The following is a 72,089-nucleotide window of genomic DNA, read 5'->3' on the forward strand; positions in this document are numbered from 1 at the left end:
AGTACTAGTCGATACGCTTCCGGATGTGGTTCGAAAAATATTTGATGTGGCCTAAGTTTGGATATGTATATTTCGGATATGTGCATATGATTCTAAGGCTCCGTTTGAAGTATCCTATAATGTTATTTGAAAGCTCCTCAATATGAATGGTGCTAAATTTTCAGAAAATGATCTATGAAGTGTTTTTCAAAAGTTTTGTAATTTGAAAGTTCGCAACTTTTGTATACTAATTCCGATGGACTCGATGCTTACCTTGAGCCTTCTAATATCAGTATGCATATGTATTTATTCGTCGAGTCTTGGAATTTATTTAAATATGTATATGCATATGGTTTCCGCACTACTCCGCTCGTGCCTACTACTATGATATCGTTCGCCGGATCCCGGTTCGGTTTTGTGATCGTGCGCACTGTGTGATATTCGGCAGTATGATGTGTTACGGTTCCCGAGACCTCGCCATAGGGCCGGGTACCGCTTATATACGGTGTTATGATGTGATATGACATATGATATGTTCTGGTGGTGTGATATGTTACGATGATACGATATGTTCGGGGATTGTACGGAGATATGAAACCTTCTGGAGTATGTTGTGTTGTGGCGCCAGCGTCGGGGTGGCGGTCACGTTCCTGAGCCTTATGCATGATTTTTATTGGCATGATATATCATATATATTTTCTGCATAGATTTTGATATACTCATTCTGTATCCATTTTCGGTACTCCTCACTTCGGTTATGATTCGGATCTCTGTATTTCATGCTTTGCATACTCAGTACATATTTCGTACTGACCCCCTTTCTTCGGGGGCTGCGTTTCATGCCCGCAGGTTCGGACGCTCGTTTTGGTGATCCTCCAGTATAGGATACATACTCTGCCACTTGGATTACTCCTTTTGATCCAGAGCTCATATTTTGGTACATATCTTCTGTTATACATATCCTGTATATATATGACTATTTGGGTACGGCGGGGCCCTGTCCCGTCATATGTTTCTGTCATGGTTTGTAGAGGCCTGTAGTCATATATGTGGGTCATAGGTCATGTTTGTTCGTTTGTGATTATGATCTGCGTCTTAATGCGGTCCCGTTTGCTATTACGGCCAAAACGGCCCATATGTTTGTATATCTGGGCGATGTGTATTCCGCCAGTCTACTGGATTTGATATGATGTTTCTGTACGGGCGACCGCTTAAGATGATATTTGTTTTCGATATTTGTTTAAAATAACGTATGTTAAGTTTGAATAAATCTCTGATATGACGATCTGGTATATAAGTCTATTTGGGTGTCCAAATAGAGCACCAGTCACGGCCCACGGGGCTGGGTCGTGACAACTATCCAACGTATAGGAAACTGAAGAGGGAAGCTCAATCACTTAAGAGTTCTAACATCAAGAAGTGAATAAGAATCATGAATCACACTCAAGACTTATGAATAGGATTACCCCAAAGCTCATATCATTCATCACTTAAATCTAAGACATGCCAAAAGAAAGAAGGGACAGCTTTACATACCTGTTAACGATTAATCGTAATCTCGTTCGCTTCGTCGCCCCTTTAGCCTATTTAATATTAAAGTAACGCTATCGTTAGTATACTATACTTCCTAGCTCATAAATCTGTGACCAATCGCCTATAGAACTTATTCTTTAACTTATACTTTCTCGATTAGGGTTTTTCATTAGTTAAGGACTTAACGGAAATCGGGCAGCACTTCCCCTATATATTCGCCTAACCCGAACTTCCAATTATCCTCCTGTTATCACAGAAATACCAACAATGACAGTAATAGCAATATTCATATAGAATCCTTACAATTCATCCCATAAACAACTCTAACAATCCAATAATCCTTTTTAATCCTTTTCAACCCACAATTTCGTATAATAATGATTTCATGCAATTTCTTACTTCCAATTTCATCCCATCCAATTTTAATCCTTCCATTACAACACCATTAATACAATTATACTATAGAACAAGAAAATCTTACCTTAATTTTCTCGGAGGAATTTCTACACTTAATTGCTTCAATTTCACCATTTCTTCTTCCTCAATTCAATATCCAATGTTGCTATCACCTCCTTGAACTTGTAATTCACCTTGGGACTTTAATCAAAACAAGAAACAATTTTTTCTCCATTCAACCATAATCTGGCCGAATTGAACTATTAGGTTCATACAAAGTTGTTGACTAATATCAAATGAAATTTCCTCAATTGTGAATGTTAATATTTCATGGGCAAAGTAAGTTGCAACATGTAAAATTCTTCTTTTCTAAGTCACCATTTGCTTGCCACATTAATTCCTCTACTCTTGACCAATTGAGTCCACGTGGCAGCCTACTTGGTGCCACGTGGCAGCCCATTTTGTTTTGGTGGGACCCACACCTAATAATTAAATTAATTAATTTTAATAAGTTATTAATCCTTACTTAATAATCTAATCATAATTAATTAGTTCCTAATGTCAATAATATTTCTACACTAAATAAAATTTATAAACAATTTATGTAATAATTAAAATTGAAAATTAAAGGTTCCTATTTCATGTCCGAAAATAATTCCGCCTTTAACTTGAGTCGATTTGCTTGCGAATCATTTGACGTATAAAAATACGGGGTATAACAGTTGTATAAATAAAGGAGAAGCTGTCCCAATTTTCTCTAGCCTTAGTCAAGTATGCTAAGCTATCGATTTTCTAATGTTAGTATAAACTCTAATGAAGGTAGAAACGTGAGCATTGAAGGAGAACATTCAAGCGATAGAATAGCTAAACGAAAAGGTATGTAAGGCTAACCTTTCTTTCAATAAGGCATGGTTCTTTGGCTATATACCTATCCTTTCATGAGATTATAATGTCTTCCAAATGATTCTATCTTTAAAAGCTACTAAAGCTCATGATCCTAGTTATGAGTCGATTCTACTAAAATTCCTTATATGATGAGTAATCCTCTAAGGATAGATGTAATGAAACGATGATAGTAATGATGCCAAAGACGCTTATGAGCTCTTATGTATATGTGTCTATGTACGACTATTATGTAACACCGAGCTTACATGGCCGGGTATGATATGTATTGCTCGCACACCACTGCAGTTGGGTACGGATAACCCTGAGCCTTGGTAGGGCCAGGTATGTATAATCACTGAGCTGGTCATGGCCGGGTATGTAAAACACCGATCCTTCATGGTCGGGTATGCTATGAATACGAATATGAATATGACTATGAATATGAATGTGGATATGAAAATTTATATAAATACGGATATGAATACGGATACGGATATGGACGTATGGATGGGTACATGAGTATGTACACAAACACGCATTAGAAATGGAAGGTCCTTATGAAAAGCAAGTAAGTGTTTATGATGATGGTTCTACTACTTCCGATCTTATGCTATTTCTTATGTTGCCTCTATTTTTCCATAATGATGTTGATTATGCTTTACATACTCAGTACATTCTTCGTACTGACGTCCTTTTGTTTGTGGACGCTGCGTCATGCCCGCAGGTGGCTAGGGAGACAGGCTTGATCCATTGCTTAATTACTCAGGGACTACGTAGAGGAGCTCCATTTCATTCGGAGCTGCAACATTTGGTATCTATTCTTTTGTGTACATACTTATGGGCATGGCGGGGTCCTGTCCCGCCTATATGATGTGACATACTCTTCTTAGAGGCTCGTAGACATGTGTATATGGTTAGATGTCTTTAGCCTTGACGGCTTATATTTTGTATATCATTTTGATAGCTTTGTCAACTTATGTACATTAATATGGGCATGGTTTTTAATGGTGATATAAATGTATTATTGCCCAATGAGATTAGCATGAATGATAGATAGAAATTATGATTAAGCTATGTGGCTCACCTAGATGTAAAAGTGAATGTATGTTAAGAAGTGCCCGGGTAGGTTAGCACCGGGTACCCGTCATGGCCCTCCGGTTGGGTCGTGACAAATATATAAGTCACATAATTGATCAGGCAAATGGCAAAGAAAATACAAACAGCACAGATACTTAACCAAGCCTTTTCAAGCAGTTTTAGGCTTAGTTTTAAACCTCCTATGCCTATCTTCTATGTGATATACTATGTGCGAGAGCTCCAAGAAAATATGACCGAGAACCAGCTTGAAGGAGCAAAAGTTATAAGAAAGAACAGACTGCAGGATATTCTAGGTAAATAACAGGTAAAAGGAAAGACAAGTCACACATCAGTCTTAAAAAAAAAAAACTAGTTTAGACCTCTTATACTTAGTTTTAAAACAAGAAATTAAGCCTCCAACCTCCCTACACTTCTTCCTTCTTTTAAATAGGTTAATAGAATAGGCATTGACAACACACACACAATGTTCAAAGTAACACTCAGTTTTCTCAGAAAATCAATAAGGCTAGCAACAGGTGACATAGAACATCCAAAACAAACTTTTACACTCTGCTTCTCATTTTTAAGACCACATATCTCACTAATAGTTGTTAGAATTTCAAACAAGTTTCAAAGTCTGACAAACCAAGTCCAGAATCCACTCAACCCTTTAAAAGACACTTAACAGGACCCAAATAAAGACAAGACAACATCCAAACAAGGCAGAAACAATTCCATAACATTCAAGTTCTTCATCTTTAAGTTTTTAAACAGCCTCATAACCACACAAGGGATCAAAGGTACAGGTTTTTTTTAAAACATTCATGTAAACACTAGGCAAGTTGTTCATTTGATGATCCAAAACAACTTTTCAAGTCATCTAAATATCTTCCAATTAATCAATTTTGATGAAAAGAAGTCTGAGAAGTTATTACTTTTTCTTAAAAGTCCTTTTAACACTAAAAAGAGCCAACAGTACAGGTTTTCAAAAACTAATCAGTCTAAATTCAGACAAACCACATAGAAAACAGTAATACCTATTCATCCTTCAAATTTTTTAAGTTCAAACAGTTACAAAATGGAGAGAATACAACTAGAAACCAGTGAATCATTTTTAAAGATCTATCAGATTTTTGAAAGTTCATCTTTTATACATGAAACCAAGTCAAACAAACACTCACAAACACACCTAACTCACAAATGTCATGTCAAGGCTATTAGCCAAATTAGTGAGCTAAACCAGCAAAACAAGATAAAAAACCTCAAAATTTCAATGATACAGTGACATGAGATCAAAACAGACCCCTTTCTTGTCTAGAAAGAAAAAAAAGAGAAGATTTTCCTTTTTTGAAGACACAAATCCCTTAAATAACACCATGATGGACTATGAACCTCTCAACAGCTTGGACAGACTCAAAACACCTCAATATCTCAGGAAATGCAATGGAATAGTAACTAAGAATACAAAAACCAATTCCATTTCATATGTTAAACCTCAAACATCACATTATAGTACTAAGAATCATGTAACAACCTCATTATTCCAAATAGACATTTGAGAAGTAGCTTTACAAGCAAGAAAGCAATAGTATGATCTAAACAAACTTTAAGCACACTTAATAAGCGGTTTCATAAGCAAAAAGCAACAACGTGATCCAAACTAACTTTAAACACACTTAATAAGCAGTTTCATAAGCAAAAAGCAATAGCATGATCTAAACAAACATTAAGTACATATCATAGGCCAAAACAAAAGTTAAAATGAGGTATTACCTCTTTGTAGGGCAACTAAAAGGTCAAAATGGGGATTGAGTCTTCAAACTTCAAGCACCAACAACCCAAGCACCCTTCAACAGCCCTTTACTCTTAGAGTTTCCCAAAAAAATAGTAGTATTTTATATGATATTGTAGTATGTTAATATGATTATAGTGTATATTAAGTTCTATTATATTTGTATGGGTATTTAGGGGGTAGTATATGTAAAGCTAGTGTAGAAGCATAGTGAGGATTTCAAACGTCGCCATGAGAGGAAAGAAAAATGGGGATCCCTTTTTAGTCATGAACACTATATATATATATAGGACAATAGTGGGAACCCTAAAGACCAAGAATAGAAAGTTCTAGGTGCTCCGCCAAACAGATTTTCCCCCAATTCCAAAATATCCCAAATAATTTCAAAATTGGATAGGACAAAGGAATTTTTCAAAATTGTACCAATTCGTACTATTTTCAATCACAATTTCAGATAAATTCCACAATACAACTAAAAATCCAACTAATTATACCAAAAAAATCCAATAAAATCAGAAAAATATAGGATAGTACGTCTTGTCATAAATAAAACAAATTCACCTCATCCTAACGGTATAATAGTAACAGAATCGTACCAAACAAGATAGAATCCCCAAACCATGGTACTCAAATTGAACAGACTCATGGGAAATTATCCCAGGGTCCTTCATTTGTTGTGTGTGGTGCACAAGAGGGCCAAGAGCTCAAGGCTCTGCCCATGGCAACCACACACACGAAGAACCCGAACAACATCCCAATACGAGTCAAGTCCAAGATCAAAAGTTACGAATTATATGAAAATAAACCTGGCAATCATGAGGAAACATGGTAGAGGACAAAAGCCCTCAAAAATCCGGCGTAAAACGGTCATGAAACGCCGCAAATTTGATCGCTAAGCAAACCCTAAAGAAAAAGAAAGGTCGGGGTGGAAAATGAGGGAATGGAGGGGTTGAAAGTTTATTTTATTAAACTTTCACTCCCTCCCTCTTTTAATAACCACCCTCCCCCCCCCCCCCCCCCCTTAAATTTTTTAAAAACCTTTAAATTGACCCCCCCCCCCCCCCCCCCTTCCCCCAATTTAAATTAAATAAAATAGTTATGTAGGCTAATTAAAATTTAAAAGCTGTAAATTTAAAAAATTAGCTTCAAAACAAACCTAATATTGATATAGTTTCGGAGAATATTTAAAAATGTGAAAAATACGGTCAAAATGAGTCGTAATTTATACGTCGTCTTAATTAACAACTTTCTCGAGTTAGACAGAGCGGGATATGTATTTCCTTTTTTAATTATATTTATGAAAGTAAATAACTTGTAATTTTCTTGCAATTGTAAATTTTTTACAGAATAATGATTAAATGTCAATTTTTATAATTTTCTCGAAATTTTGAAATTTTAATTTTTGAGGGTGCATCCTTGCTCCGTCTTTGACTCGGGAATTTTGAAAATAAAAATACACGTCTTATGAGGTGAAAATTAGGTGTCAACAATGAATTGATGTGTACACATGTACTCCAGACGGAAGTATCGACGTCTCGGTAATACAATTCATGAGGGACCCACGGAGTTCATTTACCACTCGTGTCTGGATCTTTGCCCAACAGTAACGAGTCTCCGGATCTTTGCCCACGGAGGATCTTTATCATATCATATCATATAATATCACATCACCCGGAACCATTTCCCATCGGGCATTTAAAATATTTTCTCTTATAGATACCATAAGGCTTTAATAAATCAGTTCCAAACCATTTTCATCAGGTATGAATACATAAATGCTATATCAATGCAATAAATGCCAATGAATATGCTATGGAAGTCACAACATTATAAGCCCTATCAAGACTTATATAAATCAACTCAACAATAACCATGATCTCGTCATCAACAGTCAGATCAATATCACAAGTACCAAGCATGGGTATGCCAAAAATATCCTGAAAAGGCTACAAAAGCCATATATAACACTATCCTTGTATCAAACATGAACAAGTAAGATACTTCAATATCAAGAAGAGGTACAAAAATAGTCTCTAATATCTATTGTCACCACGTGGCATCAAGCCAACAACAATAGAACAATTCAAGTCACAACACAATGGGGTGGCTAGCCCCAATCACACAACAGGGCCCAACCTATGACAATATCAAGCCCAACTTCATACCCAAAGGTTTATATGCTTTCTCCGCCAATATCATTTAAATATATGCTTCGCTAAACGAAGTCTCATCATAGGGTAAGCCATAACCTACCTGAAAGGTCGAACAATAATAACACCAACAATCACTCCTTAACCTTTCCTTTTCGCTGAGCCTCGAGATCAAGAAAGTCTAAGCATATTTGAATCATGGAATTAGAATCAAGGAGAATATCAAAACCAACCCTACTTCTATCAAGACCCAAATCTCAAACCTATGGAATAGGATTTATGAACTTGAAGGGTGAAATTAGGGATCTCAAGGTCCCAACATTAAATAAAACCTCTAGGTGATCAATTCCCATCATTAAAAAGCTAGAATAATCAACAAATCACTCTAATTCGGATTCTAGGTAAAACCCCCAAATTTGGGTATAAACCCTAACTTCTACATCCACTAATTAGCCTCTAATTAGGAAGAAATTATGAAATAAGGGCTCAAATCATCAATTCAATGCTTAAATAAGCTAATCTAATCAACAATTCATGATTTAGAAGCCTAGAAGGAATATTCATTAAACCCACTTTTAATCTTCCATTACTTAAAGAACTATCAAGGAAAAGGGATTCTAAGATGATTAGGGATAATGAAATGGCAAAGAGATTAGAAGGACTTACCACTAAGAATCTTCCCCAAGAATCCTCTAGAATTTCTCCCAAAAGCTCAATTTTTGAAATAGTAATAAATGAGAGACTAAGGGTTTTTAATACGCACTTAATGAAATAACAGGCCCGATACCGATACAGCGTCATCGGGACCACTGCAGCGGTGCCGCCCCGATGGCCTCTCAGACTGCCAAGGCTGCAAATATACAAGGGCGCCCCATCCCACCACTATGGTGGTGCCGCCATTGCGGACACCAGCACCAGAAGTTTCCGAAATCAATACAATCTCAATCTGAAATCTCGACTAATACCCGAGGCCATCTGCTCACAAACCACATACACAGACAAACATAAAAATTCGCTACGAACGCACTCGTAGCCTCAGAATTCCCAGCAGATGTTTTCGTTGACCAAGTCAACCCCCGATACCTCAATTTTAACTTTCCAACCCAAGTCCCAAAATACACCTGTGTGCATTGGGAACCGGACCAGATATGCACACAAGTTCTAAATGACTATCCAAACCTCTTGGAATCAACGAATTTTCGAAAAAGGTCCATTTACCCAAAAGTCAACTTTAAGTTAACTTTTTTTTTTGCTTTAATTTAAGTTAACTTTTTTTTGCTTTAAGCCAAATTTTCCTAGAAGTCACCCAAAATCAACCTCGAGCACCTTGGGATGCATGTCAACGGTCCCTCTAGTCAAAAAGTCCCGAAAAGACTATAATGACCAATCGGGTCATTATAGTTCTAGATTACAAATGCAATACATGAACAATCGCTAACAATTCACACACACAATGACATAAGAATCTCTTTGGTTAAGTCAAGTGTAACCACCCGTGTGAACATTCTGCACACACAATACCCCAATACTTATAATGTCAGAAAAAGAATCATACATGTCAATCACTAGCAATATCTTTGCATGCATAAAAAATTGGATGGGTCAATTTAATTCACTTCAATTTCAACCAACCATGCCATAAGTTCAAAACCACAACCATATAAGTCATAATTACTCTATTTTACCTAAACATACCAGATTCAAAAGAAATAAAACCCCTCAGGAAAAGAATACTACAAAGAAAAGCGGAGGGGGTTCCTAAACACATATATACAAGTTTCAACAATAACCAAATAGCCCACCCCCAACCAAAAACTTTGCATTGTCCCCAGTGCATCACGATGAGCACAAGAATGAGTGTTAGGACTACCTGGGGCACACTAGGTGCGGGGAGCATCATGAAGCGTCTCCGCCTCAGAAGTCTAGACTGAAGCCACATCGGCCGCTGGCTGAGGGATGGAAGGTGGTAATGTCTGGCTAAGTTCAGGCACCTTTGCGTGGGTGCCACTCGAAGATTCCCCTACCTCACTGCAGGCTTGTGCTGCCGGGCGTTTCTAGAAAGGAGTATGGACGGTTCTCTGCATCTGCTCCTCCTCTTTTTGGTCCGTCTGGGCCTTTATTACTATTTCTATCACAATCCCGGAGAGATCCTCTGCCTCCAATATCCCTTTTAATCTGTTTACCCGTGGCGAGTCATCATCCTCTACCAGATTCACTATTTGCACTAACTCTGAAATGTCTACAGTACTTAGGATAGCTGGATCCTCAAGAACGACCCGATCTCGGGTCTGCATTGCCTGCACCTCATGCTTTAGCTGATCCAACTCAGCCCGAAGTCCTCCTATGTTACCACCAGGCCCTGATCTCTCTAGTGCGGCCAACCTCACCTCAAATCCATTTAGCCTACTATGAAGCAGCTCGTGGGCCTACTCAATTGATTCCTTGACTGGATCCAAGGCTACTTTAATTTTGGTGTTTACAAACTTCTGGAGTTTCCTAGCTGCAAGTTTTGACTTTCGATCAACCTGTTTTGCTTCGATTGAAAAATCTCTGAAGTTTTCTCTATTGAATGTAAATGGGTCTCATGCATACTGCTGTGTGGATGAGGGTGGGCAGCCGAGGAGGGTTGTCCTGCCTAAGAAATGGATGCAGCCACAGTAGGTGGGATAACAATAATGGATGGTCTCATCTCAGTAACTAGGGCACAACTATAGGAGGTGTATCTTTGGTAGCCTCACTTGTGTCCCCTAAATCAAACTTAGCCTGAGTCTCTACTTGCCCTTCCGACAAATCTGTAACATCAGCCTCGAATCCCATATTTTCCTGACGGTCCTCCTCTTTTCTCTTCTTGATATCATACACATGAGAGGCTTTTATATAGTGATCCCGATATATAATGCGGTTATGAAGCATAGGAATAACAATGATATGCCTTTCTGTGGTTCCCTCTCCCGAATTTCAGTAGTGATCAGCTCCCCAAAATTCAACGGGTAATGAGACATAAGCGCTGCAACTGCCATGACACGATCCGGTGTGAGGTGATTATCATTTTGGGTCGAAACCAGTTTGTACCTTACTACACTCCACCAAAAAATTTCCTTGAGTGTCAGAGTTCTTTTGAAAATTTTTGCCTGCGTAGTTAGCCAAAGTGGGTTATCCCGAGCTATTACTAAGGCCACCCATTCTTTCACGGCCTTCTCAGCTCTCCTATCGCATTTACATTGAAACTCAGATGTATTCAGTGGTGCCACGTACTCACCCCTAAAGTAATATTTGTTGACTGCTTTACTGGAGATGTCAACTTTGACTTTCCGGACCTCCACCTTCTCTAAGTCAGGAACCTCCTCAAATTCCTCGCCCGATTTCTGATTTTTCTTTATAGCAGTGCCATATGAGCATAAAACTCATGAACAAGGATGGGGAAATATTCACCCGAGACTGTGTTGAAAACCTTAAGTTTATAGTGATGCAGTGTCTCTATGATACGAGGGTGATCCTCTAGACCAAGGAATCTAATGTGCCTTTCCTCCCATATGTTGCATAATGGATTTCCCTTTTTTTATCCCATCCAATCCTTCTTCAAACCTCTCTTGGACCCCTTCTACTGAAAATCGCAGGTCATTTTCTGACAGAGTTTTCATTCATACTTTGGCTAATCTACGCTCTTCTGAACTGTCTGAATCTGAGTCTGCAGGGGCATTAGCAGGTGACGCACTTCCTTGCTCAAATCCCTCATCACTAGAACTTAGAGCAGCAAAAGATTCCTTCTCTTTAGACCGGGAGGAATCGTGTGATGGTGATGTTCGGTGAGCTACAACATTTCTACTTCTTTTGAAGGGTTGAACATTAACATCTTCTAGCTCTTGGTTGGAGGGGATACCACACAACCTTATCTGTATAGTTCCTCTGCCCCGATCCTTGCCCCTTTCTATTGGTTGGGACACACTACCCCACTGGATAGTATTCTTTGTGGCATACATGTTGGAGTATAATGTCAGTCACAAGAAAATGGTTCTTCTATTATTTGTTTGAAATCTAGTTTGTTTACAGTGATGCAGTTTGTACATGTTAAGTACGGGTCGTACAATTAAGTTCGTCTCGTACATTATGACGTAAAAATTATGACAAAAATGTCCGGTGTAAGGTACGGCCCATACAAAAATGTACGGTCTGTACTTTGTACCGTACGTCGTAAATAGAATGTGAATTAAGCTGGCCTTGAGTAACGGCCAGAAAGTACGGTCCATACAATTAAGTATCGCCCGTATTATCAATCGTACCCCAAGAACTATGATTTTCTTGGTTTATTGTTCCAATTACGATGCAAGGAACAGCTTGTATAAATTTGTATGGGTCGTAGACTGTATCGTACTTGACTTCTTTCCACATATTGCTTCAATGTGTTCCACAACATCACTATATACATATTTAGCTTTTTGCATCATTCAATTGTGGGTTATAAGGGCTCGAGTTACTCAGACTTCACCCGTTTTATCAACAAAAAAAAATCATTAGCATTTCATCTAGCAGTTGGCGGGCATAACAATTTCATACTTCACAATCAAAGTCGTCTATTGGAATACCCTTCAACTCTATGGAAATTTTAACATACTCGCCCCCACGAGTCATGTATACAACACACATACCAATCCCTTCCCCCAACCAAAATTCTACAGGAAAATTTCAACCATTTCAACCCTAATTTTGAATTACTCCTATCAAGATCCATGTGGTCATTATCAATTCGACAATATCACTCTACCATTATAGGTAAAGTACATATACGTAGAACATCAACATATCTGTGAGTGATGAATGGAAGAATCAACCATGAACCACTTGGAATTCTTTTCCTACAAATGCTTTCAACAAATTTCAACTTAGGGTTTGTGTGTATGGTGAATGGATGGTGGGGATTTAAGGAAGTAATGGGAGTAATAGAGTTAATGGGGGTCAGTTATAGGAGTAAAATTAGGAGGTGGGTTTGAATTTGAGTTGGAGTGGAGAGCGAAGGTCGGGAAGGTATTTAAACCTTTCCTTAAATTACCGATAAAAGTACGGCCCATACTTGGAAGTAAATATTTTTATGGACGTACCTACTGTCAATTTAATGACGTGGTATGAATTTTTGTACTGGCCGTATGTCAAAACGTACAATTAAGTACAGCCCGTACATTTATCATGTACCTGGATTGCCAAAAACAGTGACCCACTATTCTTACCCTTTGAGGTACGGTGCAAATTTATTATCCGTACAAAAAGTACGACTCGTACTTTCTCAACGTACCTGAACTGCCAAAAACAGTAAGCCTCTTTTTCCTTCCATTGAGGTACAGTAAGAAGTATGACCCGTACAATTAAGTACGAGCCCGTACTTTTACCTTCGAATTTAGCATTTCCCTTTTGTTTCACTCCTTGTTACTCCCTTTTTCTGCATATTGTAATCCTAAGCACACAAGCAAACATCAAGCAGCACCAAAATAATTACAAAAAATGCTAAAATGACAAAAAGAAAAAACACAAATAAACTTAAAACTTTGGGTTGCCTCCCAAGAAATGCTTGATTAAACGTCGCGACACGACGGTGTTACCATTTTACTTTGGGTTAGGAGTGTATCCATGCTTCAAACGGTGCCTATCAACGATCCTATCTCCATCAATGCACCAATGGTAACACTTCACCCTTTGGCCATTCACCTTAAAGGTCTGAGTTCTATCTCCGGACTTCAATTCAATTGTGCTATTTGGTGAAACACTTACCACTTGGAAAGGCCCGGACCATCTGGATTTCAATTTTCCTGAGAAAAGCTTCAGCCTTGATTTGTACATAAGGACAACATCACCTTTCTGGAATTCCCACTAGAGGATTTTTTTTATCATGGTAGTGCTTCATCCTCTCCTTGTACAAGGCTTCACTCTCATATGCTTAGTATCGGATTTCGTCCATCTCATTCAGTTGAAACAACCTAAGCTTGGTTTTCTCCTCCCAATCCATATTCAGCTTCTTCAATGCCCACATGGCCTTGTGTTCAAGATCGACCGGTAGATGGCACGTCTTTAAGAAAACTATCCTATAAAGAGAAGTTCCAATGGGCATTTGAAAGCGGTTCTGTAGGCCCAAAGAGCATCATCAAGTTTTTGGGACCAGTAGGTCCTATTTGCATTGACCGTCTTGGTTAAAATGCCCATTATCTCCCGATTGGAGACTTCTACCTGGCCACTAGTTTGAGGATGATATAGAGTGGTCACCCTATTATTGACACCATATTTTTCAAGCAGTTTCACAAACTCCTTGTTACAGAAATGCGTATCATCGTCACTAATGATAGCTCTTGGGGTTCCAAAACGAGTGGAGATGTTCTTCTTTAGAAAGCTGGTGACACTATTCCCTTCATTATTGGATAAAGTCACTGCTTCTACCCACTTTGAGACATAGTCGACAGTCGCCAAGATGTATTTCATACAACCTGAGCTAACAAAGGCCCCCATAAAATCAATTCCTCAAACATCAAAAAGCTCTACCTCCAACACAAAATTCATAGGCATCTCGTGCCTCTTAGCAATCAATCCTTGGCATTGGCATTGATCACAAGACCTCGCCATCAAATTTACAACATGATAGAGAGTCGGCTAATAATATCCACACTCAAGCACCTTAGCCCCTGTGCGATTTCCACTATGATGACCCCCAATAGGAGAGTCATGGCAGGCCGTTAAGATATCCATCACCTCAGATTCGGGAACTCAACGACGAATGATGTTGTCGTCGCAAGTTCGGTAAAAGCATGGTTCATCCTAATAATATTGCTGGCAATCTCTCAAGAATTTCTTTTTCCGGTAAGCCTTGATTTCATTAGGAATAAACCCAGTCACCAAGTAAGTTGCTATGTCAGCATACCATGGTGCTAGATCACATGACACTACTAGAAGACTTTCATCCAAGAACGTATTATTGATCTCAAGTTCCCCTATGGGTCTGCCGGCTTTCTCAAGCCTCGATAAATAATCTGCAACCTGGTTCTCTGATCCCTTTTGATCTTTGATCTCAAAGTCGAATTCTTACAACAAGAGAATCTAATGAATCAACCTCGGCTTAACATCTTTCTTTGCCATTAAGTACCGTAGTGCTACGTGATAAGTATACAACACCACTTGGGACCCCAAAAAATTGGCCTTGAACTTCTCGAAAGCATAGACAATGGCAAGTAGTCCTTGTTTGATCACTGTGTAATTCATCTGGATACAACTCAATGTCTTGCTAGCATAATAGATCGGGTGCATGATCTTGTTTTGATGCTGACCAAGCACCGCTCTAATTGCAAATCCACTAGCATCACACATCATCTCAAACGGAAGTGACCAGTCAGGTGACACAATAACAAGAGCAGAAATAATTCGCTCCTTTAATTCCTCAAATGCTTTCGACACTTTTCATCGAACTCGAACTTAGCCTATTTTTCAAGAAGCTTGCACATGGGATTTGCTATCTTCGAAAAATCTTTAATAAATCGCCGATAGAACCCAGTGTGCCCCAAGAAACTGCGAACCCCTTTGACTAAGATGGGTGGAGAAAGCTTTGCAATCACATCAATCTTGGCTTGATCAACCTCAATTCCTTTTTCAGAGATTTTGTGGCCAAGAACAATTCCTTCCTTCACAATAAAGTGATGCTTCTCCCAGTTAAGAACAAGGTTAGTGTCCTCGCACAGCTTCAACACTCGACCCAGAAGGTCAAGACAATCATCGATCAATTCACCGACAACAGAAAAATCATCCATGAAGGCCTCCAAGAAGTCTTCCACCATATCAAAAAAGATAGACATCATGCAATGCTGGAAAGTGGCTGGAGCATTGCATAGACTGAATGGCATTTGGCTTAATGCAAAAGTCCTATAAGGACACATAAATGTGGTTTTCTCCTGATCCACCAAGGGAATATTAATTTGATTATAGCCAGAGTACCCATCCAAGAAGCAATAATAAGATCGCCCTGCTAGCCGATCAAGTATTTAATCTATAAAAGGCATAGGGAAGTGGGCCTTGTATTTTGTAGAGTTAAGCTTTCGATAATCCATACACTCTCTCCACCCTGTAACTATTCTTGTTGGAATCAGCTCGCTTTTTGCATTGAGCACCACTATGATACCAACCTTCTTCGGAACACATTGCACTGGGCTAACCCATTTGCTATCTACAGTCCGGAAAACCACACCAGCGTCTAACCAATTAATAATCTCCTTCTTGACCAGCTCTCGCGTAGGTGGATTCACTCTCATCTGATGTTTAAAACTCAGTGTGCTATCTTTCTCGAGTTGAATTTTATGTTCACAGATGCCAGAGGGAATCCCCCGAATGTCTGCAATGGTCCACCTTATAGTCCACCGATACTCTCTTAAGATATCAAGTAACCTCTTCGTCTGCTCATCAGTCAACTAAGGAGAAACAATAACTGGCAATGTACTATCCGGACCGAGAAACTCATACCTCAGATGTGTTGGAAGTTGCTTGAGCTCAAGCCTTGGCAGCTCAATAATAGATGGTTTTTCTTGAGGAGTTTTCCGATTATCAAGATCAAACGATAATTTATTTGGCTGATACGAATAATATCACAATCCTTCAAGCGAATTTACAGTCTCTACATATCCTTTCATATCATTAGCATCAACATTGACTAGGATAGTCGTTGTTTCCCCAAGGCACTCTTCTTCCATATCTAATTCAACGGCCTCTCTTCTGAACTGTAGTTGTAGATATGACAGAATTAACATGGTGATTCACACTCACAGTGTCATGCTTAACTGGCCTCTTCTTCATCAATAGATCTTTTAAATACTTCGCAAAACCCGACATCTCTTGGAAGGCATTCAGAAACGGAATATTCAATGATTGGCAGTTGAAACAACCTAAGCTTGGTTTCCTTTTCCTAATCCATAATCAGCTTTTTCAATGCCCACATGGCCTTATGTTCAAGTTCGACTTGCAGATGGCACGCCTTGCTAAAACTTAGCCCGTAAAGAAAAGTTCCAATGGGCGTTTTGAATGCTGTTCTGTAGGCACAAAGAGCATCATCAAATTTTTGGGACCAGTTGGTCCTATTTGCATTTACCGCCTTGGCCAAGAGGCTATTTATCTCCCGATTGGAAACTTCTACCTAGCCATTAGTTTGAGGATGATATGGAGTGACCACCCTATTCTTGACACCGTATTTTTCTTGCAGTACCACAAAAGCCTTATTGCAGAAATGCATATCACCATCACTAATGATACCTCTTGGGGTGCCAAAATGGGTGAAGATGTTTTTCTTTAGAAAGCTGGTGAACTCTTCCCTTCATTATTGGGTAAAGCCATTGCTTCTAACCACTTTGAGACGTAGTCGACAACCACCAAGATGTATTTCATACCACCTAAGCTCACAAAGGGCCCTATAAAATCAATGCCCCAAATATCAAAGAGCTCTACCTCCAACACAAAATTCATAGGCATCTCGTGCCTCTTAGCAATCGATTCTTGGCATTGGTCACAAGTCCTCGCCATCAAATTTGCATCATGATAGAGAGTCCGCCAGTAATATCCACACTCAAGCACCTTAGATGCTGTATGATTTCCACTATGATGACCCCTAACAGGAAAGTCATGGCAGGCCAAGATATCCATCTCCTCAGATTCGGGAACACAACGTCGAATGATGTTGTCGGCGTATATTCGGAACAAGTATGGTTCATCCCAATAATATTCCCAGCAATCTCTCAAGAATTTATATTTCTGGTACGCCTTGATCTCATCAGGAATAAGCCCAGTCATAAAGTAATATGCTATGTCAGCATACCATGGTGCTATATCACATGACATTGCTAGAAGCCTTTCATCCCGGAACGCATTATTGATCTCAAGTTCTCCTGTAAAATCTCGTAAATATAAGTTAGGTGTTAATGTGTAAAAACTAGTATTAAGAAGATATTTTAGCTATGTGAATCCATCGAGATGAATTCAGGTGATAGACAATCATTTTGAAGTCAAACCAAAAAAGTAAAGTCCTTAAGGACTTCTAAACTTGTCTATTTGTGGAGAACTTCTTACTATTTCCCATTTTTCTAGATAGTTGCGCAGAGAATCTGAGAAAACTCAAAACATGAAAGTTGTAGGTCTTTGAAATAATTTTCCAGCCATATATTTTGGAGCTCAAACGGAGCGATGTACAAAAGATTTATGTCCATTTTACTGAGCAAAGGTTGATAGTTGCGTCGCAAGGGTGCTGGGATCATAATGTTGTTCTGACAAAATTCTTGCCTTGTGTGGCACCCAACACCACTGAAATGCAAGGATACTACATGTGGTCTCATCCACGATGGGTCCACAATGCAAGGGTGTCGCGGCCCATTATTTTTCTGGTTCTGAATTTCATAAGTTTCCCACTTCGTTTTGGTCGACTTTTGTGGGAAAACAACCCTATGGTTTTGCCAAAACATCTAAGGTAAGTTCTTGAGAAATTACCATCATTGAAACATCAATCTAACATGAAATTAACCTTAGTTCATCCTTCAAATCATAGATTCTTGAAAACCGAAGAAAGAGAAGTTAAAGGAAACTTTGAGAAACTTCTTATAGATATGTTCTATTATCCTTACTGAGATTTGTGAGAGGTATGGGACTAGTTTAAGGCATTATAAACAATAATAATTCATGGGTGATTCATGGGGGATTCAAGAGCATGTTATTTTTTCACCTAAAAACCCTAATTTTTCGATAAGGGTGGAAACTCTTAGAATTTGATTAAAGTTCTGAACTTTATCATTAATAATCATTGTAGAACAATTTTAGAACTTGGAGGGAAACGTTTTCTAGCTTTTAGTTGGATTTGAGGTATGTCTACTTTTCGAAAAAATCTTCTTTTTGAAGTATGTTATCTTGTTTGAAACATGTAGATGATTGTTCGTGACTTGAAATATTTCTTTGGAATATGAACATGATTGAAACTCTTGTTTGGTGGAAGTTCTTTCAGAATTAAAGATAATTTCTTGTAGAAAAGGTCATGCGTGTGTAGAGTCAAGCCCCCATTGAACCTTATACGAACTATACTACTTTATAAAACTTGTTTTTCCCATTATTGGATGATTGAACTCATTTTTCCAAAGGTTGGACCTTAAACTTGTTTTGCTGATTGAATGGATTTCTTGAACTTAAAAATGAATAAGAGATTTGACTAAGATTTTTAAATTGCTTATGACTTGAAATGCCTCAATTTTGAGATGATGACTAGAGAGTGAGATTTGGCTCTAAGCCATGATTGATGATTCGGTTAATATGCCATGATTCGTATTTTTTTGTGTGTTTGGGCCTGTATGGGCAAGCTGTGCTAGTATAGAGGACAATTAGCTGTTATGGATCCTAGCGTATCGATACGAGTATTGTTATGTCTATCCAAAGGATGATTGACCTCTGAGGCGTATAGCCTGGTGCATCAATTGTTGTGTCAGTCCAGAGGACGATTGACCTCCGAGGCCTATATCCCGGTGCATCTACTGATGTGCTAGTCCATAGGACGATTAGTCGCCTGTGAGTGGCTTGTTTTGGTATCTTGGTTGCCTGTGAGTGGCTTGTGGTAATCTTGAGTTCGTAAGTGACATACTTGACATTGTAAACGGTAACGAGTTAAACTTGATGAATTCTTCATTATTTGATTCTCGGATGATTTCTCTGAGTTTATGGATTACTCCATTTCTGGGTTTTCGAATTATTTCATTTAATATTGTTTTACTGATTATTATTCGTTTTATGACTACTTTGATTTCGTTAACTATTGCCTCTTAGACACTCACTCAGTACCCAGTACTCAGGCATACCATTATTGTTTTTATGGTATGCTAAGAGTACTTACTGCTTTCCAAATTATTTGTGAGCCCACACACTTGTTCGTGGGTTTTCATTGAGTCATTTATTACTTCTTAGGAGTTTCCGAGCTGCGTCCCGATGAGTTAGACATTTATGCATTATCTTAGAAGCTCCATAAATAGTTATCAAATTTTGGGTAGTGTGCAGGAGTCTCATATGAGTCGTTTAGGCATTTCACCATGTTTTTAAGACTAAGCATGCAATTAGACTTCCGCTATGTTATTTCATAAGCGTCATACTGATTTTATTTATAAATTCATAACTTGTTGAAATAATTTATGAAAGATTATTAAAAAGGGAATTGACGTTTATTGATTCATAAAGTGCCTCCAATATTGTTCATAGCGCCAGATGCCTTTATGTCCAGGGTCGGGTATGGGGCGTGACATCCCCCATTGGTCTGTCGGCTTTCTCAAGCCTCGATAAATGATCTGCAACCCGATTTTCTGACCCCCTTTCGATCTTTGACCTCAAAGTCGAGTTCTTGCAACAAGAGAACCCAATGAATCAACCTCGGCTTAGCATCATTCTTGGCCATTACGTACCGCAGTGCTGCGTGGTCAGTAAACACCACCACTTGGGACCCCAAAAAATAGCCCTGAACTTTTTGAAAGCATAGGCAATGGCAAGTAGTTCTTTTTCGGTCACTGTGTCATACATCTGGGCACCACTCAATGTGTTACTAGCATAATAGATCTGGTGCATGATCTTGTTGTAAAGCAGACCAAGCACCGCTCCAATTGCAAATCCTCTAGCATAACACATCAGCCCAAACGGAAGTGACCAATCAGGTGACACAGTAACAAGAGCAGAAGTAAGTCGCTCTTTCGATTCCTTAAATGCCTTGCGACACTTTTCATCGAACTCGAACTTAGCCTATTTTTAAAGAAACTTGCACAAGGATTTTCTATCTTCAAAAAATCTTTAATAAATCACCGATAGAACCCGATGCCCCAAGAAATTTTGAACCCCTTTGAGTCAGATGGGTGGAGGAAGCTTTGCAATCACATCAATCTAGGTTTGATCAACCTCAATTCCCTTTTCAAAGATTTTGTGGCCAAGAACAATTCCTTCCTTCACCATAAAGTGAAACTTCTCCTTGTTAGGAACATGGTTTGTGTCCTCGCACCGCTTCAAAACTCGACCTAGATGGTCAAGACAATCGTCGAACGAATCACCGATAACAGAAAAGTCATCCATGAAGACCTCCAAGAATTATTCCACCATATCAGAAAAGATAGACATCATGCAAAGCTAGAAAGTGGCTGAAGTATTGCATAGACTGAATGGCATTCGGCTGAATGCAAAAGTCCCACAAGGACACGTCAATATGGTCTTCGCCTGATTCTCTAAGGCAATATTAATATGATTATAGCCAGAGTACCCAACCAACAAGCAATAATAAGAACGCCCCGCTAGCTGATCAAGCATTTGATCAATAAAACACATAGGGAAGTGGTCCTTGTATGTTGCAGAGTTAAGCTTTTGATAATCCATACACACTCTCCACCATGTAACTGTTGTTGTCGGAATCAGCTTGTTCTTCACATTCGGCACCACTGTGATGCCATCCTACTTCGAAATACATTGCATTAGGCTAACCCATTTGCTATCTGCAATTGGGAAAACCACACCAGCGTCTAACCAATTAATAATCTCCTTCTTGACCATCTCTCACATAGGTGGATTCACTCTCCTATGCTCATAAATACAAAAGGGAATCCCGCAAATGTCTGCAATGGTCCACCCTATAGCTCACCCATACTCTCTCAAAATTTCAAGTAACCTCTTTGTCTGCTCATCAGTCAGCCAAAAAGAATCAATAACTGACAATGTACTATCCGGACTGAGAAACTCATACCTCAAATGTGCTGGAAGATGCTTGAGCTCAAGCTTTGGTGGATCAATAATAGATGGTTTTGCTGGAGAAGTTTTTCGATTCTCAAGATCAAGAGACAATTTCTTTGGCCGATAAGAAGAATATCCCAATCCTTCAAGCGAATTTACAGGCTCTACATATGTCTTTGTATCATCTGTATCAAAATAGACTAGGATAGTCGCTAATGTTTCCCCAAGGCACTCTTCTTCCATCCTGAATTCAACGGCCTCTTCTATGACATCTATAGCATCAATAACCGAAATGCTTTCGTAAGAACTAGGTAGTTTCATACCCTTGCTGGCTTCAAAAGTCTCCTCTTTATCGTTAACACAAAATTTGATCTGGTTCTTCTCTGAATCCATGAGAGTCCTTCCAGTGGCAAGGAAGGGTCATCCCATAATAATAGGAATATCTCAATCAACAACACAATCAAGAATCACAAAATTTGCTGGTAGAAGGAATTGTCCAACTCGAACAAGCACGTCATCAACCACCCTAACTGGCCTCTTTATGGATCTATCAGTCATCTACAGTTTTATGCTGGTAGGTTTAGGAATTCCCAACCCCGATTACTTGTTGGCATAGGTTAATGCTATCCCCATTATCATAAGGAGCATGAGCAAAATCATGATGGCCAACAGTGCACGGAAAAGTAAAAGCCCATGGATCCTCCTTCTTCTGAAGTCTAGTTGTAGATATGACAGAACTAACATGGTGATTCACACTCGCAGTGTCATGCTTAACTAGCCTATTCTTCGTCAATAGATCTTTCAAATACTTCACAAAACCCAACATCTCTTAGAAGGCATTAAGAAACGGAATATTCATCGACAGCTGCTTAGTTGATCATAGAAACGCTGACACTTAGCATCCTCAGTTTTCTTCACTAACCTCTGAGGAAAGGGAGATGAAGATTTTATCAATTTAGTTAAGGGCTTGAGTTCCCCAGTAGCCTTATCTTTTTCCTTGTCACCGCTCATATCTTGAGCCTTTGGAGCATCTGGCACAGGATCGACATCAACGAACATTCTGAATTTCATCTTGTGCTTCCTCAATCTCACTTGGCACCTTTGTATCTGCTTCTTCTGTAGGCCCTTTTTCAGTTGATTTTGCACCCACACCTTGAAGCAGTTTCCCACTTTGGGTGCTAATGGCAGCACACTTCTCAAGTTGATTGTCACGACCCAACCCCGTAGGCCGTGACTAGTGCCCGATCTGGGCAACCAACACGTATATCAATTGCTATCTCAAATTTTATCAAACGCAAACTAGTATATAGCAGAAGCCGACAAGGCTTTACTTCGAATTTAGATAATTTCCAGAAAGAAATTTCGGCAGAGTTTCCTTTTCTTTACGGACTACCCAATATACCCTGCACGCAGAAAATACCAACAGAAGACCACACAGGGCGAACGAAGCAACATTTAAGTATATGCGGACCGGCCGCCGTGGCGAATGAGACCGCCCAAACACAACATATACACACATATGTACAGAAAGACCCCAACCCACAAACATGTCCACAGAACTCTAAACAGACCGACAGAATCATATGACCGGACAGGGCCCTGCCGTACCCATGAACGAGAATATACATATATAGTAATGACAGACTGTACCAAAAGATGGGCTCTGAACAAAAGAGCGCTCCAAAGTAGCAGAATAGGATCCTAAGCGGGCAGATCAGTAAACCTGTCGTCGGTACCTGCGCGGCATGAAAACGCAGCCCCCGAAGAAAGGGGGTCAGTACGAAATATGTACTGAATATGTAAAGCCTGAATTACAGAGACAAAATCATAACTGGTACAGAACATACAGAAAGTAAACAGAAAATCCAAAGTATCAGATATATATTTTCAAAACATGCAGAGTGTGTACAGAAACATATGTCATATCAAATCCGGCCCCTGCCAAGGGACTCGGCAGACAGCACGTGGCCACCCTCCCGACGCTGGTGCCACAACACAGAAGAATCAGAAAAGGGGCATAACCCCGTATCATAATATGTCATATCAGAACAAGCGTACATGGCACAGCATACTCCACAAACCCATGTACGCGTATACCTGCCCCCTCACATCGAGGCACGGCGAACAATGCAAAGGATCACGCTTGACAACATATCCTGGCCCGGGCTTAGTGTGGGAAACATTGGGGCATCCACGAGTAGAGTAGTGAGAGACTAATGCAATTAAAATATCATAAATGTTTCCATAGACTCGATGAGACATATCAAAGACAAACCGATCTAATGAAGTCGGAAGGGATCATAATAAACGAGTTTCGGATGTCATAATAAATTGCAGAAGTATAACCTTTCTGAAACCGTTCCGAGTGTCAAAACAATTTATCAGACTTAATGGAATATTTAAAATAATGTTTGTTAGGTAGTTAGAATGGTAGTTAAAACATTTCTTTCAAACACCGCTCAAAAATAGGACTTAAGTACAATACGGGCAAAATCGGGAATAGTGGGCCCACCTCGGGACAAGCAAGGCGGTGGGCTCAAATTACATATTTTAAACTTATGGGGTCGCCTACAAAGGTTCTAAGGACGTTCTATAGCTTTCCAAGTAGTTTAGAGAAAGTTTGCATAATTTCCAAGAAAGCGTACCAAAAGAGTTTAATCTTATTGAAAGAAAAAGTGATGTTTTCACTTGCGGATTCCGATGGGCAAAAAGTCTTTCGAGGCCTGAATCCGATTCTAATACACTTAGGCATGCCAAAAGAAGGATCGAGGTAGCTTTACATACCTTTTGAGCTTTTTAAGCCTATCCAAGCTCACTCTCCGTTTCGTCGAAAATCTGCAAATGGTCACATTTACCAATTGTAAGTTATAGATGCTACGAATTCAATTCAACTCATATTTGTCTACCGAAATTTCGGCAGCACTTCCCCTATACACATAGCACCCCCGAGAATTCAACTCGGCGCAAAACCATCAACAACAACCCAAACAACAACATCAACATCAACAACAAACATTAGAGACACAATATCATTCAACTAGCCATCATTCTAACAAAGTGACATAACCTTCACTCCAACCTGAATCTTTAAACTAATATCAATGATTTCACATTCATTATCAATCAAGATCATCACAATATAGTTTTAGAAACATTTCATATCGTTTCCTCAAGTTATACACACGATATACATAATATACTACTTTCCGCCAAAGTCATAACTTATTCAAAACATCTAATATTTGGCACACATATTCACAACATGTTTCCAACTTCCAAATTCATCAATGATCATCACAATTAACAACCAAATAACTTCATTTTCCTAATGTCGGAAAATCATACTAAAACGACATAAGTTTCTACATTCCTTTTCAATACAAACTTATATCATTTTATCTTCATTTACATTGCAAACATCACAATAACACACTAACACACTAAACAACTTAATCCATTCCCACTCCAACTCCAACATAGTACACGGCCATATGCTCTTCTATCAACATCAACCAAATTCATTCAACTTCCAATTCCAATATGCATTTCATCACTACCACAACTAGAATATAACATGAATTCAACACATTATGACTATACAATCATATACATACCAACGGCTACACATATACATCACACACCCACTTTGCAACTTCCATTTCTCCATACAATTAACACATTTCTACATACTACAACACAAACAAGACTTCACAACATAAGGATAGGGATAAATTCTCACATTTTCCTCTAGTCTTCTTCACTTGGAGGTATGGTCACTTTGATGAATTTGATGCTTCTCTCTCCAAACCAACTACACCAAGTTACAAAGGGACCTTGAATTAGTAGAAAAATCACAAGGCAACAATTTTTGGAACAAGATTTTTGGGAGTGAAATTTCCCAAGCAAACCCGAAACCCTCTTGCTCTTTCTCTCTTGCTTGTTTTGTTTGTTCTTGCTTTCTAATGTCTTGAATCTTCTATGCATATAATATAAAGACTTGGTCACATGACCAAGCACATGACCAAATAAAATGGGCTTGGATCATGGCCATGTTGGCCGGCCATGATCCCTACTTTGGGCCTCAATTCCACTTCAATTGTTTTGAGCCCAATGACTTGTGAATCATATTTAGCAATTCCCGAAACTAATTTCTAAAATTCCAAAATTGCCCTTAGCCTTGTCCCACACTTCCACGACTCTATTCTTTCATGCACAACTCCTATGTCAAATAAAAATCAAATTTGACCTCATTTCTCAAAAATCCAAGATATTTCAAATTTTCCAAACGTGTGAAAACACGGGATATAACATTGATTACCTCCGCCGCTCTTAGGAATTGGAATTTTATCACTCCGGAGGCCTCCTTTTTGTAGAGGGTATTGTGCTCTTGAAATATCTCTCATCTACTCAAAATTTTGGATGGCAGTAGTGCGAGAGCCCACAGTTTCAGTCAACCCCTTCAAAGTTTTATCAGACTTCTTTTGGTTGGCTAGCACCTTCTCAAGCATGCTCTGCAACTTAGAACCTCCTTGCTCATATGATTGACAATTTGGTGGTACATAGGGATTGGAACTCCTATTTCTGAAATTATTGATGTTGTTGTAGTTCTCTTGGTTCGAACCTGTCACGACCCGACTAGGGGGCCGCGACGAGCACCCGGTGCTAGCCTACCCGGGCACCCCTTAGCTAACACTTATGCTTACATTTAGGTGAGCCCCATATTAGACATACATTTCCTTTCATCCATCAAACTAGTCCCATTGGACGACAACACTTCTTATATCATCATAGGCGTCGACGCTACATCAATGTACATGAGCCGACAAGGCTAACAAAATGATATACAAAATATAGGCCGATAAGGCCGGACACGTCTAATCATATACACGTGACTACAAGCCTCTAAGGAGAGTATAACATATCACATGAGCGGGACAGGACCCCGCTATGCCCACAATTATGTACACAAAAGAATAAGTACCCAAAAGCTATGGCTCCGATTAAAATGGAGCTCTGCTGTGAAGTCTCTGAGAAAGCAGCTATGGATCAAGCCTGTCTCCCTGTGCACCTGCGGGCATGACGCAGCGTCCACAAACAAAAGGACGTCAGTACGAAGAATGTACTGAGTATGTAAAGCATGATCAATATCAATATAGAAGCATAAATAGTAACATAAGAAATAGCATAGGATGGGAGATGGCAATATTGTCATCATATGCACTTACTTGCCTTTCATAGGAACTTTCCCTTGCTAATACGTATTTGCGTACATACATCATTATTCGTATTTCGTAATAGTACCCGTACCATATTTGTGCTCGTATTCGTATACATGCCCTTATTCACATTCATATACATAGTCATATCATATTCGTACTCATATCATATACATAGCATTTCCATAGCATACCCGACCACGTAGGATCGGTGTTTCATACATACTTGGACAATCAAGGCTCAAGGTTACTCATACCTGGCCCTACCAAGGCTTCAGGGTTATCTGTACCCTCTGCAGAGGTGCGCACGCGTTACGTAATCGTATACATACTTATTTACATATCATACCCGGCCTCATAAGCTCGGGGTTCTATGATAGTCGTACATATACATAATAGCTCATAAACATCTTTACTTTAATCATCGTTATAATAATCGTCATCGTTATTATCATTATAGTCATCATCAATAGCATTATCACTACTATTGTCATCCACCTCTTCTACCTTAATAGGCCTACTCGTAATACGAGAAACTTAGTACAATCATAGCGTATCAAGAATCGTGAGCTTACAAGCTCGGAAGATCAATTCATTTGGAAGACAACATACTCGTATAGAGGATTTAGATGTTTGGCCAAAGAACCATGCCTTATAAAAGAAGGGTTAGCCTTACATACCTTTCCATCGCACTATTCTACACTTGCGCGTTCCCCTCCAACGTTAGCGTTTCTACCTTCATTAAAGTCATACTATCATTAGAATCGATAATTAGAACACATGGCTAAAACTAGGGGAAAATCGGACAACATTTCCTTCACATCATAATTCAACTCCCAAATGTCAACAATACATTCACAATATCATAACAATGGCCTTTAGTCATTCACATTATCCACATTCCTCAATTTACTTTCATTTGCCCATATCTATGGCTATGACACATGATTTCGTCCATTCACATACAATGTCTATTTCATGGTCTTTCAACGTCATTTATAACCCATTCATGTCCCAATATAACAACAATCATGATTCGATTCCAACTAATTCTCTAAATGGCACTATTCATCATTCATGACCCATTTTACCATATTCTTCTACACTCCAAGTATTTCAAATCCCCAATATCTTAAACAACATATAAACATCATGAATATTACCTTAGATGTTGTAGGAACAAGCTTTAGTTGATAATACTCCACTTTGAGCAAAACCCTAGTTTATCTCCATTTGGATTTCTTGACCTTGGATGATCTTTGATGGTTTTCTTACTCTTGATTTACTTGTTTTATGTTGTTGGTCACCAAATATCTTTGAATTCTTGGGGAATAAATGTAGAGAGATGTTTTAGAGAGAAGGGGTGTGATGTAGAAGTGAAATGAAATAAGCCTTGGTCCCCTTATTTAATGACTTGAAAATCTGATTTGAAGTGCACAGTGGTCGTAAACTTGGTTTACGGTCCTTATTCCAGTTTACGGACCGTCCTTCATGGTCGTATTTAATCATAACAGAACCAGAAACTCAGGCTGAAGCATGGTGATTTACGATCACGGTTTACGGGCCGTAAACCACTTTACGGTCTGTATTTTGGGTCGTATTTAACCATTTGATCAATTAGTAGAAAGTTGAAATTTTGGAAGCCAAAATACGACATGCCAGTTTACGGACCGTATACCACTTTACGGTCCGTATTTCACTTTACGACCAACTGGCCAGAATGCAAGCCTGCAACTTTTCACATTTCCAAAACCTATAATTAGTCATTGCGGAGCATAACCTATCTCTTATCGCAATTGCCTTTGGAATCTTATTTAGGGTCATCAAATGTCGTTTCTTACTCATGGAAACATCATACACTCGTGCTCATCACTAGGTCATTCACTTGCGTACCAACGGAAGATTTTCCGAGGTGTAGCATTCTTCCCCCCTTAAGAACATTCGTCCTCGAATGTTAAAGCCTTCGGGAATTCTATAAAAATTTCGCCAGAGTTTCCCTTATAATATGGCACTACCATCCTGCCACAACAACCCATAATATCGATGCCTCACAGGGCCACAACACAATAGCATAAAAATTTGGCCACACACGACCTAAAAAGCATAAAAGGAAAACATGCATACCTTATGATCTCGACGTCTCATCTTGGACTTCTTCCAAGGGCTGAAATAAATGCGGGTATTTGGATCGTATACTCTCTTTTGCTTCCCATGTCATCTCTTATCGTTTACTGCTTCTCCATAGAACCTTAACCGAGGCCACTTCTTTGTTTCTAAGCCTCTGTACTTGCCTATCTAGTTTGGTAATGGGTACTTCTTCATAAGTCAATTTCTCTGTCACTTGCACATCATTTACTGGGACGATCCTGGTAGGATCTCCAATACATTTCCGGAGCATCAAGACGTGGAAAACTAGATGAACTGACTCCAAATCGGGAGGTAGATCTAACTCATAGGCCACCTTTCCTATCTTGCGCACAATCTCATAAGGCCCAATATACCGGGGACTAAGCTTCCTCTTTTTGACAAATCTCATAACGCCCTTCATTGGCGACACTTTCAAGAATACCCAATCCTTAACTTGGAACTCTAAGTCTCTTCGACGATTATCTGCATAGGACTTCTGACGACTTTGAGCCGCTAACAACCGACCTTGTATGAGCTTGACTTTATCTATGGCTTGCTGGACCAAGTCTGGCCCTATCAACTGAGCCTCTCCTGTTTCAAACCACCCAATTGGGGATCTACATTTTCGCCCATATAAAGCCTCATACGGTGTCATTTGAATGCTAGAATGATAACTGTTATTGTAAGCAAATTCAATGAGTGGCAAATGATCATCCCAACTACCTCCAAAATCTATCATACATGCCCGTAACATATCTTCAAGAGTATGGATAGTACGTTCGGCTTGCCCATCGGTCTGCGGATGAAAGGCCGTGCTAAGGCGCACCTGGGTCCCTAGACCCTCTTGGAAAGACTTCCAAAAGTTAGCCGTAAACTGAGTCCCTCTATCGGAGATAATAGATACCGGAACGCCATGGAGTCTCACTATCTCTTTAAGGTAAAGCCTTGCATAATCTTCTGCCACATAGGTCGTTCTGACCGGTAAGAAATGAGTTGGCTTTGTGAGTCTATCCACAATCACCCATATGGAATCATACTTACACCGATAACGGGGTAAACCTGAAATAAAGTCCATATTAATCACTTCCCACTTCCAAGTTGGGATTTCTATAGCTTGCAACAATCCACCCGGCTTTTGGTGCTCGATTTTCACTTATTGACAATTTGGACATTGAGCTACGAATTCCGCTATATATTTCTTCATTCCATTCCACCAGTATATGGACTTAAGATCATGATACATTTTCGTCGCTCCGGGGTGAACAGAATAACGAGAACAATGAGCTTCTCTCAAAATCTGGTGGCGTAAACTTGCCACATCAGGGACACATAATCTGCCTCGGCATCGGAGAACTCCGTCTCCTGAAATATCAAATGATGACTCCTCTTTCTGAGGGAGTGTATCTATGTACTGCATTAGCATGGGATCCTCATATTGTCGCTCCTTCACCTCTGCTACTAGCGACGAGACTGCAGAATTCTGAATAGTAGCTCCGCTGCTACCTGAGTCCACTGCTCAGACTCCTAGGCTAGCTAACTGTTGGAGCTCACGGGCCATTTCTCTCTTCTCTGGTCGTACATCACATATACTTCCCATCGATCTACGGCTAAGAGCATCAGCCACAACATTTGCCTTTCCAGGGTGATACAAAATATCAACATCATAGTCTTTTAGCAATTCTAACCATCGTCGTTGCCGCAGATTCAACTCTTTCTGTTTGAAGATATACTGAAGGCTCTTATGATCTGTGTAAATATCAACGTGAACACCATATAAATAATGTCTCCATATCTTTAATGCATGAACCACCGCGGCCAATTCTAGATCATGGGTAGGATAATTCTGCTCATGTTTCTGCAATTGCCTTGAAGCATACGCAATCACCTTGCCATGTTGCATCAATACACAGCCTAGCCCAACACCTGAAGTATCGCAATAAACGACATATCCTTCCAATCCCTCTGGAAGTGTCAAGACTGGGGCGGAAGTCAATCTACCCTTTAACTCTTGGAAACTACGTTCGCAACAATCTGTCCATTGAAACCTTGCCGATTTCTGGGTCAACTTTGTGAGCGGTGCCGAAATAGAAGAAAAACCTTCAACGAACCTCCTGTAATAACTTGCTAAGCCCATAAATCTACGAACCTCCGTAGGAGTTGTGGGCCTTGGCCAAGTCTTCACGGCCTCAATCTTTTGACAACAATATGCCCTAAAAATGCCACCGAATTCAACCAAAACTCACATTTGGAAAACTTTGCAAACAACTCTCGAGTTCGAAGGACTCCAAGGACAGTACGCAAATGATCCGCATGTTCTGCCTCGGATCTAGAATACACCAAGATGTCGTCGATAAACATGAACATAAATAAATCCAGGAAGGGCCTGAACACATTATTCATCAAATCCATAAATACTGCCGGCGCGCTCGTTAGCCCAAATGACATTACCCGGAATTCAAAATGACCATATCTTGTTCTGAAGGCTGTCTTAGGGATATCTTTCTCCCTAACTCTCACTTGATGATACCCGGACCTCAAATCGATTTTTGAAAACCATTTGGCACCTTGCAATTGATCAATTAAATCATCCATCCTTGGGAGAGGATATTTATTCTTAATCGTCACCTTATTCAATTGCCTATAATCAATGCACATTCTCAAGGAGCCATCTTTCTTTCGGACAAACAATACGGGTGCTCCCCACGGGGATAAACTAGGCCTAATAAAGCCTTTCTCAAGCAAGTCTTTCAATTTCTCTTTAATTTCTTTCAGTTCTGCGGGTGCCATTCTATACGGGGGAATAGATATAGGCTTAGTGCCTGGCAACACATCAATAGCAAAGTCAATCTCCCGCTCGGGAGGAAGGCCTGGAAGCTCTTTCGGGAACACATCCGGAAATTCATTTACTACCGGAACCGACTGAAGAGTTGGCGATTCAGCTTCTATATCTTGAACTCGCACTAGATGATAAACACAACCTTTTGTGATCATTTTCCTTGCCTTTAGGTAGGAAATAAACCTACCTTTTGGTGACGCCGTATTCCCTTTCCATTCCAAGACTGGTTCTCCCGGAAATTGGAAACGAACTATTTTCATTCTACAATCAACATTGGCATAGCAAGAAGCCAACCAATCCATGCCCATAATGACATCAAAATCTACCATTTCTAGCTCATGCAAGTCAATCATGGTATGACGATCACAAATCACAATCACACAATTTCTATATACTCGGCTAGCTATTACCCATTCACCCACGGGTGTAGACACCTCAAAAGGTTTGATTGACTCCGGCTCGACTCTAAATCGACCAACAATATATGGAGTAACATATGACAATGTGGAGCCCGGATCAATCAAAGCATATACATCATGAGAGAATACTGATAATATACCTGTGACCACGTCAGGAGAAGACTCAAGATCTTGGCGTCCAGCCAAAGCATAAATACGGTGCTGAGGAACGCTAGAACAGGGAGCTCTGCCTCTGCCTCTACTATGGCTGACTGGCGCATGTGAACCTGGCCCCGTAGGGCGTACAGATGATGAAGATCCGGCTACCGACCCTAATGGTTGGGTCCTACCATGTACGGAGGGGTAATCACGCATGATATAGAATGGTCGGCCACATGAGTAGCAAACATCTGAACCTGATCGACATTGACCCCAATGCAACTTCCCACACTGGGAACATCGTGGCACGGGTGGCCTCGCCTGGCCCGAATCACCCCTAAACTGGGACCCTGAAAAACTTGGACTCGACCCTGAACGAGCAGATTTATCAAATCTCTCGCCTGAAAACCGTGGAGGTGCACTGGTCATAGAATAGCCTGAATGCCTGGGAAACTGCTGTCGGTGCCCACCTCTAAACTCGCTCATCAGACCCGAAGATCTAGCCCTCTTGTTATGTCCCCGATCTTGCTCACCTTCACTCCTCTGCTGTTGTAAACTTTCTTCTAAGTTCTGAGCGTGGGCCTGAATGTGTGCAATATCCATACCGTCCTGAAGGGACGCAGTCAAACACCTATCCATCAAATGTGGCCCTAGGCCTTTAACAAATCGGTGTACCCGGTCACCCATATCCGCTACCATGGCTGAAGCATACCTAGCCAAGGAGTTGAAGCGGAGACTGTACTCTAGAGCACTCATGCTACCTTGCCTCAAATTTAAGTATTTATCGGCTCTAGCTCGCCGGACTTCTGGAGGCATATAATGACGGAGAAAAGCATCAACAAAGTCTTGCCATACCGGGGAGGTGCATTGGCCCCCCGTGAATCCATCCAAACTGTATACCATTGGATCGAGACATCTCTCAATCCATATGATGCTAGCTCCACCGATTCGGTGCCTGAAGCATGTATCAATCGAAGCGTCCTCAACATACCATCAATAAAATCCTGAGGGTCCTCCTCCGGCTTTCACCCAAAGAATTTCGGAGGTTTTAAAGTAACGAAGTCACGGGCCCTTACACTAACAGCCCTATCACCTCGCCCTGAACTTTGCCTATGAGTCTGGGCCGCAACCAATTGAGTCAGCAAACTAATGGCCTCTTTCACATCTTGTCCCGAAGCATCTGGTAGAGGAGCTGGAGGTGCTGGAGCTGGGGATGAAGCTCCCTCACGCTCCTCAGTAAGAGGCATTGTCTTGGAGGACTGATAAAAAGCTTTAGTTGATAATACTCCACTTTGAGCAAAACCCTAGTTTATCTTAGATGTTGTAGGAACAAGTTTTAGTTGATAATACTCCACTTTGAGCAAAACCCTAGTTTATCTCCATTTGGATTTCTTGACCTTGGATGTTCTTTGATGATTTTCTTACCCTTGATTTACTTGTTTTATGTTGTTGGTCACCAAATATCTTTGAATTCTTGGGGAATAAATGTAGAGAGATGTTTTAGAGAGAAGGGGTGTGATGTAGAAGTGAAATGAAATAAGCCTTGGTCCCCTTATTTAATGACTTGAAAATCTGATTTGAAGTGCACAGTGGTCGTAAACTTGGTTTACGGTCCGTATTCCAGTTTACGGACCGTCCTTCATGGTCGTATTTAATCATAACAGAACCAGAAACTCAGGCTGAAGCATGGTGATTTACGATCACGGTTTACGGGCCGTAAACCACTTTACGGTCCGTATTTTGGGTTGTATTTAACCATTTGATCAATTGGCAGAAAGTTGAAGTTTTGGAAGCCAAAATATGACATGCCAGTTTACGGACCGTATACCACTTTACGGTCCGTATTTCACTTTACGGCCAACTGGCCAGAATGCAAGCCTGCAACTTTTCACATTTCCAAAACCTATAATTAGTCATTGTGGAGTATAACCTATCTCTTATCGCAATTTCCTTTGGAATCTTATTTAGGGTCATCAAATGTCATTTCTTACTCATGGAAACATCATACACTCGTGCTCATCACTAGGTCATTCACTTGCGTACCAACGGAAGATTTTTCGAGGTGTAACAGAACCACCATAATCATTATTGTAGTTAGCTTACTCTTGTTAAAGTCTCCGTTGATTCTGATTCTGATAATCCCCTTGGTAATTCTGCCTTTGGTAACCCTCTTGAGACTTATTCACATAATTATCATCTTTATAGTGCATAGGAGGTCCCTCTTGATATGGACTCTCAGGAACTTGGTACATCTCTTTTGGCACAGTCTACACATATTCACCTGCATTCACTTTTTAGTTTCTTTTTCATCTAACCTTTTCATAAGCAAAGTAATATTGGTTGCAAGCTGGGCCAGAGTTTATTGTGTCGCTTGGTTATCTTTCATAATATTGTTGATTGATAGAGTCTTATACGCTACATCATCAGTACAACCTGAATGCCATGCTTGATTACAAGTAGTCAATCTATCAAACAATTGAGTGACTCGAGCATATGTCTTGTCCATGAAGCATTTACCAGCTGCATTATTTGCCACTGCTTGTGTCATCGGATCTAACCCTGTGTAGAACTTGTCCATCAATATAGGCTTTGGAAAACCATGATTGGGAGACCACAGCAAATACTGCTTGAACCTCTCCCAAGACTCCCCCGAAAGCTGCTTGAACTTATAAATTTTATCACGAATTTCAGCTTTCTTGCTTAGAGGAAACCACTTCTTGAGAAAGACATTCACTAGCTCACCCATGTATGAATGGTATTATAGGTAAACTTCTCAAACCAATCTCTTACTTCACCAGCTAAAGAGTATTTGAAAACTCTTAACCAAGTTACATCAGGAGTAACAACATTTTGGGTATGTGTCTGGCACACACTAACAAAATTCTTCAAGTGTCGATGAGGGTCATCATTGGTAGAGTTTCGAAAATATCCCTCAAGTTTGAGCAATTGGTAGACAGTAACATTGATCTTGCAACTTGCGGCATTAGCCCTAGATGGAACAATAGCATATTCATATTCCACCTCGTGGATATAATCCGCAAATACATTCTCCTCTTCCTCAATTTTTTATGCTGGGGGCGCTACTTCCACCCCCTACCACCAACTACTCTAGTCTCCTCTGTTGGCCGTGATCACCTTATTCACAGAAAACAACAAACAAGGTGTGATGGAATATAAAAAGACTTGAAGTAAATCACACACAACTTAGTAATTTCAAATTGTATTCTCCGACAACGACGCTAAAATTTGATACACTCAAATTACACCTACTTAATGGCGTAAAGCATACGTTGTCAAATATAGTAACACAACTAGGTTGGGGTTCAGGGAATAGGGTGTGAAAAGGTAACTAAGGTAGTTGAGTACTTACTTGTGGTCTAATTTCGTATTCTGGTGAGTTTGTAAAAGAGTGTTTTGTTTACTAACTATTTTGCTTTGATTGTAATTAATTGGAATAAAGAAACCAAGGATGTGTCACCTTTTAAATGGAGTGTAATGCTACGGATGTCAATATGATATAATTCCCATGGATTATTGTACGAATGCACTTAACCTCTAATTGACTCCCTAATATTTCCCAATAGTTAGAAAGTATGTCTCTTTATGATTTTCCCAAGTATGAAAGAGTGATATGAAGAACGGTTAATATATACCAAGTAAATTTCTCTTATTCCTAAGTGAATTTATTAAACGTGGGTTTTTAACCCCGAGTTCTTGTTACTTATTCTTACCAAAGAGAAACCTATAAATAAAAGAATACCTGTCAAAAGCTTCACCTCGGTAAACCTTATTAACTTATTTTTCCAAATAAAGTAAGGTTTATGGCTTAAGTTAATGTTTGCAATCATCAATTAACAGTGAAGAATAGAGAAGAAGTAAACCCTAACAACCATTAAGCATATACCAATCACAAACATCCAATCATATAAACCCATCATTGGGTTCACAACCTTAGTATTAAATTTAGCTACTCATAATATTTAATGCAAAACAAGCTATTGAAGAAGTCATTAATGCTTACTATTGAATAATGAATATGAAAAGTTGTAATCTTGTCCTCAAAAGCTTCAAAAACTATAAAGGATTCAATGCTAAGGAATTAGAGTCTCAAAATATGTAATAACTGACCCAGAAAACCCTAAACAACTATTTATAAAGTCCAAAATCCGAAAAATACAATCTGGCAAAATTTCCCCTGACGGATTAGGTACATTGCGGGAATCAAAGTATGGTCCGTACAAAAATTGTACGGACTGCTTCCTTCACTGCTAGCTCAAAATGTACGAGATGATATATGTCCCCAACAATAAAGTACAGGCCATATAATTTGGTCTCCAATTTCCCTTCAGTGATTGCTTCATACAAATACAGGTTGAAGTACGTCCCATACATGAAGTACAGGTCGTACTTAGTGCTCGTATCTTAACTTCAGCCCTTACTGTTTTTTTCCATATTAGGTCCAACTTCAGGTACAGCCCGTACAATAAAGTATGGTCCGTACTTCTTCAAAATCAGGGACTTCTTCAACACTTGAAACACAACAAAACACATCAAAACAACACAAACTTGCTTAAAAACAAGTAAACTTATCGTCAAAAGGCATCAAATGTGCCATAATTCCACGGTACATTAAGGACCAGAGTGAAACCATGGCTTTTGCCACACAAGGGAGAAATCCTTACCGTGACTAAGGTGAAGGGAAAATTGATGGTGCATTCTCAACATATTATGGACGAATGTTATCGACTCATTGGCTATCCGAATTCGTGGTCAGGAAATAAAAAAAAGATGATAAAATCGGAGGATGAGGACAGAACAATAGTAGAGGGGTAGACCCGGATTCGGTTGTGGAAGAGGCAACTACCAAGCAAACGTTGTGGTTGGAAAAGAAGGAACTCAGGACCAGTGAACACAGGCGGAACAGGACCTCACAATTTGAGCTATGAGATCTGAAAGACTGTGATTTATATATTGAATTCCCAAAGAATAAACCCGAATGGAAAGATGGAAGCTAATACCGAAAACTCATCCTAGATTACTGACTCCGAAGCCACTAACTATGTGACTGGTAATCCTGAGGAACTGAGCGATAAACAGGACATTCTTCAGTATCTGATTGGGTTTTCAGATGGAAGTAGCTCGGTGGACATGAAAAAAGGAACAACCAGGATAAGTAATAGGATTTGGTTGAAGAATGTCCTTCACCTTCCGAAATTTAACATGCAATTTAATTTTTGTCTCACAACTTGTTGATCATTTAGATTGTGATGTAAAATTTAACCAAATTATGTATGCTAAATAGGACCCCAGCACGAGGAGGCTGTTTGGAACGGGTGAGCGTCGGGGTTGAATTTCTATTTCAGGAATGTGTCACGGATACGAGCTACAAAGGCGGAGGCAATTGATTGGTTCGATCTTTGGCACAAATGGTTAGGTCATCCTTCAGCACAAGTAATGAAGTTCATTACGACATTAGGCATAAAAGAGAGTAGTATTATATTAGATAAAGAATATGTTGTATGATAGAGATACCAATCAGCATCTTAGTGATAAGGATTAGCCAAATATATTCTAAGTCCATGTAATCAGTCATTGTATAGAATAACATCTAACATAGAAGACTAGGCCAGAAACTGATAGGACTCTAGGGGCTATGGTTGTGTATATACACATTGTCCTTGTACAGCGAAAATAATAAAAAAAACAGCCTATTTCTTGTCTTCTATTTCTTGCATATTTTTTTATGGTATTATAGCTTAGGATCAACTAACTAGAAAGCACGATCTTGAAGCCTGACCCTCGATAAAAACCAGCTATGACCGCATCCTTGAGCTCTTGCTTAGGTCTTTCACTCTCCTCACTCCATCAACTCATTGCTATCTGCCCCACTAAACTAAAATCATCAAACTACCTTGTTTGGAGGACACAAATCCTTCAACTCATGCAAACCTTGAAATTTACTGCCATTCTAAAGGGTGAAGCACCATTCGAGACCACCAAAAATGTAACAGGAGAACCAACCCCAAACCCTAAGTTCATAGACTGGGAAGAACGTGATGTTCTAGTTAGAAGATGGCTCTCTGGTACAATGACAGAAGAGTTGATGTTTCTCATTAAAGGGTACTCAATTGCAAAATAAATATGGTCATGTATTGAGGATACCTACCTACAAGCCAGTAAAGACAAGGAATTTCAGTTGAAGCAACAACTTCAAACCGTGAAACTTGGAACAAAAATCCATAGACGAATACATCAAGGAGTTTAAAGGAATTTATGATAGTCTTATGGCTATACACAAACCATTGGATGAAGATAGTAAAGTAATTAACTTTGCTAGAGGCCTTGGAACAAAATACAAAACCCTTCACACGGTGATGTTAGAGAAACCACCATGCCCTACCTTCAATCAATTTGTGACCGCCCTTAGAGGATTTGAAATGAGGGTAGATGTAGATAATGTTTAGCAGCCTCGTATAAATTTGACCCTGGCCTTTGTGGCGCAAACATAACAAGGTCGAAGAAATTACTATAAAGGTAGGGGAAACCAATGAGGAAGAGGGAATAGAGGATTCAACAACCAGCGGCAGTTCAATCAGAAAATAGATCGTTCAAAAACAAATGATTGCTAGATTTATGAAAGAAAAAATCATACATCGCTCTCTTGCTTTTATAGGTGGGATTATTCCTATCAAGCACAACAAGAAGTCCGACAAACACTTGTAGCAATGAGTTTCAATGATAACTTTGATAATATTTTGTATATGGACTCAAGAGCTACCAATCATATAGTTCACACAACAGGTTTTCTTAAAAATTCGTCTCCCTTTAGAGGAACCAACTCTGTAATGGTAGTAAATGGTGATAAACTTAAAATTACACACATAGGAGACACAATTATTGGTAGAGATTTGCGTCTCAAAAATGTTTTTGTTGTGCCTAATCTCAAGAAAAAACTTATTTCTGTTAGCAAATTTTAACGGACAATGCTTGCTCCTTGACATTTACTAACAGTGGCTTTATTGTTAAAGACAAGAAAATAGGAAAAATCTTGGAAAAGGGGAATAAACTGGATGACTTATATACTTTGGAGAGAGGACTACATGAAGCTTTAACAACTACAAGGACAGAGAGGAATAGAGACTCAATTTGGCACAAAAATTAGGACACCCACATCCTAGAACTCTTAAATTCTTGCATAGCAGTAGTTTGATTGATGTTAGTAGCTAGAATAAAATTTCTTCCATATGCACTAGTTCTCAAATGGGAAAGAGTGGTAAATTACCTTTTCAAGCATCAAATAAAAGAGAGTCTGAAATTTTAGAAAAAATACATAGTGACTTATGGGGACCAGCTCCTGTTGCATCTTCTCAAAGAATTCGATACTATGTCATTTTTGTTGATGATTGTACCAGATTCACTTATATTTATCCCCTAAACAAGAAATCTGATTTTTTTTCTAACTTAGTGACTTTTCAAAAATTGGTGGAAAATCAATTTTCTAAGAAAGTTAGGACCTTTCAGTAGAACGGTGGAGGAGAATTTTAATAGCCATGAATTTACAAGTTACTTGGGTCAATATGGTATACAAAGGCATATTTCCTGTCCTCACACTCTAGAAAAAAATGAAGTGGCAGAACAGACACATAGACATATTGTTAAAACCGGCTTAACTTTGATTTTTAATGCTAATTTGCTGATGTTTCTTTGGGTTGAAACCTTTATGACTGCAGTGTTCTTGATCAATATAATGCCTACATCAACCTTGAAAATGGTGTCTCCCTTCACAAAGTAATTCGGTCAAGAACCTCACTACCATACATTGAAAGTTTTTTGTTGTTGCTGTTTTCCCTATTCTCAAAGGTTACAACAAGGACAAATTTTAACCAAAAACCTTACCTTGTATTTTTATTGTTTATAGTCTTCTTCACAAAGGTTACGAATACTATCACCCTGAATCTAGGCGAGTTTATATTTCCAAGCATGTCATTTGTGATAAGTCTAATCTACCACAATGTGTGCTCTAGTCGTAATGTTCATGTAGATACATCCAAATACTTCACATATAAGGAGCTTGATACACCACAATCGGTCCAAACGGAAGCTATTTCACCTTTTAGATGAGGAATTTACCGTACATGTTGTTGCTACACCACTATTTCTTGATGAAACTCCCAAAATAGTCTATAACTAGTGCTCACAGATCCTTCAAACAACTAGTAGACACACCATGACTTTGCACCACCAATTCCTTTATCCCTCATATGAGATTCTCTATATTCAAGCCCAATATCTCTCCTATCACCAACAAGTGAACCATCTCAGCTTGAAGGCCTTAAACTCATTGTGGATCTTCCTCCACAGCAACACTCACCATCACGACCAATGCAAGCTGTCCCACCTCATTCATCTACCTTTTCTCTCCCACCTAGCCCGTCTAACTCTCACAAAATTCTCACTAGGGCTAAGACAACCATTATACCTGAACCCCCCCCCCCCTTCCACTCACTATCCATGAATGCTTCTATCACCTCTGACAAAAAGGAACCCCGCACTATCAAAGAAGCACTATCCAAACACTATTGGGTAGCATCAATACATGAAGAACTCCATGCTCTCCGCTCTAATGATACTTGGCATCTTGTAACACGTCAGTCAAATATGAATATAGTTGGCTCAAGATGGATTTTAAACCAAATTAAAGGCAGATGGGTCAGTGGAAAGATTCAATACGTGACTCATCACAAAAGGTTACAATCAAATTAATGGGTTGATTTTGATGATACCTTTAGTCTAGTGGGAAAAACCACCCCAATCCGTATTATGCTTGCTGCTGCTACAACTTTACACTGGCCGATTAAGCAACTAATGTGAAGAGCATTTTTACATAGTGATCTCACAGAAACAGTCTTCATGGAGCAACCTCCGGGTTTCATTAATCCTGTTTTTTCGTCTTATATGTGTAGGTTGAAGAAGGCATTGTACGGGCTGAAGCAGGCTCCCAAATCTTTGTTTCACAAATTCAGTACCCATCTTCTACACCTAAGATTCCATTGCAGCAAATCTGACTCATCTCTATTTATTTGGAAGTCTCCTAAAGCCACCATTTTGCTTCTTCTCAATGTAGATGGTAGAGTGCTTACGGGAAGCTGCATATCTTTCCAAAGGATTTGGTTTGTAATTTAAACTCTAGGTTTGCTATGAAAGATATGGGGGATTTGCACTACTTCCTTGGAATTGAAGTCATACGATGCCCGGATGGTTTATTTCTTAACCAACAAAAGTATGCATTGGATATATTAGAACGAACAAAGATGACTTTTCCCCTGCTATTCATACACCTCTTACTACAAAGCTTGAGTTTCATGATAGCGAAGGCCCCTCCGTCGATTCATCTGAGTTTTGAAGTATAGCTGGTGCCCTGCAATACTTAACTCTCACTCGCCCAGAACTCAGCCATGTGGTTAATATCCTTTTCCATTTTATGTAACACCCTAGGGCAACCCATTGGACTGGTTTCAAGTGAGTGTTTCGCTACTTAGCAGGAAATACAAAGTTTGGCCTTCACATAACTGCCAAATCCTTTCTGAATTTGGTCTGTTTTTCTGACTCAGAGTGGGGTGGTTGTCCTATCACACGAAGATCAACGACGGGATTTTATGTATTTCTAGGTTTAAATTACATCTCGTAGGCTTCTAAGAAATAAACTATTGTGGCAAAATCAAGGGCTGAAGCAGAGTATAGGTCATTGGCGTCCTTAGTTGCCGAGCTAACATGGATCACTTACATACTCAGAGACAATGTCATTTCCTTGCCCAGTCCTCTTCTCTTTTACACTCGTAATATTTCCACAATGCACTTGATCAAGAATCCTGTTCTCCATGCTCGTATAAAACACATTGAACTCGATTACCACTTTGTGAGGGAAAAGGTCGTCCAAGGTGACATGGCCACAAAGTTCGTACCTTCATAGCTCCAAGTTGTTGATGTGTTCACCAAACCACTTGCAAAAGCTCATTTTCGATTCTTTCAGACATGACCCAACTTGTGGGTTGAGCGGACATGCACGCTAACCCTCTTGGTAGGCGAACCCTTCCCTTGTTCATCAATCATTACAAACACACAAAAAGGAAATAGAGTTATTTAAGTAGTCTCAAATCATATCATAAATATCTAAGTGCGGATGGACAAATGGAACCCCAAGAATCCATTCAAGTCATAGTACAAGAGCCAAACAAAACTACATAAGGCTGAGTAGAGAAAAGACATAAGTGTCTGAAATACTGTCTCAAAATAGAAAGACAGATAGCACAAGAGAAGAGTTTTTCGGGTTGCGGATCTGGAACACGGCTCACCGTGGAAACTCAAAGAAGAAAGCTCAGGAATCACCCACGAGGTGCTGACATGGATCCTGTGATAAACGGTACACTCTGAAAAGAGTACAGCAAGGTAGTATCAGTACAAACAACTAGTACTGGTAGGTATCATAGGCCAACAACAATTAGTTCATATATATGAAGAAAGAAATTAATAAGTAGATATGTAAACAGTCAAGTACAGTCACTAAGTATATACAAGCAAAACTCACAGTACTAGGAACCACAATAGATCTCAGTAACCTCAAATCACAACCCAAGTGAAAGACTCTAATCCTCGAGTCCGTCAAGTTTTTAAGTAAACATCTTACAAGCGAGTAGCAATGTAAATGAGTCATTAACCAAGGAATCAACAAGTAAACGTACCATACAATGACATAAATGCAATGCAATGTAATGGGTAATACCTCAAACCTGAACACACTTACTAGGGACGGAATCCCAACATCTCATTAGTCATGACTCATCGGGCAATGAGTATATAACATTCCCCTCCTGTAACAACCTCGGATCACAGATTCTCATCTTTCTTTCATACACAATTTGGCAAAGACCTCAGATGTTCCTCTTGTCTCACTTATCATCATCAGTACCAAGTCACAGTTCATATCAATGCGTCATACGAAATGACAGGGTATGCCAAGCAACATATCATAATAAATAACAAATCAAAATTAAAGTTTCATTCGTGTCTTATCATAAGCACACATCATAGTTCAAGCCTAATCTCATGATTCGTCCTCCGTTCGATAATAAGTGACATAAGCAAAGAGAGATGAATGCATACAAAAGTCACAACATAACAAATAAGGCGACAAGCCCAAACCACAACAATAAGGCGACAAGCCCACAAACAACAACAACCAACCGAATAGAATTCCATCCATACTTTATACCAAAGGCCTAGCATGCTTTCCCCATCAATATCTGACTCGCACATATGCTTTACTAATTGGAATCCAACCGAATGGCGAACCGTAACCGATGTCCATGTCGAGCAGGTGCCACGAACTAATCTATTTGAGCCTTGCCTTTCCTTTCCGAAGAGCCGCAGAACGATCAACGTCTATCAAATATAAATTCTACATCAAAATATGAACCTAAGGATGCTCATTTTGTCATACTTTTACCAGGAACCCAAAAATGGACCCGAATAGCAAAACTCGAGCCCCGAGGGAAAAATTGTAATTTCATTTAAATATCGGGTTCAGTATAGTAAAAATAGTACTCTACAAGTCTAAACGAGTCCAATGATACCCATATTACTATACTTTAATTCGAAATCCAAAAACGAACCTAAAAAGGTAACCCCTGAGCCCACAAGAGCAAAACTGAGATTTTGACATAGATTCACCTTACTCATAGTATAAATTGTAAGAATCTCGAAAATCTTTGAAATCCATTCACAAATCGACCTTCAATTTCATAAATTACTTGAAAACCCAATTTCTAATATCAAATTATGATTTCTATGATGCAATTATGAGTCAATCGAAGTTAGAATAGTAAAAAGGATGTTAGAAACTTGAAGAAACTTGAAGAGCACTCTTGAAATCCCCAAGTTCATCCATAAATCAATTGCAAATCAAGATTTCCATTTCCTTATCCTAGCTCGAAACCCTAATTTTTTCCAACGAAATCATGAAATAAATGCTAATAGACTAAGAGAATTATGGGGAAATCATGAAAATAAATATTGGAATCTTACCCTCTTTTTGAAACGAGAAAAACACCTCGAAAATCGCCCAAATCGAAGTTCCAGAACTCAAGATATGCTCAAAATACTAAATGGACAAAATTAGAATATTTTATATAGGGATTTTCGCTTTAGCGACCGGATTTTCGCTTCAGCGACCCTCTCTTTAGCGACTGGAATTTTTGCATTAGTGACCAAAAATCGCATTAGCAACCACTAGTTTGCTTCTGCGACCACACCTGAACCAACAACAGCCCAAACTTCATTTTAGCACCCAAACTCATCCGGAACCTCCCAGACACAAACCATTTATTTGTTTCGATCATAAAACATGCTACAAACCTGATCGCGCACTTGGAGTTCCCAAAAGAGGCCGTCTTAACCCGATATTGACCATGGTCAACTCCAATTCTTTAACTAGTTTCTCAACCAATGTTCCAAATCACACCCGAACCCTTCATGAACGGAACCAATGACTCCAATAAGTCATAAATCACATTCCAGACCTAATGTAACTCTCGAAATTCGATTACGGGCATGTTTACCCAAAAGTTAAACTTTGATCAAACTTCTTACACTTACTTAAATATTTCAAAACTTAGATTTTCTTCTCCGATTCTCATCCGATCACCTCGGGAATAGCATCACCCATCCCCACAAGTCATAAACTTCAAACCAATGTTAACGGAAATAACAAATTTTGAATCCGGGTGTGATTTCTTCCTCAGACCATCTTTTTACCATAAATAGGCATATTTAATGCTAATATCGACTTAATTGTTAAAAACCAACCAAACGAACTCTAAAATTATCCACATCAATTTCTACAATCATAAATGATATTTCAGATCTAACGGAATCTTCAGATCGCCAATCAGAGCGCGTTTTCCCATAATAAACAATCAATAATTAAATGCCGAAATTTTCAAGTGAAACCTTCTCCCAAAGTAAACCAAATGACACCCATTTGACTTCAAATTTTGTAAACAAGTCAAAAACCTTGAGATGAAACTACGAGAAGGGGTATCTTGGGAAAAGGAAGCTTAAAAACTCAAAATGACCAGACAGGTCGTTACATCAAATATCAATCAAACAATCGTTCGTCCTCAAACGAAAAGAAAGGGCACGAAACCTACGAGAAACCAAGGGATTTCCATCATAACCTCAAGGGAGCCTCCATAGGCAAGAAGTTCCCCGAAGTTGGAATCACTTAGTCAAAACCCATCGTCCAATCCTTCTTAAAGTATTAAATCACCAAACTATATGCATACCTACCAATTACTTTGCCGAGCCAAATCCGTAGAAAATCATCTAGTCACACTAAAGAAATCCCATAACCATTTGTACCTCATCAATGTGCCGCCAATACTCATGTAAACCACTAGAATTTCCTGAATAGTTGTCATCAGTAACATGTCATTAACCTCGCTTGCAAACTTCGATAAGACCCGATAACACTGCCATACCTAAATCCTGCACTAAAATCCATCGACCCCATGAAGGTGATTTACTAGAAAACCCATAAGTCCTTCTGTTAATACAAACATAGTCTCCTAGCTCAAATTAAACAATTCTGATCCGAAAATGCATAACTCCCCGAATATCACCAATGGTCACCCGAACTGAGTCAACCTTTAGGAAACTAATCACAGTCCTATAACACATCTGTGGCGACCAATTCTAATCTTTTCCTCATGATTAATCAATCTTGGGTCCTCACTGTCACGACCCGACTAGGGGCCATGACGGGTACCCGGGGCTAACCACCGAGCACCGCTCATACCATTACCCATCGTACTCATCAAGCGTTCATTCATTAATCTTAATTCAAATCATAGGAAAACCATTTTTCATTTGGAAACATAATTACTTTTATATACATAAGCCCTTCGGCTATCAAAATAATATATATACAATAAGGACATCGTGAGACCATACTACCCACACATGCGTATCTACGAGCCTCTACTAGAGTACTAGACATATGGACGGGACAGGACCCCGTCGTGCCCAAAATACGTACACAAAATAATAAACCAAATAGCACCTCCAGAATAATGGAGTGCTCCTGTAAATCTGCTGATAGTTCCTATGGATCTGTACCGTCTCCCTGTGTACCTGTGGGCATGAACACAACATCCAAAGAAAACGGGCGTCAGTACGAACATTGTACTAAGTATGTAAGGCATGAATGAAATAAACATAATAGAGAAATCATAAGACATAAGATGAGGATATAACCTGCGTAACTTTTATGGGTGGATACATTTCCTACATACATCATATATATATAGTAATAGTACATATATCATCATAGCGCATACATCATCGCATCATATAAATCATCATCGTTAACCCGCGTCCGGGTAACCATCATATGCCGCCCACTAGTGGTGTCATACCCGGCCCTCTAGGCTCGGTGTAAACATAGCAAGTCGCCTTAGCAGTGACATGCCCGGCCATTTAGGCGCGGTGGAATCGTATCTAGCTCGCCTTCGCGGTGACATGCCAGGACAACTAGGCGCGGTGGAATCGCATCGTCATATAGTCAACATAACTTATCATTATTACACATCCCATAGGCATATCATAATCTTATCATAACTTATCATCATCATACATTCATCACTAATCTTACATTAAAACTTGAAGGTAACCATGGCTATGCCGGGGTGACATGAGGTCGTGAACCCCCGACTACGTTATGGAGTGATCATAATCGTCATATCTCACCTTGGAGGGACTAGCATTTTAAGGTGAGTGTACCCAAGAAAAATCATCAATGGAACTATACTTAGGATCATTAGCTTCATGGGCATTTTATATTACTCTAGGGTTTTTCATACTTAAATTCATCATCATCATTAACATGCTCGTATCGTATCTCCTTTCTTTATCATGTGCGTAAGTAGCTTTTTATATTCATGGACTCACAATTTCCATTATTCAGGAAGATTATGGAAAATTAGGAAGATTCATGCCTTAGAAGGAAAGGATTAGCCTTACATACCTCTTTCGTTTAGCTATTCTATCGTTTGATCATTCTTCTTCGTTGCTCGCGTTTCTACCTTCAAGAAAGTTCATACTCATATTAGATAATCGATAACATAAGCGTGTTTGAACTAAAGCTAGAGAAATTTGGGCAGCATCTCCTTTGTTTCTACTACTTTCCCCATGTCATGTATCAACTCCCAAAAATCCATAACAACATTCACAATATTATAAACAACAATCATCATTCATCTACATTATCAACGTTTCACAATTTCACTTCAATTCCTCCATAATCGTGGTCATAGTTCACAATTACGTTTTCTCACATATAATACTTACCCCATGTTCTAAATGTCATTTATAGCATACTTATAATCACCACATATCCATATTCATGATTCACTCCAAACTACTACTCAAAATGACACTATTCCCATATTCATAACCCATTTTCTATATCCTTCTACAATCCAAGTGTTTCAACTTTTCAATACCTTAAACAACATGAAAATACCATGAAACTTACCTTAGATGGTGTAGGAATAAGCCTTGAGTTGAAATACTTCTCTTGCACCAAAACCCTAGTTCACTTCTATTGATATTCCTTGGCTTGGATGAACTTTAATGTTTTTCTTACACTTAATTTTGTTGGTTTGATGAAGTGGATCCTTAGTTTCACTTGGATTCTTGTAGATGAAAAGTGTGGAAAGTTATAGCGAACTCTTGAGTCGTGGGAAATGAATGAGAATGAAATAAATGAACTTGGGTCCTCTTATTTAAAACTTTAAAATTTGTCCCGACATAATTATACGGACACTTATACGGTCCGTATAACTGACCGTAAAATCATCCCCAGCAACAACTCATTCTGTGACCATTATATGGCACATTATACGGTCCGTGTAATTTTATACGGTCCGTATAAGCGACCGTATAATCCCATCAGTGAGGGACCTTCACTGTGACGATTCTGCGGACCATTATACGGACCGTATAATATTATACAGACCGTATAATTGGTCGTATAATCTACCTCTTCTCCGACTTTGTTCTCGCCACTTCGTTTGATCGCAAATCCTTATGGAAACTTCTTAATACTTGTTTAACACCTCGTTAACAATTTAAGGGACATTATAACTCTTCGCTAAAACATCATTAAGCCATCATTAATTCGATACTCGTAAATTCTGCCCGACACACAACATATACCTTGCTTTCCTTAACAACTTTCGTCTCCTACCTCAAATGTCTTTGAAATCTCATTTAGAATCATCAAATGTTATTTCTTACTTATTAAACATCGTATACGTCGTGCCCTCCGTTAATCTACTCACTGTACGTTGACGGAAAGTTTCCGGGGTGTAACACTCATAAACTTAGTACCGAAGAACCATGCTCTATGATTGCAACCTTCTTGTTTCTCAACTTTCACCGGATATGCAAATCTAACCGAACCCTATGAACTTTAAAAACATAAAATTCCCCTCGTGTATCCACTTAACTTGCTCACGATCCCCAACATTTCAGCGCAAAACCTGTAGCCTCATTCAACACACCTTTAACCATCGAATCTCCAATTATAACACCTTGATACGCCTACCACAATTCTGAAAGTACCAAATCTCGCAATCTCTTATACCAACCATGCGCAACTACTCCCAAGTCCTTGATATCTAAAATGCTCACCCAAGCTACCCAATTAGTAATACCTAAAACATAGTTCACTACCATGAATACGGTCTCATCTCAAAAATATAACTTTAGCCTTTAAATTACAAAGGTTCGCAAAATTCCTCCTCGTTAGACAACTCTAGCTAATCCATTGAAGAGTGCTATGAAACTACCTATCTTGGTAAAATGTAAGCCACCTTTCCATAAATATTAACATGTCGGTCACCTGAAATTTGCTTCTCACCAGGTGCTCATTGATCACGAAACCTCACGGAACTTCGTCATAACACTTAGTAAATTTATGTAGACTTCCTTCTTTAAGCGTACTTAAGGATCACACCTTATCTGGAAGATGCGAGTCAATAATACCGCAATCTATACCTGACCCAAGTAACCCCGAAGATGTACCTTATTCATATCGATTCTCGATCAACTATGCCTTTATCTTAAATCTTCAATTTCTCAATTCAGATCACATTCACCGCCACCGACCGACCATCACTCGAACCCACTCTAAAGTATATCGCAAAGTCATAAGTCCTGCTAAATAGATGAGTCAATCCTGGAGATAGTACTATGCCACGCACTCGAACAACCGAAAGTTCCCTTATCTCACCCAACTTCCCAAACTTATTTCTTCTCTAAACTCGTCTCACCACATATACAATTCTTCATAAAGCCTCTGTGCTAGAAAACTACCAACCAACTCCGGTATCCCAACAAGAATCATCATTGTCGACACAATACTTCAACCACCACTGAGTTGATCCATAATCCTTAATTACCGTGCACATAGTCCTACTAGCGTCCTCATATTACTTCATCGAAGCACCCTTACCAAAACCCATAAACTAAAGAACCCTTCTTCTAACCTGGTTCATCAGCTTACTAACCCAACATCGATACCCAACGCTCTATAACGAACTCACCTTTCCTTGTATCAACTGGTACTGCTGATCCTTAACTTATATCCCGAAATGCTCTTCGCAACTTGAATTGGTTCAAAACCATCATTGATCTACCACTTCAAATGTCCTTACTGACCTACTCCTCACTCAAGGGTCCTTGAACGATGCTTGCCCATGAAGATAGCCTCTTGCCTTATTTTGCCGAACCGAACACCTCTAACAATAGCGCGATTATTCCTTTCTTTAGGTCAACTCTAGAAAGTCACGATACCTGTAATTGTAGAACTCTTCATGCATTAACCTTTATATAATATTCCCATAAATTTTATCCAAGACTAGATGCAACACCCGGTAATTCTTTAGAAATAAAAAATTTACCCCTGCCCAGCACTCGAGTTATTCCCATTAGTCTATGACTTAATCAAACATACCAACTCATCTATAAACCCTTACCTCCACTCTACATAAAAAACCGCTGCATAACTCTCAAATCAACAAGCTCTTGGTTCAAATAATCTCTCTTTTATCACCAACCTCAAAAAATCACGACCGTACGAACACACCCTTTATTGCAAAATCCCAGCTGCATATTCCCTTAAGTTCCAGTCATCACAAATAACCTTTCCACCTGACCTAGAACACATAGTCATTTCATGAAGGAACTCTTAAACCACTAGTTATTACTCCACCACTACAATTTTATCATAACGAAGCTCAAGTTAACTTTTCACAACCTTATACGACATCCACCTTTAAGAATTTGGCTAACTTATCCTGACGAGCACGTCAGATACTAATCGTTCCCTTCACATAGCGGAGATTGATCCATCCCAATTTCTCTTCCGTACGCCTCCATCCCATAAGACAATGAAGTATTTTTACCTTAATACCATAAGAAATATTACTTCCTCAAGCCTTAACACACAAGTCTCCCCTTACGTCCTTATCCTCACTTCTCTTCATCCTTATAACACGGTCATTATCCCCTTGTCAAATTCGTCGATCCTTCCCAAGATGACACTTGTTTTCAAATATCAACATTTATATTCTGCCATTACGGAACCACTGATTTTCCATATATACAATCGTGCCACCCAACTATCATAACAACTTGATGAAACTGAAACTTCCCCGTACAGATTACACCTCAAGCAAAAACATTGCTACGAAACCATAATTTCACTCTCTCGACTTCCGAGCAACTCACCGTTGAAGACACGGAGATCGTGCAGTCCTCCGTATTATCACTCCATCTTTCCATACCGAACTAGAGAGTCAAAATCCTGGCTGAAAAATAGACTTGACCACGCACCCGCATCAGAATAACACACCTCGTGCAATACCATGCCATATCATATCACGCCCGCATTAATGATTTCAAGAACGTGTTCCCACCATCAGTGGGAAAATATAAGTGAAGTCAAATTCCAATCTGGACCAACCAGATACCAATTTAAATGAAGTAGCACGAAAGGAGTGAAGAATATAGAAGTTTTCTAAATGTGCTATAGCCTCTCGCATATAAGTACGGAGTTCATCGTACCGATCCGCAAGACTCTACTAGACATGCTGTTGTACTTGTAATACCGGTAACCTAGGGCTTTGATACCAACTTGTCACAACCCAAACCGTGGGTCGAGGGGGCACCCGCTCTAACTCTCATGGTAGGCCAACCCTTCTCTTGCTCATCATTTATTTCAAACACACGAAAAGGAAATAGAGATATTTAAGCAGTCTCAAATCATATCATAAATATCTAAGTGTAGAAGTACAAATGAACCCCAAGAATCTTGTCAAGTCATAGTACAAGAGCCACTACAAACTACATAAGTCTTAAAATAGAAAATACAAAAGTGTGAAATTCAATCTCAAATGAGAGTGTATGTCATGCAAGATATCATAATCAACAACAAATCAAAATTAAAGTCTCATTCGTGTCTCATCATAAGCACACATCATAGTTCAAGCCTAATCTCATGATTCTTCCTCTGTTCGATGATAAGTGACATAAGAAAGAGAGATGAATGCATACAAAAGTCACAACATGGCAAATAAGGCGACAAGCCCAAATCACAACAATAAGGCGACAAGCCCACAAACAACGACAACCAACCGAATAGAATTCCATCCCAACTTCATACCTGAAGGCCTAGCATGCTTTCCCCATTAATGTCTAACTCCTACATATGCTTCACTAATTGGAATCCAACTGAAAGGTAAAGCGTAACCTACGTCGATGCCGAGCGGGTGCCACGAACTAATCCATTTGAGCCTTGCCTTTCCTTTTTGGAGAGCCGCGGAATGATCAACATCTATCAAATATGAATTCTACATGAAAATATGAATCTCAGGATGCTCATTTTTTCATACTTTTACCAGGAACCAAAAAATGGACCCAAATAGCGAAACCCGAGCCCTAAGGGTAAAATTGTAATTTCATTAAAAGATTAGGTTCAATATAAATAAAATAGTACTCTATGATTCTAAATGAGTCCAATGATACACATATTGCTATACTTTAATTCGAAATCCAAAAACGAACCCAAAAAGGTAACCCCTGAGCCCACAAGGGCAAAACTGGAATTTTGACATAAATTCACTTTACTCACAGTATAAATTGTAAGAATCTCTAAAATATTTGAATCCATTCACAAATTGACCTTCAATTTTATAAATTACTTGAAAACCCAATTTCATGAAAAATCCCAATTTCTAATATCAAATCATGATTTCTATCATGAAATTCCGTGTTAATCAATGGTAGAATGGTAAAAAGGATGTTAGAAAGTTACCCTTTGTTACACCTCAGAAATTCCGGATTTGTTGCCTTGTGAGTAGGCTAATGTGAGCTTGAGGTGATTATGAAATCCTTACAAGATTAAGGGAAGTATTAGATAGCTTAAAGTGCATAGTATAAGATTTTGAAGTCATATGAATATGTGAAATCTAGTTTTCTAAAGGAAGTGAAATGTAAGTCGTGTTCGGAAAGGTTTTCGCTATAATTGAGCTAATATTTATTTGGTACTGTCTTGAGGGGCTGCTATAGGGCCTATTATATGATTAATGAAGTGTTATATAAGTGCCAAGAAGGTCCCACGAGTATTGGAAGTCAAACGAATCAACGAGAGAAAGTTTCGGATAACTGTGGGTTATACGACCACTTATACGGTCCGTATAACTTTATACGGTCCGTGTAACGTGATCCTTACAGAAAGGGGTTTTTTCTTGGTGGTGTTATACGGTCCACTTATACAGACCGTATAAGTCCATCGGGCAGCTTTTTAATTTTTGTATAAATAGATGGCCCTTGTTCTTTTATTTCATTTTCCATATTTCCTCAAGTCTTGAGAGCTCCAAACCCTTCTCTAAATATAATACACTCAAACCCAAGAGAAAAGAAAGATCAAATAGTAAGAATTGAAGTGTTCATTTGTTAGAAGTCTTACTAGGATTAATAGAGTTCAACAACCACTTAAGTATTGAAGCTAGGGTTTACACCCAAGGTGACATCTTGCTCCAAAGCCCATTCTTATGAAATAAAAGGTTAGTTTTCATGCTATCAAGAATGCTTGGTTGTTGAACAACTTGGGTAGAAGAAGAAAGTAGAAAGTGAGATCTAAATGTAGCTTTTATGATGTTTTTTAGTAGTAAGCTAACGTGAGTTATGATTCTTAGTATAATATGGGTATAATCTTGTTATGGAAGGCAATCATGATGAGGAGGAAGTGTTGTATGAAAATGTGCAAAGGGTTGATGTGTAGTTGTTAGTATAAGTTGAATATAAGGATGAATTTTGAAGGCTTAATGGAATGTGATTACTTGATTATGATATTGTGGATGTTATTATGGTTGTTTGAGAGTTGTTTGGTAATATGGTAGAAGTCGATGAAATAGGGGAAATGCTGCCCAATTTTCATTAACTAATGAATTATTCTAGTTGGGATTTAAGAGTATCTTTAAGGCTTAACCATGGTATGAATCCTTCTAAATGTAGATTTTTCGAGCTTTAACGGTGAACGTTAAGTAGTTAAGAAGACAAAGATGTATGTAAGGCTAACCCTTCTTTCTAAAGGCATGTTTTACTCATTTTGCATCTATACGAGATATTCACGCTATTCCTATTCCTATAAATGTTGTAAGCTCATGACCCTCGAGATTCTCTTGATATTATTGACAACGTTTCTTGCAAGGATAATGATAACGATTGTGATGAAAAGATAAATTCTAGGGATGCCATCTAAGATATTCGAAACGTCCTATTTCTAAGAATGCTAGAATGTTCATGACTTTCGATATTTTGAGTACCTTCTATGAAATTTCTTCAAAGTGATGATAATAATAACGATGATGCTAATAGTAATAATGACAAGGACGATGATGATGTTGACATGACTTAAGCACACCTATATATATATATATATATATATATATATATATATATATATATATATGGATATTATGTAACACCGAGCTTATATGGCCGGGTATGATACTTATCGCGCGCACCTCTACAGTTGGGTGCGGATAACATTGAGCCTTGGTAAGGCTAGGTACGGATAACACCGAACCTTATTATGGTCGGGTATGCAAGACACCGAATCTCTATTGTTATATCCCGCATTTTGTATAATCGAATAATTCGAGACAATCGCGGGAAGACGACAAGCAAGGCCATATTTTATTTTGTTTGGCATATGAGTGCTTATGAAAAATCTAGAAGTGGAAATATGGAGAAAGACGAAGGGAAAATTTGGAAGTTGGAAAAATGTTTCATAAATTACAAGAACTAGTCAAAAATACAAAGTGGGCTTGAAAGTGTTTTTTTGGAAAATTTGAGGCCCAACCGGCCATAGGGCATGGGCTAGGCCCATGACTAATTAATTCATGATATTAAATAAGATGACTAAGTCATCTTTATCACAATAATCTCTAGAATTTTCAAGAAGAGGAGAACAAGAGAAAGAAGAGGAGAAGTTCTAGGGCCCTTCGGCCATAGAGGAATTCCCAAGAAAAATTTTCAAAAATTCTTTCAAAAATCATTTTCTACCAAGTAAAGGGTGCTTAACAAGGTGGAGTTGTTGTTAGAGCAAGAAAGATTCATAATCATACAAGTTGCCAAGTTGTAGTCAAGTGAGAAGTTGAAGAAGAAAGGTGAAATTTAATCTTGTTTTATGTGTTATACATGGTTTATATGTGCTGTAGTATGCTAAAATGGATGAAATTCATGAAAGAGAGGGATATGGTATGTGGCCGTGCATGTGTATATATATGTAGGAATCATATTTCAATTATTTTGTTTAGTGTTTGGTTGTTGTTGTTGTAAATACTATATTGATATTGGAAGTTGAATGAATTTGGAGAGAAGGTAGTTGTGTGTGCATGATGAAGCCGTGAGTGTGTAGTGTGTATGTGGCCGTGTATACATAATGTATAGTCGTGTATATTGGTGAGTTGTGAAAGAATAATGAGCGAGTTGTAATTAATATTTTAGTTGTTGTGTGGTAGATCTCATATTACAAATAAAGACTTGATAAGTTTGGTGAAGTATTGGTAAGTGGAAGATTGTGTATATTGAAAAATAATGTTTTTGCATGGATTGGTATTAGTCCTAAACATATTCTAGGTCCGTGTATATCAGTCATTGTATAGAATAGCATCTAACATGGAAGACTAAGCCAGAAACTGATAAAACTCTAGGGGCTATGGTTGTGTATATATACACTGTCCTTGTACAACTAAAATAATAAGAAAAGCAACCAATTTATTATCTTGTATTTTTTTCATATTTCTTCAATGCATGCCAAAAGGTAAAGCAAACAAGAAGTGTTTTTCCTTTAAGTGATAATATAGCTTGAGATATTTTTGAAATGATTCATAGTGATTTATGAGGACCGTGTAAAACCTTTCTTGTTGTGGTGCTTCATATTTTTCTTGCTATTATGGATGATTGTTCGCAAGCTGTGTGGATTTTTCCTTTGATCGATAAGAGAAAGTGTCCCAAACCTTGAACAAAAATCTCGCCTTGGTGGATAGGCAGTTTGGTAAGAGGGCGAAGATTATTAGAAGTGATAACGGAACTGAGTTCACATGTATGAAGACTTACTTATTCGAACATAGAATTCTTTTCCAAACATCTTGCATAGGGACACCACAACAGAATGGGAATAGTCGAAAGAAAACACTGTCACATTCTTAATGTGGCACGGGCATGGGGATTTCAAGGTCATCTTCTGATCAAATTCTGGCGAGAATGTGTTTTGACTGTGGGGTATTGATCAATGGAAAACCATCTTTGGTTTTGAATGGAAAACCGCCTATGAACTTTTATACAGGGAAGCGCCCCGTTATGACCACTTAAGGGTGATAGGATCACTATGCTATGCACACACAAAGAGAAGAATGAGGAACAAGTTTGAGAGTCGGAGTCGTAGGTGTGTATTCTTGGGATACCCCTACGGACAGAAGGGTTGGAGATTGTATGACTTAGAGAACGATGAATATTTAGTCTCAAGAGATGTAGACTTTTACTAGATTAAGTTTCCCTTTGCTGTAGGATTGGGTAACTTGGTCAACAACATAGAAGTGATTCCGAATGAAGTGGAGGAAGAAAGAAACTAACACGACTTTGAAGAAGACCGGACTAACAATATAGGTATGAATGAAACTCGGATGGACGAAGTACAAACATCGAATACCGAACCTGCGAATCCGCCAAAACTAGACCGAACTGATGCCGGCCTGGATTGGTAAACTTAGAGGAAGTACAAATAGAAGGTGTCCGGACTAACGAAATGCCCCCGGAAGAACAATTAGGTAGAGGTAAACGTCAGAAGCATGAATCAATTTGGTTGCGCGACTACATTACTGAAACATTTCGAAAACAAAGTCCATTAATGCATTTGCCTGATTCTCAGCAATCTTTGGGTGCCCCTTATCCTTTAGCTCAATATATATCTTGTAATAATTTTCCTTGCAACACTAAATATTTCTTGCAACAATCACCACAGGAATTGAGTCGAAAACCTTCTCAAAGGAAATGAAAAAGGAACATTGGAGAAAAGTCATGCAACAAGAGATTCAAGCATTGAAGGATAATAGAACGTGGACATTAGAAACATTGCCATCGGATAAGAAAACACCCAAATGTAGATGGGTGCACAAGATAAATAACAACTCTGACGGCATAATTAAGCAATATAAAGCTCGATTGGTTATTTTCGGAAATAAACAGGAGAAAGGAATTGACTACAATGAAACGTTTGTTCTGGTTGCTAAGGTAGTAACCGTTCAGACCTTTTTGGTAGTTGCGGCTGTGCAAAATTGAAACTTACATTAGATGGGTGTTCATAATATCTTTTTGCGCTGTGACCTTACGGAGGAAATTTATATGAAATTACCACCGGGATTTTATGTTCCTGGTCTAGGCCAAGTATGTCAACTACGAAAATCTTTGTTGGTTTGAAACAAGCCCCACGGTACTGCACTGAAGAGGTATGCAACTTAACGTTTTAGTCTATATGGATGACTTGATTATCTCCAAACACGACCATAATGTCATTGAACTATTCAAAGACTATCTCTGTGCATGTTTTCACATGAAGGATTTGGGCCCTCTGAAGTATTTTCTGGGAGTTGAAGTTGCACGTGGACCAACCGGGTTATTTCTATGTCAACATAAATATGCCTTGGATATAATCTCTGAGTCCGGATTACTAGGAGCTAAACTGATCAATACTCTTATGGAACAAAATCACGGTTTGGCGTTGGCCGGAGGAGCCAATTTGGGAGATCCGAAATCATACTGATGTCTGGTCGATAGATTGATATACCTTAATTTTAACCGATCTGAGTTGTCATATTGCGTGCATGTTCTGTCCTAATTCTTGCTACAACCGAAGGAAGCACACTGGAACCCGGTACAAGGCATTGTGATGAGAAAAGATTGTGATCTCCTATTGTACGGATAATGCGATTCGGACTGGGTCGGATGTCCGTTGACTCGAAAATCACTTACTGGTTGGTTTATCTCTCTCGGAAATTCACATGCATCATGGAAAATCAAGAAGCAACACATTGTCTCTTGCTCGTCAGCGGAAGAAAAATACCGATCAATGGCAATGACAGTTTGTGAGTTGAAATGGTTAAGGGAATTTTGCATAGTTTGGGCATTGAACATAAATCTCTGGTGAAAATACATTGTAATAGTCAAGCATGTATATTGCTCAAAATCTAGTGTTTCATGAACTGACTAAACACATTAAAGTTGATTGTCACTATGTCCAGGACGAGCTCCAATCTGGAATAATACTTCCCAGTCATGTGTCAACTTGTGAGCAATCGACCGATGTATTTCAAAGGCTTTGGGCAAATCGCATCATGAATATTTACTTGCATTCGAGACCCTCATGCTCCAACTTGAGGGGCTTATTGAGACCGGATGTGTCACGTCGATAAGTTAGTATAACCCTCTGTCGGTGGGAATCCTATTCTGATCTAATTGTAATAGTTTTGATCTATTTATGGTAAATTTGTAACTATGGTAATACAGACTATTTAGTTCTTTTAGAATAGAGTTACCTTATTATACTAGGGTAAGGAGGACCTTACTTTTATATAAGGAGGTCACTATAATGAATGAAAAGTAGAAAGAATTCTCCCTCATTATTCTTGTCTCTCGCTAAATTCTTGTCCCCGTCTCGATTTTAACATAAGGGCAAGGTTAGATGGGAAATTTGAGAGATGTAACTGATTTTCATTCATTTTAGTATCAAATTTTTATTAATAAAAGTGATGTACGTCTAATTAATATCAATAATATATTTTTATAAAGTGAATGTATAATATATTTTTATAAAGTGAATATCTACTGGTACTAGATTACATAGAAACTTTTTTAAGTTGTCCTTGAAAACGAAAACGAACTAAAGTTTTGAGATGGGTGAACTGAAAACTTTATTTTACCACAAGTAGAAACTGGGAATCGTTATCACCATTTTCTAGATTGAGTAATTAGTTCATGAATATGGTAATATGAAATTTAAGTACCACTTGACTGTGGTAGAGGAATTATTGATGAGGGGATTATACATTAACTGTCTGATGGCCCCATTAAAAATGAGATTGCATTTTTGTGACAAAAGCGCCTTTATTTAAAGCTTAAAATAATCTCTATGAGTTAGACTTACCACGTCCACGTATGTTACATCAAAGAAGGCATGCCACAATTGCTTTACATAAATTTTAATTAAAAAAGACTACTATCAAAAGTTATATGTAAAGGGAAAATTCTTTTTCCATGAAAGTCGCCTTTATTCTATAGATGATTGATGAAAATCTCCTTTATTCCACCCCTTATGGATAATTCTTTTTCCATGAAAATTCCCTTAAGAATAAACCAAACGATTGTAGTAGAGTCTTGATCTATACATATTTCTCTTCATTGAATTAGATAGTGATATTATGAGTAATATGAATTATAGTGAGCAAGCGCCACTTATCATATGCAAAGATTGCCAATATTTTCGCAATCTTAAGTTATTTAATTTTCCTTTTTTTTTTTTTTTCCACATCTGCCTCCAGTCTATAGGATTAAATCAAGACTGGAATTTCAAAGTACAAAGTAGGATATCCGATTATTATTAATAGAAAAATACAAATTCTGAATGAAGCATCTAAGGTGTTCACACCTGACCTTATTGCCAAATTCAATTGGTCTTGAAGTTTGAACCACAAAACTTATAAATACAATCAAGAAGAAAAGAGAAAATTTGTATCTCAAAATTAAGACAACACACAATAATGTAAAAGAAATACTCCATCCGTTTACTTTTACTTGTTCACTATACTAAAAATAAATTTTCACTTTTACTTATTCACTTTATCATATAATAAAATTAAACTTTTTCTTTTCTTGTTTTACCCTTAACATTAATTATTCATTTCAAAATCATTCTCCAAGTTCAATGAGACTATATACTAATTAATATGAGTATTATTATAAAATATTTATTAATTCTTAAAAAATGTGCAAAGTCAAAAGTGGATAAGTAAAAGTGAACGGAGAGAGTAAAACGAAGAGGAAACAGCCACAAGATTCCCCAACTTTTCTCCATGTTTTGAGATTTTGGTCCATATAAGCAACGTGGAAAAAACTAATACTCCTGTGAAAGCAACTTGGCTAAGGGTCGCTTGGTTGCTCGCTAGGAAAGTGAATTATCCGTGTATTAAAATTAAAATAATTAGTATGATATTTGGTTGCCTTTTAGTTGTTATATATAAAATTCAGCACATTAAGTACGGTGTTTAGTTGTCAACACAACTAATCTCTACATAATTAATTCTTACATAATATCTGCATAACTCTAACCAACAACCAAACGACCCCTTAAGACATCTTGCAAAAGGGTTTTAAAAAATGTTTATTAAAAAAAATTAAATTTTTTTAAAATTCTTTTAAAAAATCAGGGGTCGTTCGGTAGTTGGTTTGGAGGTGAACTATGCGGGTATTAAATCCTGCATAAGTAATAACATATTTGGTAGCTGGTTAGGAGGTAAGAAATTCATGTATAAAATTAATTCAATGTTTGGTTTGTAATTTAGAAACCTACATAACCGATACATGTGTAAGTAATGAGGGAATCTATATACTATTTATGCAGGATAGAAGGTGGAATAACTAATACATGAATAATTAAACCTTGTATAACTAATCCCTGCATAAAATAATACATAAATTTTCTTATAACTAATTCATGTATTACTAATATTTACATAACTCTAAGGGGTCATTTGGTTGGAAACAAGTTATCCCAGGATAACTTATTCTGAGATTAGTTATTCCACCCTCACAGGATAAAATAACACTACAATTCTAGGATAACTAATTCCGGGATTAGTTACGCCACCATTTTATCCCAACTAAACATGAGATAAATTCATTTCAAATATAATCTCAAAATTATTTATTGTTATCTCATATACCAAACGAGCCCTAAGCAGCTACCAAACGACCACTAGGGTGTTACTTGAAACTTCTGCTTCATCTTTGAGTAATCGAAACAAAAAATAAAATTTTTCAAAAAATCTTCTTCGAAAAAGTTGCACCAACTATTCCTTGTCTTTTCGGAAATGAACGTTTTTTGTGCAGTGGGGACCAGTCACCAGAGGCATCTCCAGATATGCCACAAGCCAGCCACGCGCTTCTGTCCGCCAATCAATCACATCCTTCCACTTGTCTATTCATCCAACGGTCCTTATCCTCTCTATCCCACTCAGCTTCTTGTATATGTACAGCCCTCATTTTCCCCTTCCAATAATCAGTCCTCACCACACACTCAATTTTCATCTTCTTTCTAGCATAACCTAATTTCCACCATGCTTCTTAAGGTTGCACCTGCTTTTTCTTTGTTGAACACTTCAACCCATGGTGAAAATCTGAACCCCTTGTTCTCATCTGCCAAAAATGGAAATGGGTTTATGGTTTATGCTTCAAAGGCAACAAATCATAAGCCTTTAACAGGTGTTGTTTTTGAGCCATTTGAGGAGTTGAAGAAAGACTTGATGCTTGTACCCACTGTTCCTCAAGCCTCTCTTTGTCGTCATAAGTACTGTGATGACTGTGAAGCTGTCATTAACGAACAGATCAAGTGAGTATTTTGTCTTTTTTGTGAGCCTTTAAATGCAGATTTTGAGTATATAGATAAATCCAGTGTTAAATCTGTGATTATCATGAGCGTTTTGTTTGTTTTTTTGTGGTTGCAGTGTGGAATACAATGTTTCGTATGTTTATCATGCGATGTTTGCTTATTTTGATCGAGACAACGTTGCTCTCAAGGGTCTTGCCAAGTAATTTTCATGAACCCTCTAGAAATCTTGATCTTTTTGGTCCTGTGTGGATTTGTTAGATGGGTTTTTGAATTCTGAGTTTATTGGTTTCTTGATTGTAGGTTTTTCAAGGAATCTAGTCAAGAGGAAAGGGAGCATGCCGAGAAATTTATGGAATACCAGGTGTCTGATAAATTGGCTGTTATAATGAATCATGTTTTTCCATTTTTTTTGGTCTTTTTAAGTTTGGGGTTGGGGTTCGTAGGCAAATCCAGGATTTAAACTTTATAGGTTCAATTTTAAGTTTATTAGTGTTGAACCGTTATATTTTTAAAGTTACATGTTCATATCTCCTATTTATTACAATTTTAGTAGATTTTTACACATAAATTTATGTTTCCCTTAAAAAATTAGGGGTTCAATTGAATTCATAACTACCATGTTTCATACGCTTCTGTTCGGGTTTTAATATTTTTGTGTTTGTTGTATGTAGAACAAGCGTGGTGGGAAGGTGAAGCTGCAGTCTATCTGTATGCCACTATCTGAGTTTGATCATTGTGAGAAGGGAGATGCTTTGTATGGTAAGTTTGGCTCTGTTTTTCCTACCTGTAGATTCTAATTTGGGACTTAAATTTTTTACTTGTACACTATGGAGTTTGCACTTCCTTTAAGAAATAATAAATATACTCCCTCGGTCCATTTTTACTTGTCCATGTTTGACTTGTCACCCGAAGTAATTAATAAAATCATAAGTTTACTATCACCCTTTGAATATAATAAATTTACTGTTTTGAGAAATGATTATAGTTAATAATAAGGGTAAATTAGGAACTAAATGCCAAATTGTGGCTTGGTTTTTCAAAATGGACAAGTAAAAGTGGACGGAGGGAGTATAATCCTCATATTAATTGGTTTATACTCTCAATAAACTTGGGAAATGATTTGGAGAATGAGTAGTTAATGTAAATTGAACCAATAAAAGTGAATTTTATTTTTAGTATAGTGGACAAGTAAAATTGAACATAGGAAGTACCTTGCTGCTAAGTATGTATATGGTTGAACAACTGGGAAATCGATTACTTTGTGTCAATGACCACTGTTTCACTCTTTTCTTGTGTTGGAAAATTTAATGGAGTTAGGTGCACATTTATTGTGATGGTTTTGTACTCTCAGATCCCTATTAACTACTTCTGTTGCCCTTCTCGTGATTTTGAAAGCTCTTAAACACTACATTTGTTACATTCCGTACAGACACGGATTTAATTTTACTTGCCACTTTTTTCTTGTTTAATTTGCTCTGTAGCTATGGAGCTCGCGTTGTCTTTGGAGAAGTTGACAAACGAAAAACTGCTAAACGTGCATGCTGTGAGTTCCTCTTCCATCCTTGTTGGTTGTATTTTAATGTACATTTCGATCAATTTTAAATTAAGGACGATATTTATGTAGGTTTTTTGTGATTAAAATGACAAACTTTGTAGTGTGACAGCTCTACATGCCTAGTTTTGTAACCTGGCACTTTTAGGATTTTTATTGACATAGCTAAACTCTAAAAAACAGGTAGCCTCGAAACACAATGATGTGCAATTGGCTGATTTTGTTGAAAGCGAGTTCTTGGGAGAACAGGTGATGGTTTACTACTATGCAAAAATATTAGCATATGTTTAAAGATTTTGAGATTAAATCCTAAATCCATTTTTAGCGATACAAATTTAATATGTTGCTTTACTAATTTTAGGTGGAAGCTATCAAGAAGATCTCAGAATATGTTGCTCAGCTAAGAAGAGTTGGCCAAGGACATGGTAGAATTGCACTCCCATTTAAAGATTGTATTTCTTTATTGCGAATTACCTTCATATCCTATTTATATAATCCGCCCCAAACTGTTGTTTTAACATCTACCTCTTTGGTTGTGAATTAGGTGTCTGGCATTTCGACCAGATGTTGCTGGAAGAGGGAGCTGCTGCTTGAAGGAGAAGATAGAATCTCTGTTTCCATTTGTATTTTGTCATTGTTTGATTAATATTGGATATTAGAGTGGGCTCTCTGAGTTTGCCCTCTTATTAGTAGTAGAAAGTAGTACTTAGCAAGTGCATATAAGGCTGGCCTAACAGATCGATCTAGTCAGCTGTGCTATTGTTTACTTACTAGTTTTCAAGTGCTTTGGGGTTTAATTAGTTCCATCTATGCTAGCATGCTTGCGAGTAGTAGCTTGAAACTGAACTGTGCACTAGAGAGCATTCTATAAATTTAAGTAAATCTCCGTGTGTCTCAACTCTGATGTCCGGTATTTCTGCAACTTATTGCTTCAAATAAGGTTTATGGCCAGGCAGGTTCTTGTTTGGACTGGATCTTAGATCGGCTCTAGTAAAGTAGAATTATTTCTGTGATAATGTTTACCTAGTAATGCTTCTCATAATTTGGTCACAGTTTTCCCCTACCCCCCCCCCCCCCCCCCCCCAGTAAAAGTAAAAGAAAATGGGGCTGTTGTTTGGCATTACTCTCAGTCCGAAGGAGGGGGATCGAGGTCATTTTACCTATGATTACCAGTTACTGTGAATGGGACAATGCCAAATCATGACTAGAATCAGCCTACTGATTAAAGGTCCTTCCCTCTCCCGGCTGCAATAATAGTCAAAGAACTTAAAAAATGTAGCATGTTAGCAGTAGTTGAAGAACCAAATTTGGCTAGGACATAGTATATGTTGTCATCTTTTTCATTATCAAATTAAAAAAAAAAAGAATCATCTTGTGAGCTCAAGGAGTTTTGGTCCCATGTCTTTTGCACTTTACCTTGTCTTTCATTTTCTGACTTCCGGTGTTTATTAACAAGTTTGCACACAGATGATCTCCAAATATATGGATGGCAGGGATATTTGTAGAGAGTACTTTTGCCCATTTTGCTACCTGTGTCAGGCAACTCACATGGCTTTTGAATTTGCAGCATAGCATCTTTATTTACCTGCCAAAGCACATCTTAAGTTTCACATATTTTACAAGTACTCAGATGCTTTACAAGTATTTTTTAAATTTTTTTATAAAAGAACTTATCGACATTTTTCTTTCGTACAAGTTTACCCTTTATATTCAAACTTCAAAGGTTGAGGTCTTCTGATTCCATGTCAACTTCTTGTTACTTTCTCAATCATATTGACTTTAACATTCATGTTTACATATATAGCAGTAGCGGTTTGCCCCTCTTCTTCAAGCACAGGTGAATGTTTACATATATAGCAGTAGCGGTTTGTCCCTCTTCTTCAAGCACAGGTCTGAGTTAAACTCAAGCGCATGTTTGAAGTTTTCTATCTTCAGCTAAATTTTAGATACTTTGAAAAAATGGATAGGGTTTAACTAGTACCCTTAAAATTAGCTACCTTGTTAAAATCCTACTAAAATTACATTTCAAACATTGACTGTGCTTTGAACATCGGTTCTAAGGATGGGACTCCTAGCTCTTCGGTTCAATTTTTTGGTTTTTGATTTTCAATGACATATACCAAATACTGAACCGAAATTAGTTCGATTAGATTCGGTTATTATTATTCGGATTGGCGTAGCTACGGTTCGATTCTTAGCTATGAGCTTGATTGAGTCATTTTTCTGCTTAAAAAGTGTACTGACTACTGGGATAACTTAGCACCGGTCCTATTTCTTTCCAATGACCAAACCTCGTCCCTTCCTCATTGCAACCTGCTGAAGAAGTAGCATATATATGTAAATAATAATATCACCAGTACCTAAAGCAGCAAAACTCAGAACTCTGCAAAAAGGAGATAGCTCTAAAATTTCAATAATCATAATCAGCAATTCAAAGTTTAGAATCTGGAAGGCCGTAACTCGTTGCAAGCCTAAGGGATGAGTAAATACAGTAAGTAACTGGGTCATAAATAGTTAGGCTTGGAGATATTGGATTCAAAATTATATTGGGCTTATTTAATAGTAAATCATATATTTGAAAAGTTGGATATTCTGTTTAAATTACATAAAAAACAGAAGAACCGAAAACCGAAATCGAAAATCGAATTACTTCAGTCCGGTCCGATCGTTTGGTTTTTCTCTAATTTTCGGCCGAAGTGCTCAAATATCTGTTTTTGGGGGTCGCTATTTAACTTGTTACTGCTTTGTAATTAATGTTTACCCGCTTCGAGCATGAAGCTTGGCAACTTCACACATTTGCATCTGAAAGTGTGGCCTTGTGAAGGCCAAACATCGGATGTTTGCGCCTGCTGTTTGGTATGGCTTGCCAAGGCGAAGTTCGGACACTTTTGACTAAGGTAGGCATAAAAATTGGTTAAAATTTCAGTCATGCATGTCTGAATTTTTCATGTATGCCTGAACTTCAGTCGTACATGACTGAAGTACATGTAACAGTAGGCTAAAATTTTTAGTCATGTGTGTTTGAACCGTTTTTTGTCATTTTTTTTTTCATGTGTGTTTGCACCTCACTCATACATGACTAAAGTACATGTAAAAACGGGCTAAAATTTCTAACATGTGGATCTGAACAAAAATATTCTTTTGTTCTTCGAATTTCAACAATTCAACACACAATTCAACACCCAAATGTATTCTAAACAAGCTCAAATTTGAAACATAAGTTTCATATATCATAAAACACATACTCCAATCATCAATTTGTCAAAAACGCAACAAATCTAACAAATTCATTTAACACCCTTTTAATTTTTTCAAGTATGCTTGCACTGACATGATTGAACTACATGTAAAAATGAGCTAAAATTTTAGACATGTGCGTCTGGAAAAGAAGACGCATGAAGAAGCAGTCACTTTTGTATGATGTTATCTAATAAGTGGGTATTTGTGCAAAAACATTATCTGAAATTATATAATACGTAAATGAGTATTTGTGCAAAAGAAAAAATAATACAAGACGGGTGCTGATTAAATGGGGCAACCAAAATAGGAAGCTCCATGAAAATCTTACATAATTTCCCGGTAAAATTCTACTCAGGCCCAACTAAAGTTCATTTTCCTTTTGGGAGATTTACACAAATAAGATCAATTCACGATGTTATTTAACTTTTGACCATGTTCAAAATAATTGTACAAAAACAATCACCGTACCGAAAGATGGAGTCCAGTTCCTGACAAATCACTAGAAGACTTGTCTTGTGATAATTCATGGCATATCACCAAGAATTTTGAGAATTCACGACTTTTGTAGCACAAAAAAAAAAATTTTGAACCAAACTAGTACAAAAAAAAAAAAAACATTAATAGGATTCACGCACGAATTTCGTGCGTGAGAAGACCAAACTGCAAAAAAGCATTTTGACCCTTTCACACACGAAATTCGTGCGTGAAGGATCCTTTGCCCAAAATCAGTTTCTTACACTTCTTTCTCACTATGATGGAAATCATGATTTGCAAGTTGTAGGCATCCCAAATAATGATTGAAAAATTGAACTCTGGTAATGGTTGGTCTAATCAAGAAATAATTTAGGACGAATTGTGATACGTGCAAACGGGCTTGACACTATCTATTATTAGAGTCCGGAATCAAAATGCCCCCAAAAAAATCACTTTGAACCAAAATATCCCAACAAAAAAAATAATTATAAAACTACCTTTAGCGCAGGAATTTACTGCGCTAAAGCAGTTCACGGAGACGAAACCGTTAACTGCTGTAGCGTAGTATTTTACTGGGTTATAGAAGCAATTTTTTTTCTATAACGCATTAAAATACTGCGTTATAGAAACAGTACCAAAAAAAATAAAAATCTATAACGCAGTAAAATATTACATTATAGAAACAATACTAAAAAAATAAAATTCTATAATGCAGTAATCGTTGGTCAAAGTATGACGTTTCGGAGTCTTGACACACGACTAATCGTTGGTCAAAGTATGGAAAAAAAACACTAAGTTTTTTCAAACAAAACTTACTTCGGGCACCTTTTCAACCCCTAAAATGACGATCCGAACGTCTACGTATCCTTGATGTATTGGGCCTACATTATTGTACGCAGAAAAAAATATCAGGTTTTATATAAAATATTGACGTTTCGGAGTCTTGACACACGACTAATCATTGGTCAAAGTATGGAAAAAACACCAAGTTTTTTTCAAACAAAACCTACTTCGGGCACCTTTCAACCCCTAAAATGACGATCCGAACGTCTACATGTCCTTGATGTATTGGGCCTACATTATTGTACGCAGAAAAAAATATCAGGTTCTATATGAAATATTGACGTTTCGGAGTCTTGACACACGACTAATCGTTGGTCAAAGTATGGAAAAAAACACTAAGTTTTTTCAAACAAGACTTACTTCGGGCACCTTTTCAACCCCTAAGTAAGTTTTGTTTGAAAGAACTTAGTGTTTTTTTTCCATATTTTGACCAACGATTAGTCGTGTGTCAAGACTCCGAAACGTCATACTTTGACCAACGATTACTGCATTATAGAATTTTTTTTAGTACTGTTTCTATAATGCAGTATTTTACTGCGTTATAGAATATTTTTTTTTGGTACTGTTTCTATAACGCAGTATTTTAATGCGTTATAGAAAAAAAATTGCTTCTATAACGCAGTAAAATACTACGCTAAAGCAGTTAACGGTTCCGTCTCCGTGAACTGCTTTAGCGCAGTAAATTCCTGCGCTAAAGGTAGTTTTATAACTTTTTTTTGTTGGAATATTTTGGTTCAAAGTGATTTTTTTGGGGGCATTTTGATTCCGGACTCTAATAATAGATAGTGTCAAGCCCGTTTGCACGTATCACAATTCGTCCTAAATTATTTCTTGATTAGACCAACCATTACCAGAGTTCAATTTTTCAATCATTATTTGGGATTCCTACAACTTGCAAATCATGATTTCCATCATAGTGAGAAAGAAGTATAAGAAACTGATTTTGGGCAAAGGATCCTTCATGCACGAATTTCGTGCGTAAAAGGGTCAAAATGCATTTTTGTAGTTTGGTCCTTTCACGCACGAAATTCGTGCGTGAATCCTATTAATGTTTTTTTTTTGTGCTACAAAAGTCGCGGATTCAGAATTTTGATGGATAGGCTTGCCACAAGTTCTGAGAAAACTATTAGGTTCTTAGTCTATATTGTGGTTATAACTAGAACTAAATTATTCATAATTACCAAGAATTTATGATATGTGGGCTTGCCATAAGTTCTAGCGAATCACTAGGATTTTGTAATAGCTGTGACGTAATATTGGAGCAAATTGTTCACAAAAACATTGTGGATTACCAGAAGTTTCAGAAAAATTTCATATACACATTTTTTGCTTCAAAATTGATCCAAATGACTTCAAATTTGATAACCAACCGTCTATTCCAATTCCAACAATTTTCAATGAATAGATTTCATAGAAACTTTCAAAAATGATTATATAATTAGAGTTGTTAACAACCCGTAGCTATGTTTTGTAAATCCACATTTCGTAGCTAGTTTTTAGGTGTATTCACGTGTATTTGAGTGTATTCGAATACACTTTCCATCTGTATTTGTAGCTAGGTTTAGGTATCCCTGCGTGTATTTGAGTGTATTTGAATATAGTGGTCAGCTATCAACATATGTAGATAAATGAAACAAACAACACATAAAATAAAAAATGCAATCCATTTGACAAACATCCAGTCATAATAAAGTCAAAATATGTATTCAGCCATACACATATGTATATAAATACACATGGAATTGTATTCATGTTTTGCAGTACGTAAACCAAATACATTCAAAAACATATATACAACTACATATAGCTACGAAATTAAAATTGTAGCTACGAAATGTAATTGGCTTAAATAAAAGTTATTATCTCGCCTCGAACCATGGCCTGGGTGTAACACGACACTCGGTGTCTGACTGCATGTGACCGAACAAACCACATTGCTGACTGAATCAACATGGTACATACTGAATACGGAATCTAACTTAGCACATGCTGATCTACTAAAAGGGTATGACTGAAATAATCATAAATGCAGAATACTAAGATAAGTCTGGAAGTAGAAAGACGTAGCCAATATGGCTAGCATAATAATCTGCAAAACTCTGACTGACTACTACTCTAGTCCATGAAGCCTCTAATGAATAATGAAGTATTGTCTGATTACCGGGACAAGACCCCCGGCATACCTGACTATCTATAATAAGTAAACAACAGAAAGATAGATAATGCCCTGAAGGAAACTGGGGCTCACGAAGCAGCAGATCCGAGAATCCTAGCAAGCAGATCCGTTGTCTTATAAATCAGTACCTGTATTGTGAAATGCAAACCCCTGGCAAAAGGGACGTAAGTACATTTGAATTATACTTATATATAAAACCAACTGAAAGAAATAATAGCTGTCGGGTGCTTGAGGAAAGGACAACCCAGAACGATAACCATGAACACGCTAAAACTGAAACATACTGATAGCTGAGTTGAACAAGAGAAGTATTGTCATAAGTACTCCTAGTTTTGAATGTGAAATCACTTGTTTTAACTGAATTAATAATCTGTGGCCTCAGGCTCAATATATGTGCACAAGTCTGTGGCCTTGGGCCCATGTATACGTATACGTAATCTGTGGCCTCGGACCCAAATACAGGTATTAACATTCATAATTTATATTTAAGGAATTGAGAATCATACTGTAATGCAGAACACTGTAATACTAAATATTGCTATAATGAGATATGTATTCATGAACTGATTATGAAGTTTAAAGCATTAACTGTTCATAAGCATACTAAGTTTTCATGATTGAGACTCATAGGATATCAAACATGAGTCTATACTGATTATGTACTGAGTTCACGATATTTGGAACAGTAATCATGGACGAATTATGAAACTATATCGTTTGGAGAATAGAAGTTCTGAAGCTTTTTATGAAACTAGGGATTAACTCTATTTCAGAAGCAATCTGTAGTAATCGTAAAAGCATGTGGCATGGGAAGAATCAAGAACATTCCCACACGTAGAGAGTTAGTTTTACATACCTCAGAACATGAAGCTCCACAACTCTCACCAATGGTGTTTCTACACCAAAAAAACCCATTGTCTTTCTCCTAGATGATTCTACAATCTCGTATTGCTATAATCAATATCATTCTTCATCATCTATAAGATAAACAACACCTTTAATCAATAATCAACAATCAGCAACACAAAACCTATAACTGTTCATGCTTTTCTATCGAACCCATCAACTCATATCTCATAAACATATAGTCTATAGTCATCAATGCAAACGTATAATCAATTAAAAGATGAAGGTATTACCTTTTTTTACGTTCAATTCCCTTGAATCCGGATTCTAGTGTTCTTTCATCCAAAACAAAGTCTCAATCGATTATCCCTGGATTTGAAGGGTTTAATGATGTTATAAGGTATCAGGGAATTAAAATCAACTTAGAATCATCATTAAGACTTACCTTGAAGTGTTCTTGGTCATTTTTCGTGTTTCGGGAAGTTAGGAAATAAACTCCAGCCTTAAATAAATAATAAAATATTTAACCAGGAAAATTATGAATCCCGTGCCACCCTTTCATCGCAAGGGTACCGAACAAGGAAAATATTTGGTCAGAGACTGCTTTTGCTTGCCCTACCCTTGCGATGCAAGGGTGTAGCACCTACTGTACTGTGTTCAGTAAAACAGGCATAACACTTTGTACAGAGCTCTATTCAGGATCCACTATATATCATTGGAAAGATGTTTCAAAGGGCTACAACTTCTATGTTTTAAGTTTACTCAATTTCATAATGGATATTCACTAACTCAGGCTGGAAGATAGACCTATTGAAAAACTTAGTTGATTGTATTGAATCTTATGCACCTCACTGTCGGTCTTGATTCCAAAACAACTATTTCCACCCAAACTCATTTCGATAGGACTTCATATGGCTAAAATGTCATGTTAACCCTCATTTAACACATTCACACCTAATTCGAATTTGCGGAGTGTTACATTGTCTCCCCCTTGGGATCATTCGTCCTTGAATGATTGTCCTGGTTGTAACTACAACTAACTCTGGATCATAAAAGTGATTGATCGAAACATGTAGACACTAAACTGACATGAACATATGAATACTAAACTGAATGGATGTTGAACTGAATAAATACTGAACTGAAGAACTACTGAACTGAATAAACACTGAACGAATGACTACTGAACTGACTGAATACTGAAAAAATGGAGATTATAGCATGAGGTCTGAATGTAAAGGTTAGTTACGTTCAACTTTTTCTTCTTGCTCTTCAAATAGATGCGGATACTTGGACTTCATCTCCCCTTCGGCTTCCTACGTAGCCTTTTCAACTTTATGATTTCTCCAAAGCACCTTTGCTGAAGCAATTTCCTTAGTTCTCAAC

General features: G+C 38.1%; 2 protein-coding genes across 2 annotated transcripts; one reads left to right on the plus strand and one right to left on the minus strand.

The window, feature by feature from the left end:
* Positions 1-17,115: 17,115 nt before the first annotated feature.
* Positions 17,116-20,901, minus strand: LOC132612047 (uncharacterized). The gene is made up of 3 exons (XM_060326392.1): positions 20,731-20,901; positions 20,247-20,577; positions 17,116-17,708 (listed from the first exon to the last, which is right to left on the minus strand). The coding sequence occupies exons 1-3, from the start codon at positions 20,899-20,901 to the stop codon at positions 17,116-17,118; spliced, it is 1,095 nt and encodes a 364-aa protein (XP_060182375.1).
* A 40,323-nt stretch (positions 20,902-61,224) lies between these two features.
* On the plus strand, positions 61,225-64,022 carry LOC132609098 (ferritin-1, chloroplastic-like). The gene is made up of 8 exons (XM_060322943.1): positions 61,225-61,572; positions 61,688-61,771; positions 61,873-61,933; positions 62,244-62,331; positions 63,054-63,115; positions 63,308-63,373; positions 63,486-63,549; positions 63,669-64,022. Exons 1-8 carry the CDS (start codon positions 61,301-61,303, stop codon positions 63,716-63,718), a joined length of 747 nt encoding a protein of 248 aa, XP_060178926.1. The 5' UTR covers positions 61,225-61,300; the 3' UTR covers positions 63,719-64,022.
* Positions 64,023-72,089: the final 8,067 nt, after the last annotated feature.

Source organism: Lycium barbarum, chromosome 9 (genome assembly GCF_019175385.1).
Source record: "Lycium barbarum isolate Lr01 chromosome 9, ASM1917538v2, whole genome shotgun sequence".
Taxonomy (NCBI): domain Eukaryota; kingdom Viridiplantae; phylum Streptophyta; class Magnoliopsida; order Solanales; family Solanaceae; genus Lycium; species Lycium barbarum.

What these genes read in the sequence shown, in the direction of transcription:
- LOC132612047 (XM_060326392.1), bottom strand. Translation starts at nt 20,901, where the DNA reads ATGGATGACTTTTCTGTTATCGGTGATTCGTTCGACGATTGTCTTGAC. An exon ending in TCTTTGAAAAGGGAATTGAG is followed by an intron (nt 20,578 to 20,730) that starts GTTGATCAAACC and finishes CTTTAAAAATAG; the next exon opens with GCTAAGTTCGAGTTCGATGA. An exon ending in ACTGACCACGCAGCACTGCG is followed by an intron (nt 17,709 to 20,246) that starts GTACGTAATGGC and finishes GAGATTTTACAG; the next exon opens with GAGAACTTGAGATCAATAAT.
- LOC132609098 (XM_060322943.1), top strand. Translation starts at nt 61,301, where the DNA reads ATGCTTCTTAAGGTTGCACCTGCTTTTTCTTTGTTGAACACTTCAACC. An exon ending in GCTCTCAAGGGTCTTGCCAA is followed by an intron (nt 61,772 to 61,872) that starts GTAATTTTCATG and finishes TCTTGATTGTAG; the next exon opens with GTTTTTCAAGGAATCTAGTC. An exon ending in GAAGGGAGATGCTTTGTATG is followed by an intron (nt 62,332 to 63,053) that starts GTAAGTTTGGCT and finishes TTTGCTCTGTAG; the next exon opens with CTATGGAGCTCGCGTTGTCT.